Source organism: Rutidosis leptorrhynchoides, chromosome 1 (assembly GCF_046630445.1).
Source record: "Rutidosis leptorrhynchoides isolate AG116_Rl617_1_P2 chromosome 1, CSIRO_AGI_Rlap_v1, whole genome shotgun sequence".
In the NCBI taxonomy this organism is placed as follows: domain Eukaryota; kingdom Viridiplantae; phylum Streptophyta; class Magnoliopsida; order Asterales; family Asteraceae; genus Rutidosis; species Rutidosis leptorrhynchoides.
Window position 1 is genome coordinate 719741786 of NC_092333.1, and position 72089 is coordinate 719813874.

At 33.3% G+C, this 72089-nt stretch overlaps 3 protein-coding genes and 1 pseudogene across 5 annotated transcripts; all 4 read left to right on the forward strand.

Annotated features, from left to right (window-relative positions):
* The first annotated feature begins 22157 nt into the window (after positions 1–22157).
* On the forward strand, positions 22158–22811 carry LOC139854664 (uncharacterized). The gene has a single exon (XM_071843958.1). The coding sequence runs from the start codon at positions 22158–22160 to the stop codon at positions 22809–22811; it is 654 nt and encodes a 217-aa protein (XP_071700059.1).
* A 978-nt stretch (positions 22812–23789) lies between these two features.
* Positions 23790–27380, forward strand: LOC139899045 (pseudouridine kinase-like). 3 transcript variants are annotated; one of them, XM_071881887.1, is made up of 9 exons: positions 23790–24021; positions 24183–24308; positions 24662–24764; positions 24866–24913; positions 25022–25119; positions 25227–25341; positions 25442–25524; positions 25886–26450; positions 26993–27380. In XM_071881887.1, the coding sequence occupies exons 1-9, from the start codon at positions 24001–24003 to the stop codon at positions 27049–27051; spliced, it is 1218 nt and encodes a 405-aa protein (XP_071737988.1). In that variant the 5' UTR covers positions 23790–24000; the 3' UTR covers positions 27052–27380. The 3 variants fall into 3 exon arrangements, with proteins under 3 accessions (XP_071737988.1, XP_071738104.1, XP_071738041.1); XM_071882003.1 differs by lacking the exon at positions 24183–24308 and having other exon boundaries at positions 24675–24764; XM_071881940.1 differs by lacking the exon at positions 23790–24021 and having other exon boundaries at positions 24675–24764.
* A 4303-nt stretch (positions 27381–31683) lies between these two features.
* Positions 31684–36503, forward strand: LOC139854679 (uncharacterized). Its single transcript, XM_071843971.1, has 7 exons — positions 31684–31875; positions 33650–34021; positions 34128–34280; positions 34531–34656; positions 34831–35145; positions 35259–35582; positions 36021–36503. The coding sequence occupies exons 1-7, from the start codon at positions 31684–31686 to the stop codon at positions 36501–36503; spliced, it is 1965 nt and encodes a 654-aa protein (XP_071700072.1).
* A 3731-nt stretch (positions 36504–40234) lies between these two features.
* Positions 40235–44793, forward strand: LOC139854684 (pseudouridine kinase-like; annotated as a pseudogene).
* The last annotated feature ends 27296 nt before the right edge of the window (positions 44794–72089 follow it).

The window sequence follows — 72089 nt, forward strand, 5'->3', positions numbered from 1 at the left end:
TATATTACTTCGTAATATTTACTTATTTATTTTATTTATCTATTAATTTTATTATTAAAAGATTATTATGATATTAATATTAGTAGTATTAAGTGTTATTATTATGTATTATACATAAAATACTACGACGAGGCTCTGGTGCGTGATTTCAAAATGAGTTTTTCGAGTAGGAGAGGGCTAAGGAAAATATGGGTTATAGCTATGGAGGTGATGGGTATGGTTCATGGGTATGCTCGTGAGGTCAATTTAGTGTTTGTCATCTTCGTTGCGTCTACGTACTTTCCTGCAATATTGAATCTCAATATTGATATGTGAGCACTCATAACTTAACTTTTATATATTAATAGTGTATCCCTGACTAGTGCTCGAGTATATAGGATTATGCATGCTTGTATTTTTGATATTGCCATTAGATAGATTATGTGGAATCCTGAATTAGTTACATATGCGGTTAAGATAAGGTATAAGATATGCATGTCGTTGGAAAGCTAGCGAAAAATTAAGAACTTTTCATATAGATATCGAATGGTTTCGATGAACGGATTAGAAGTTATAATCAATTGAATTTTTGTATTATTATTAAAAATGATTATTATTATCGTCGTTACTATCATCGTTATAACTTTTATCTAATTATTATTATTATTATTATTATTATTATTATTATTGTTATTATTATTATTATTATTATTATTATTATTATTATTATTATCTTTATCAATAAAAAGTGTTAACATTTAAAATTGTTATTTTCATTACTATTATTATCGTATTTATCGTTAAAATTATAATTAGTATTGTTATTATTATTATCATTAAAATAGTTATAATTAGTATTATCATTAATATATTCATAATATTTATTATCATTAGTATTATTATGATTAAAACTTATATTAGTAACACTTAATTATTATGATTACTATTATTATCATTAATATGAAAACAATATAAAAGACGATTAAAAGCTATTAAATGAATCAATTAAGAAATAATGAGTATGAGTATCATGATGAAATTTAAATATTGTAAGATAATGATTTAGATAAAATTATCGTTCTTATTATTTTTTTTATCATTACTATTATTATTAACAGTATCGTTATATTAAAACTATCATTTTAACAAAAATTACCATTTTAATAGAAATGTCATTGTTACTATAAAATATCATTATTATTATCATTTTAAATAGAATTATTATTTTAAAAGATAATATTAAAAAGTATCATAAATATTAATGTTATCATAATTAGAATTATTATTTTATTTTAGTAATTATAAATATTGATATTTTAATTAATAGAATAATAATAATTATTATTACAAAATAATGCAACTTTTACTTACTATTATTATAGATATTATTTTATCAAATACATATGAGATACAAACATATTTTTACTACGTATAATAAAATTTCTTTAATAATACCTATCATATTATCTTTATGATATTAAATGAACTTTATAAATTTTATTACTTAAGATATATAAAAGTATATTTTTTATAAAGTTTTATTTATTAATAAATGAATTATATCTTTTAAAAGATATTTAAAAATATAAAACGAGGATATTTAAACTATATATTAATCATGTATAGATTTTGGAAATCATTTTGAGTCAAATTGACTTTTGTCGATTTTTGCATATTAGTCTCGAGCATTAGGAATGTGGTACACTATGAATTGACCTTAATTGTTAGATAAATATTGACCAACATATAAATATATATAATTAATTTAGGTTCGTGAATCCGAGGCCAACCTTGCACTTGTTCAATGATGTTATATGTATTTTTACTACGAAATACAATAGGTGAGTTTCATTTGCTCTCTTTTTAAATGCTTTTGCAATATATATTTTTGGGACTGAGAATACATGCGCTGCTTTTATAAATGTGTTACGAAATAGACACAAGTAATCGAAACTACATTATATGGTTGAATGATCGAAGCCGAATATGCCCCTTTTTGCTTGGTAGCCTAAGAATTAGGGAACATCACTAATTTTGAGAATTAGTGCACTCCAATTGACGCGAATCCTAAAGATAGATCTATTGGGCCTAACGAACCCCATCCAAAGTACCAGATGCTTTAGTACTTCGATGTTGTTTATATCATGTCCGAAGGATTTCCCGGAATGATATGGAATATTCTTATATGCATCTTGTTAATGTCGGTTACCAGGTGTTCAATCCATATGAATGATTTTTGTCTCTATGCATGGGACGTATATTTATGAAAACTGGAAATGAAATTCTTGTGGTCTATTAAATGATGAAAATGAATGATTATGATAAACTAATGAACTCACCAACCTTTTGGTTGACACTTTAAAGCATGTTTATTCTCAGGTGTTAAAGAAATCTTCCGCTATGCATTTGCTCATTTTAAAGATATCACTTGGAGTCATTCATGGCATATTTCAAAAGACGTTGCATTCAAGTCTATGAGTTCAATAGAGATTATTATTAAGTAAATGACAGATTAGGTCATTTATAGTTGGATATTATGAAATGGTATGTATACCTGTCAATTTTCGATGTAAAGAAAGTTTATCTTTTAAAAACGAATGCAATGTCTGAAAAATGTATCATATAGAGGTCAAATACCTCGCGATGTAATCAACTATTGGGAATCGTTTATAATGTATATGAACGGGTCCTTTCAATTCACGCACCCACAACCGAACTCGAGGGACTAGTTTTGCCAATTGAACAAAGATGTGACTAGATGGATGATGTGCGCAGAGGTGTATATGAAATAGTTATATTTTTATTGCAAAATACTATTAAATATGATACAATTTTACACAAGTTATTTATTTATTTATTAAATGGGATATACCTAAACCTTGCTACAACACTTATAGGCAGTGTACCTAATCGTAGAGTAGTGTAGTTTTTAGTAAGTCCGGTTCGTTCCACATGGAGTTAGCTGAGTTTAACACTATATTTTTGACAACTATATTTATATAAAATATATATAATTATATATAGTAATATTATTATAAAAGGGGGTTTTTACCTTTTAATGACCGGTTTGTCAATTTTAAATAAAACGTAAAGATAAATGACGATAATATAAATGACAGAATTTAAATTGCGATAAAGTAAATTGCAGTAATTAAAATGACAGTAAATAAAGGTACGATGAAATATGAAATAAAAGTATTATGCTTATTTAAACTTCCGTAATCATGATGTTTGACGTTTTGATTTTAATTAATTGTTACCCGGGTTAATTATCCTTTGTCCTGGATTATTTGATACCTATTTGGTTTTTGTCCATAATAGTCCATCGGTCATAATTATAAAATGCTCGTCAAATTAACCTTATTCCCGAAGTCAAATATTCCAACTAATTAGGGATTCGAACTGCAACAAGGTTTTAATACTTTGTTTAATGATTACACCAGGTTATCGACTGCGTGTAATCCAAGGTTTTAATATACTTTGTTAACAATTACACCAATTATCTTGTATGTAATCCACCCCTATTTTAATGAGATATGAATATTAATTTACCCACTTGATCAGAATGAATAATCAATTACCCTACCCAAATAATTAATTAAATGATCGTAAAAGATGTCGTATAAACGTCACTAAATAGGACATACATAATCATTTTAATAATTATTAGATTAACTAATTTAAAGATAGGTTCGACAGGTTCCAATGAGTTGTCGCTCAATTAGACAATACCACCTATCTATTAATAGTCATAGTACAATGTCCACAAGTGTCGGTCTTTTGTCCAAACCTTAATTATGGTACAAAATCTAATAACCCCGTCTTAATATTTAGTCTAACATCATGATTACTTTGGCTCAAATAAGCATAATAATAACTTAGTTACGAGACATTAATTTTAAAAAGGAAGAACATAGCTTACAGTGATTATTTATCGCGTAGCGTTACCTGAACAGAGTTTCGACTTACAAACTTACAACATTTGCTACCATAACCTTATTATTATTAATTTAAATTAAAATTATAATTAAAATATAAATTGAGAGATAAGAGAAAGAAAATAGAAAAAGATGTATTAAAACTCGCAGAAAACTGACGAATTTATAGGATGTGGCCTGCTACAGTAACTCATGCGGTCGCATGAGATTTTAGTGCAAATCTCATGCTCTCGCATGGGCTCATGCACTCGCATGAGTTTTATGTCTATTTCCCATGCGATCGCATGGCCGTCAGATCCAGCTCACATATTTTTTGTTTGCTAGTTTGTCGACGTTATTTAATATAATATATAATATATAAATAATTTATATAATTATTTAAATATTATATTATATTCTTTTGCATAGTTGACTTATAATTTTAGCTCCGTTGCGTCGCGCGTTGATAGTTGGCTCAGGTCCCGGTTCCGGTTTTTTGAACGTCCTTTCGTATAATTTAATATCTTGTACTTTGCGTTTTGCGGCTCGTACTCTTGTAATTTTGAGATGTTTCTCATCAATAAATTGAACAACTTGGATTGTACTTTGTACTTTTTAGCTTTTTAATCATTTGCGTCTTCAAATCGTCGTTTTCTTCTTTTGTCTTCGCACTTATTTATTTAAACGAATATTACATAAAAATAGAACAATTACAACTAAAAGCTTTACATATTAGAAGGATATTGTGCCTAAATATATGTTCATTTGGAGCACTATCAAATATCCCCACACTTGAGCGTTGCTTGTCCTCAAGCAATACAGAACTTAAAATATAATCACACTTCACTCGAATCACTTTTTTTTATTCTCACACTTTATACATCAGTGATTTTAATACGGCGGTCTGAACAATGGTAGTAACGATGTGGTTTATAGTCCCACATGACTATAAAAATTTAGATCCTTTAAGGAAATTGGATCTTTATGAAAACATTTGATCTTTTGAAAATTCATTCTAGCTTTTACCCTAGATAAGTTTTCCGGAATAAACCTTCACCGGTGTTTGCAAAATATTTTTGTGGGTTGCGTGGGTTTCATATTTTCAAATTTTAGCTCAAAACTTACGGTTTTGTGTCACCCACTTGCTAACCTTGTATTAGAAAAGCACACGTTCAGTATACTTGCTCCGTATATTACCTTTCGGTAAACTACCGTCCGGTTGTAAAGGAAAGCGTTGAACAAGCAACTGTTAAGGCAATATCTAATGACATGCAGATGTTCATGGTCTAAAACGTGTCGGATGCAATTACTATCCTTTGTAGGAGCAATAGTAAAGATCACCCTATAATTTTTTGGTCTGGCACAAGGTCCTGTCTTCGACCATGCTATGCAACCACCGTTCTTACGGTTGACACCCGATTTGGTTCAGGTGACCTAATGAATTTCAAGTGAATTCCTAGGATTTTACGTTCAATGGTAATGAACGCATTGAAAATAGGTTTTCAGAAAACAAATCGGTTTTATTTTGATCAAAATATTTTCTCGTTCAAGCTCGAGTTTAGATATCATCGAATTCCATGAGTTTGTAATTCTCAATCTTTAAAGTCAAACTCAAGGATTGAGTAATATCAGTCTTAAAAGCCGATTTTTAATCTTTAATTGATTATCCTTTCTGGGGGTCTGATTCATTAGTCTTATCAAACTAATTTTCACGGCGCCCTCCCAATTTTATGAGACAGTTCCTCTCATGGTTAGGATAATTCTGACCACTTGGCGACCCTGTTTGATGCTGAGGTCCATGGATTTCCTGCTGATTTTAGAGATGACTTTTCTAAATTTTTCGTCAACCTACAGCTGGTCTGGACGACAACTTCCTGACCTAAATTAAGAAGTGCGTGTCTTTTTCGGAAGACTTTACTTCCTTTTAATGATGAAATTGATTCATCGTGTAGATCCATCTATTCTTTCAAATATATGTGATGACCCGGAAATTTCTGACCAAATTTAAACTTAATCTTTAACTTTTCCGACACGATAAGCAAAGTCTATGAAGTTGAATCCCAAAATTCTTGAACTATTCAAATACCTTTCGATTGTTCTCAACGATTCGCGAACAAATATATGTAAATAGATACATATATATACTATAACTTGAAAACGTAACAAAGTGTTATGAAAACGATACTGTGCATTAACCTTATTGGTTTGATTATCTGATTGATATATTTAACTACGGAGTTAAAAGATTATGCCAAATGATTGAATTAAAAGATATTTATTGAGTCCCTTAAAGATTATGATATTATTAAGAGTCTTTGTTGTGAGGTCCACGTTGATTTGGGAAATCGTTCATTTTTAACGATATTCGAAATAAATGGTAAAGTGTTAGTTTAAATAACGTAATTTGGACACATACAATAATAAGGAATATTAACTGTTGGAATTAGATATATGAATAACTTGCGACGTATATTTAAAACGTGTTTTTAAATATTAACTTGGTTACAAAACGTTTTGATTTAAAACAATATTATTAAATATACTTTGTTAGATAACGAGCCATTGATTTATAGAAGTAAATGACCAAAACACTCAATTGTATAAGTTATATCTCAAGTGGTATAGTTTTTGAATAATTTAAATCTATATTTTGACAAAGGTACGAGTCACGAAAGATAAAGTGCCAGTTTTCTTAGTGTACGAAAGGACGTTCGAAAAACCGGAACCGGGACATAAGTTGAGTGACAACGTACGACTTATCGGAACAAAAATTACAAGTCAACTATGCACGTGAATTTAATATAATATATAATTAATTATTTAAATTAAATATATTATATATATTATATAAAAATATGTCGACAAGCTAAAAGTTAAACAAATGTGAGCTGGATCAGAGGGCCATGCGATCGCATGGCCTTGATGCCCAAAAACCATGCGATCGCATGGTGAGCTGGGATAAGTCAGGTACTATAAAATGCGAAGCCTGGTGATCGAATTCAATATATATTTCATCAATCTATCTCTTGCTCCGTATTATATTTATATATTATTATTATTATTATTATTATTATTATTAAGATTAATATTATTATTAATCTTATTATTATTATTATTATTATTATTAGTATTATTTTTAGTAATATTATTACATAAAATATTACGAAGAGGTTATGAGCGTGTCACTTTCAAAATGGGTTTTCAAGCGGGATAGAGCTAAGGAAATTATGGGTTATTACTAAGGAGGTTATGGGTATTGTTCGAGGGTTTTGCTCATAAGTCAAACTAGTGTTTATCATCTTCGTTGCGTCTACGTACTTTTCTGCAATATTGAATCACAATATTGATACGTGAGCATTCATATCTTATCTTTTATATATTAATTGTGTATCCATGTCTAGTGCTCGATTATATATATTTATGCATGCTTGTATGCTAAATTTCTTCGCTAAACAGTTTATGATGAATCACGAATTAAATACATATATTACTGATAAAAGGTATATGATATGCATGTTTTTGGAAAGCTGGCCAAAAATCAATAACTTTTCATTTAGATATCGAATAGTTTCGATGAACGGATTAAAAGATATGATCAACTAAATTATGATTGACGTTAATTGAAATTACTTTTGAATCTGCAATTAAGATTTAAACAACTTGTTTACGATATTGATAAAATAGATTTTTAAATAATACCAGCCGAGTAAATGAATTCTTATATAAAGCACGTCTCGTTTTGTTGAACTATTATCAAAATTGACTTTTTGAAATGACTTGGATAACTTTTGTATGTCGATCTCGAGCATTAGGATTGTGATACACTATGACCTGACCTAGCATGATAGACATTTATTGACCAACATATGTTCTCTAGGTTGAGATCTACGGTTATTTGATAATCCGAGTTTCGGTCACATTTTGGTGAACGACTTTATATGCTGCTAAGGTGAGTTTCATTTGCTCCCTTTATAATTGCTTTTGCAATCTATATTTTTGGGCTGAGAATACATGCACTTTATTTTGAACGCAATAGATACAAGTACATACTTAATTCTACACTGAGTTTGAACCGAAAATCCCTTAGCTTTGGTAACTAGTAACTGCCGGTTATAAGAACTGGTGGGCGCGAGTAGTTGTATATGGATCCATAGGGCTTGACATCCACGTCTGTTCCAGGTTTAGAAACCCTAGCCTGAACTATAAAACAGGCGTATACTATTTGAGTTTAGTACACGTTTGATTGCGTGTATTGTACATGTTGGTTGCATGTATGTTAAAACAGGGGTACTTATTATAACGTTAAAGTTTAGTTACCAGGGTGCTCAATTTCGTAGAATATTTTGATAAACGTTTCTGGATGAAACAACTGAAATCTTGTGGTCCACCTTTATATACAGATTATGCGATACATTAAAACTAGGAACTCACCAACCTTTGTGTTGACACTTGTTAGCATATTTATTCTCAGGTTCCCTAGAAGTCTTCCGCTGTTTGCTTATATGTTAGACAAGCTATGTGCATGGAGTCATACATGGCATATTTTTCAAGGAAACGTTGCATTCACCAAATCATCACCATGTATCTTATTTTGACTGCATTGTCAACGGAAGTACTATTGTAAACTATTATATTACAGTGATTGTCTATATGTAGAAATCATCAGATGTCGAAAACCTTTGATTTAAATATTCATTTATGGTGTGCCTTTTCAAAAGAATGCAATGTTTACAAAACGTATCATATAGAGGCCAAATACCTCGCAATGAAATCGATGAATGACGTGTTCGTCCATATGGATTTGGAGCGATCGTCACAGGTGGTATCAGAGCGTTGGTCCTAACGAATCAGGTCTTGCATGAGTGTGTCTAACTGATAGTTGTTAAGATGCATTAGTAAGTCTGGACTTCGACCGTGTCTGCATGTTAAAAGTTTTGCTTATCATTTCTTGTCAGAAATTACATGCTTATCATTCTTAAGTCTAGACACATTTTCCTGCATTTATTGCATAAATAGTGTATAGACAAAAAAATTCATATCTTAGCGTATCTGCTACTGTAAACTTTTCCTGACACCTTCCGAAAATTTCTCCGTGATTTATGGAATTTGGTATTATATATACATATGTAAATTATGTATTGAAGAATACCAAACTAAATTCTATAATCTAATTCATATCAAAAATCATCTCCCTAATTATACAAGATGGATCCCGTATCTAATTCAAATTACTTAAACTCCGACAGCTATTCCGAAATGGATATTCACCTGAATTCCGAAGACAGTGTAACCGGAATGGATCAACCAATCAGCCATCACCTATTTTGGATGAATTGGGGATGGGTTCGTAGCCTGCTTAGTCATTGGATATAAGAAGAAGGTGATCCCTTCCATCCACCACATTGCCCTCTTGGCGAAGAACCTGAAGCACTTACCGGCGAACCTATTCGAGACACCATTTTCTCTCTCATTTCCAGAGTGTCTTGTCACAATTATATATTATCTCAAATTCTAGATCTTATTCGTCCACTCGTCCGAACCGACAATCACCCCGGTGTAATAGAAGAAGTCAACGAGCTTCGCGCTTGGGTAGTGGCTTTGGAGAATGTGGTGCAAAGGTTACAAGCACCAGCAGCAGCACCGGCAGCAACAGTACCACCATCAGCAACACCAACAGTACCATCACCACCACCAACAACAACATCCGCATCCCACACCTCAACATCATAATCTGTACCTCGAACATCAACGTCATACGCACCATAGATACCAATGAATACCAACAACAACAAACGATGAAGTATTGATTCATAACTTCATCGAAGAAATATTTTGCAGAGAATATGTAGTTTCTAAAAGTTTTAGAGATTATATATTCTAGTCCTAGTCAAAAACCAGATGAGATTAATATTATGTTAACTCATTAAATCCATGGTTACATCTAAGGAAAATATATATGTAGGTATATTTTCATAAAGATTGTAATTAAGAAAATTCTTTTGTACAAACTGTTAATGGTGAGAATATTTTAACGGGAAGGTAATACCCAAGAGATATATAAGTTCACAATTAATATGTTACACTGTACATTCTTCAACTTTGATTCAAAAATTATTAACAATCCTCACAACGATACACCATCGTTTTCATACAAATTCAATTACATATTCTGATATTGACGGATCAGAATCCAAGTCATAACTCTGAACCAGTGACATCATTCTTAGATCTCTACATCTTTCAAAGCTATACTTTGACTTCAAAACTGTGCAAGACCCTTTAGCATTGTTTTTATCGAAAATAATCTTGCAATCCCTTTTCAAAGTATCCAGCTTTACCACACTTCCAACCAGTCAACTTCAACTTTTCAGATTAGCCTTATTATACGTTCTTGTTACTGGGGAACCTTTCATGTCCCACCACATTAGCAGTAAATTTACCAACAACTTCATTGATCTTTGACCTTCCGAAAAATCATTATACTCATTGAAACCCTATCATTTACTCATCCACATCTTGTAACAATAATTGCCATACCAACTACCGGGAATTAGCAATCAGTATTTCGAATTTTGCAGCAATTCTACGCCAACAGTTATATATATACATATAATGTCTATCTTCTAGACTTACACACTTCGAATGTGAAGTTTCTGAAAAACACCCCAAACTGCGAAATTAGTTCTCCGAAATCGGAAAAATGCTGATGAAACAGCAAAAACTATAAACGACCTTAACAGTCAAAAGTTTGATGATAAAGAATAGTATGGTGGTAAAGCTGAGAAAAAGAGATGGTTTGAAACTGGAAAACGGATTGAGCAGACCATGAAGGAGGCTGTGGACAAATCACAAAGACTAAACCCGCCTTCAAAGAATACAAATGATTCAGTGTCTGCAGAAATCCTTAGCAAATACCTTGCTCTTTACTCTAAAACCTTTGCGGACAATATTCTTCATCATCATCTTATCTTAAATATTCTAAGATATCATCGTATCTCCCATTATAAATATCCTCCATATTTCTGAAAATATTTTCATAACCATTTTTATCTAAAATCATTACCTCTTCGCGCTATCTGTGTTACATCAGAAAAGAAACTATTTTAGTTTCTAAAATCTGAAAATTTTGAAAAAATTGATGTTTTGAAGTAATATTGGGAATTGAAGCATGAGTTAGTATAATATAATGACACTTGATCAACGTGATTATATTACAGTAAGTCATGCTGAGTTTCTAATGGAACGTGATAAAGGTTCACATATCCCACCCTCATCATGAACCATGTTACATAACTCTTTCATTCCATATAATCTTTAAATATATCAAGAAAATATATTTCTTGATGATTCGGTCTTTTCCGAATATTCTGGTAATTTTCCAAATCAAGATCGTGCAATTACGATTTCTTTCTTAGAACATTAACTATGTTCATCCAAAACTCTATACCTACGAATTCTCGACCATTATTCGCTTGACTTAAAGTCGGGAAGAGAAAACGAAAGCATGAAGCTCCGAAATATAATGGAAAATATAAAGCCCTATAACAACTCCGGAATTACAAACCGTGTATATCAATGCGTATAGCAATATAAAGACACGGGAGAATGAAAAACACTATAACCCCAAGGTAATGATAGAAGAAAATAACTTCCTCTGGTGGTAGATGAAAAAGAAGAATGACAGATATGAAAGTTAGGAGTATATCAAGAATCAGAACTGGATGAAGCATTTCACAATCTTTTGGAAGTATGAAATGAGAAAGAAGATGTAGGAGTGGTGAAAATAATGAAACGGAAGTAGTTAATTTATAGCAAAATATCAGACATAGCAATCGAGGCAGATTACGCATTTAATCAAAGATAATCCTACAAATTCTAAAGAATCAAATCTTATTTAGATTATGAAGATTTTCTATTCCTTAAATTTCGGAAATCAATCGTTACTACGTCAAGAGATAAGACGCATCTCTATTCTCCATTTCAATCTATTACGATAACTTCACTCATACGCTTCGAGTAATTGAATTGTTTTATCCATAGTATTCAACTAAGATAAAAATTCTATTTATCAACTCATATTCGTCATAAAAACATTTTTATTGTTAGCCATGACGACCTCACTCAAATTTCGGGACGAAATTTCTTTAACGGGGAGGTACTGTGATGACCCAGAAATTTCTGACCAAATTTAAACTTAATCTTTAACGTTTTCGACACGATAAGCAAAGTCTATGAAGTTGAATCCTAAAATTCTTGAACTATTCAAATACCCTTCGATTGTTCTCAACGATTCGCGAACAAATATATGTAAATAGATACATATATATACTATAACTTGAAAACATAACAAAGTGTTATGAAAACGATAATGTGCATTAACCTTATTGGTTTGATTATCTGATTGATATATTTAACTACGGAGTTAAAAGATTATGCCAAACGATTGAATTAAAAGATATTTATTGAGTCCCTTAAAGATTATGATATTATTACGAGTCTCTGTTGTGAGGTCCACATTGATTTGGGAAATCATTCATTTTTAACGATATTCGAAATAAATGGTAAAGTGTTAGTTTAAATAACATAATTTGGACACATACAATAATAAGGAATATTAACTGTTGAAATTAGATATATGAATAACTTGCGACGTATATTTAAAATGTGTTTTTAAATATTAACTTGGTTGCAAAACGTTTTGATTTAAAACAATATTATTAAATATACTTTGTTAGATAATGAGCCATTGATTTATAGAAGTAAATGATCAAAACACTCAATTGTATAAGTTATATCTCAAGTGGTATAGTTTTTGAATAATTTAAATCTATATTTTGACAAAGGTACGAGTCACGAAAGGTAAAGTGCCAGTTTTCTTAGTGTACGAAAGGACGTGGGACAAACCAGAACGGGACATAAGTCGAGTGACAACGTACGACTTATCGGAACAAAATTACAAGTCAACTATGCACGTGAATTTAATATAATATATAATTAATTATTTAAATTAAATATATTATATATATTTTATAAAAATATGTCGACAAGCTAAAAGTTAAACAAATGTGAGCTGGATCAGAGGGCCATGCAATCGCATGGCCTTGATGCGCAAAAACCATGCGATCGCATGCTCAAAAACAATTTGGATTGTAAAGAATGTTTTGATTTCGATTAAAGTTTGGCCTTGGCAGTTGATAATTATTTTGATAATTATTTCCCGGCCTTTGGTTCATGTAGGAAACATTCTCTCGTTGTTCCATCGTTTGCTCAATGTGACAATCTTTCATTAAGTGTGGTCCACCGCATTGCTCACAACTGATTCGTATTGCGTGAATATCTTTAGTCGTCTTTTTTATTCGTCTTTCAAAAGCATCTATTTTTGCTGAAATGGAATCAAAGTCATGGCTAGAATCGACTCTAGCCGCTTTAGATGAACGAAAGATATCTTTTTCTTGGTGCCACTCATGTGAGTGGAAGGCTGTGTTATCAATGATTTTGTAAGCTTCAGTTGCGGTTTTCTTCATAATGGAACCACCAGCTGTTATGTCGATGTCTTTTCGTGTAGCAATGTCGCATCCTTGGTAGAATATTTGTACTATTTGATAAGTATCTAAACCGTGTTGAGGACATCCTCTCAACAACTTTCCAAATCTTGTCCACGCCTCATATAGAGTTTCATTTTGCTTCTGCGTAAATGTAACAATTTCTCCTTGAAGTCTCACGGCTTTAGATGCCGGAAAGAATTGTTTAAGAAAATTTTCAACTAAAACATCCCATGTATCAATCGCCCCTTCAGGTAACGATTCTAACCAATCTTTGGCTTCTCCCTTTAAAGCCCAGGGAAACAACATGAGATAGATCTGTTCATCCTCAACTTCTCTGATTTTGAATAGAGTATAGATCCTATTAAAGGTTCGAAGATGTTCGTTTGGATCTTCTTTTGGCGTACCACTATATTGGCATTGATTAGTTACCATGTGTAGGATTTGTCATTTGATTTCATAATCTGGCGCATTAATATATGGCTTAATAATGGCGTGACCTTGGCCAGTGCGTGTGGCTCTCATTCGGTCTTCCATACTTAGAGGTTCCGTTACTTCCATAATTGAATTTTTTGAATACGAATCACTAGAGGATTCTGATTTAATGGTTTGTGGTTCAGGAGGAATAATTAGTGGTTCAGGATCTTGGAATTGTCCTTGAATATCCTCCGGGTTCTCGATAGTGAAATCGGGTTCAAAAAATGGATTATCGAAAATTTTAATTGGAGTACTTGTTTGACTAGATGATAATTCTAAAAAAAAATCAACGACGACAATATTGGCTAGATGTCTTGATCGAGTTACAGGTGGTGAACGTATGAAAGGTGGTGAACGTTTTGCTCGGTGCATTCACAGAATATCCTATTAGTTATAAAAGAAAAAAAATATTATATAAGTTATCAAATTAATAGACTTTTCTGATTTTGCCCACGTTTTGAATAGCCAATAGATGCAGCAGGTAGCCAGGACCCTTTAAATCGGAAGCCCACAACTCGCCACTAACAAATCCAACTATTACTACGAACCAGAAAATTTTGGATGTCTATCAATTTAACCGCTTAAAATAATTTTTCGTTTTGAAATTTTAGAGAAGAAATAGAAAATTCTATGTCCTAAAAACTAGAGCGTCGAGAAATAAGAAAGAAAAAGAGTGCGTCGAAAAATGTCGAAAAATAAAAGGTCGAAAAATTAAGCGTCGAAAAATAATAAAATGTAGCGTCGAAACTTAAAAGTCTAAAAACTAAAATTTAAAACTTACGTCTAAAGGTATTAAAGCTTAAACAGAATTCTATATCCAAAACGGCAATAACTTAAAAAGTACTAAAATTTTAAATAATAAAGCAATAAGCGACGTCGTAAAATTCTAAAGCGCCTAAATCTTAATCTAAAGAAAAAGCACTTAAGGAATTTTACGGCAAAGCCTAAAAATCTAGAAATAAAAATAACTACGGTAAAATACTAAGTTACGAACTAATTATGAACGATAAAAATACAAATTACAAATTAAACGATTAAAAGGATACGAAATATAAAAATAAAACTTAAAGTTATAAAAATACAATTTTTATAAAAAATATTATTTTTATATTATTATTTTATAAAACAAATTTAATTAAAACTTAAAAACTAATAGAATAAACTAATTAAAACTAATAATAATAATAATAATAATTAAATCTAAACCTAATTGATTTAATAATAATTAAATAAATTACCCTAATTTCGTAATTAATGCTAGGGTTTGGCCTCTCAAAGCAGCTCATGTGACCGCATGGGTTTTTGTCTTCTGGGTCATGCGATCGTATAGACCAACAATTCCAGAATTCATTCGGGCTTCGAACAGCTTCGGCCCGTTTAATAATTTTATTAATTATTTTGATTTCAAACTTTTTTTTATAAATGTTACACAATATTTATAAAAATTTAAAATAAACTTATATAAAAACACTTATTAATTTTTTTATTATAAACTAAAAATAGAAAATTAATTTTTTTTTAAAATTATAAAAACTTTTTAATTAACACTTTTATATATATATATAGATATATACATATAGTATTTTTTTTTAATTTTTTTTATGTTTTTATATAAATACAAAATATTTTTACAAAATTAGAGATAAGAATTATAGCGTAAAAATATAGCGTTTCACCGGGTCCCTGGCAGCGGCGCCAAAAACTTGATGTGCGCAGAGGTGTATATGAAATAGTTATATTTTTCATTGCGAAATACTATTAAATATGATTTGATTTTACACAAGTTATTTATTTATTTATTAAATGGGATATACCTAAACTTTGCTACAACACTTATAGGCAGTGTACCTAATCGTAGAGTAGTGTAGTTTTTAGTAAGTCTGGTTCATTCCACAGGGAGCTAGCTGAGTTTAACACTACATTTTTTACAACTATATTTATATAAAATATATATAATTATATATAGTAATATTATTATAAAAGGGGGTTTTTACCGTTTAATGACCGATTTGTCGATTTTAAATAAAACGTAAAGATAAATGACGATAATATAAATGACAGAATTTAAATTGCGATAAAGTAAATTGCAGTAATTAAAATGACAGTAAATAAAGGTACGATGAAATATGAAATAAAAGTATTATGCTTATTTAAACTTCCGTAATCATGATGTTTGACGTTTTGATTTTAATTAATTGTTACCCGGATTAATTGTCCTTTGTCCTGGATTATTTGATACCTATTTGGTTTTTGTCCATAATAGTCCATCGGTCATAATTATAAAATGCTCGTCAAATTAACCTTATTCCCGAAGTCAAATATTCCAACTAATTAGGGATTCGAACTGTAACAAGGTTTTAATACTTTGTTTAATGATTACACCAGGTTATCGACTGCGTGTAATCCAAGGTTTTAATACTTTGTTAACAATTATACCAATTATCCTTATATGTAATCCACCCCTGTTTTAATGAGATATGAATATTAATTTATCCACTTGATCAGAATGAATAATCAATTACCCTACCTAAATAATTAATTAAATGATCGTAAAAGATGTCGTATAAACGTCACTAAATAGGACATACATAATCATTTTAATAATTATTAGATTAACTAATTTGAAGATAGATTCGACAGGTTCCAATGAGTTGTCGCTCAATTAGACAATAACCCCTATCTATTAATAGTCATAGTCCAATGTCCACAAGTGTCGGTCTTTTGTCCAAACCTTAATTATGGTACAAAATCTAATAATCCCGTCTTAATATTTAGTCTAACATCATGATTACTTTGGCTCAAATAAGCATAATAATAACTTAGTTACGAGACATTAATTTTAAAAAGGAAGAACATAGCTTACAGTGATTATTTATCGCGTAGCGTTACCCGGACAGAGTTTCGACTTACAAACTTACAACATTCGCTACCATAACCTTATTATTATTAATTTAAATTAAAATTATAATTAAAATATAAATTAAGAGATAATAGAAAGAAAATAGAAAAAGATGTATTAAAACTCGCAGAAAACTGGCGAATTTATAGGATGTGGCCTGCTACAGTAACTCATGCGGTCGCATGAGATTTTAGTGCAAATCTCATGCACTCGCATGGGCTCATGCACTCGCATGAGTTTTATGCCTATTTCCCATGCGATCGCATGGCCGTCAGATCCAGCTCACATATTTTTTGTTTGCTAGTTTGTCGACGTTATTTAATATAATATATAATATATAAATAATTTATATAATTATTTAAATATTATATTATATTCTTATGCATAGTTGACTTATAATTTTAGCTCCGTTGCGTCGCGCGTTGATAGTTGGCTCAGGTCCCGGTCCCGGTCCCGGTTTTTCGAACGTCCTTTCGTATAATTTAATATCTTGTACTTTGCATTTTGCGGCTCGTACTCTTGTAATTTTGAGACGTTTCTCATCTATAAATTGAACCACTTGGATTGTACTTTGTATTTTTTAGCTTTTTGATCATTTGCGTCTTCAAATCGTCGTTTTCTTCTTTTGTCTTCGCACTTATTTATTTAAACGAATATTACATAAAAATAGAACAATTACAACTAAAAGCTTTACATATTGGAAGGATATTGTGCCTAAATATATGTTCATTTGGAGCACTATCAATGGACTAGTCACACCCACCTCCTTTCTTTATCCTTTTCATTTTCCATTTTCTTTTATACTTTCCCATTTTTCTCTCAAAACCCAAAACAAAGAATCATCATCTATTTCAAATCGTGCAAGCATCAATACAAACAAATTACGTATTCGGAATCCTTGTATCTTCCTCTTCGAATCCATACCAACTTTATCGCATTTGGGTAACTTTCTAAAATCACTAGATTTTGTGTTCTTAATGATTTTTACTTGTAAAAGTGTTAATTAGTGTCTATGGCTCAAGTCTAACATCAATATATGATTTATATGTTCGATCTCGTTATTTTAAGCAACTAGCAAGAACTTGAACTTTGGTGTGTTTGATTTGGTGATTTGGTTGCTTGAATGTTGTTAAATGTTATAAGAGCATGTTTTAATTGTGTTACTAGAATCACTAGCTTCAATTTGATATGTAGGTTGTTTCAGAAAACTTTATAAACTTGATTATTGATTTTGGTGATGTTGGTTAGGGTTTGATAGAACTAAATGTGAACATTTGATGCATTGAATGCCATGAATTGTTGTTGGTAAGTGTTTAGTTGCATTGTATGCGTAATTATCTACGAAACGGCGTATCACATGTGTGCATTTAATTCCCGAATCATAATTGTGCATTTATGAAATTGAAGCATTAATGATGAGCATTAATTGATCATTTAATTTGGAAACTCGATAATTGCAAATGATGTTTTTGATTGACGAAACGTATTTAGTTGTGTTCCTTGTCAAATTACCTTTACAACGATATAAGATACGTGTCGTAAGAGTTTACGGTTTGTGTTTTGTGTTTAAATGAAATTTGGTTTGGGACTTGGAAAATTGAAACAGACCAGACATCAGTTCACGTTGATTGCCGCGGCGCGGCACTCTTTGGTCGTGGCGCGACATTTGCCGTGTTTGGGTTCTGACCAAGACTACACTTTTACGAAAAATGTTTACTATGCTACGCACCTCCGATTCACATGTAACTTATTCTAACATGCTTATATATGAATAAAAACCTCAGAAAAATAGTTCGGGACCCGACCCGAACGTGTTGACTTTTTCGTTGACTTTGACTTGACCAAAGTTGACTTTTGTCCAAACTTAATCAAACACTTATGCAATCATTCTAACATGCTTTTATACTTGTACCTTGCATGAAACATAACAATTTGATTCACATGCTATTATAAACGAGTCGTAACGAGCCATATGACTAATTGCACACTTTGACCAACCGTGTTTACCGATATTGATACAAACCTATTTGTTTAGGTCAAGACTAGCATTCGTTCTTGCACACGTTTACTTGTTGAAGTACTTTTACATACGTGCACTCAAGGTGAGATCATAGTCCCACTTTTACTCTTTTGAACTTACATTTGGGATGAGAAAACATAAACGTTTCTTTTTACTAAGTGAACACAAGTACAGGAAAACAAACATTCTACATACGAGTTTAGAACAAAATCCTCAATTCGATTATCATTAGTTACACTTGCCGGGTGTAAGCGAGAACTTATGTTGTATGGATCCATATGGGTTTGACAAACCCTCATTCAGACGGTTCGCTACTGCCTACGAATGAAATATATTTTCGAGAAACAGTGTATGTTCTAACACTATTGTGATGGGGGTTCTATGGAAGGAATGTTAAGCCTTGATAATTGGGTGCTTGTGATAACAATTTTTGGAATGGATAACTATTATTTCAATGATATAAATCTTGTGGTTCATTTGTACTTACTTACTTAAACCTATGATTTCACCAACGTTTTCGTTGACAGATTTCTATGTTTTTCTCAGGTCTTTGAACGTTTTGTGATACATGCTTCCGCTCATTACTTTTGATACTTGCTTGGATGTCGAATATACATACATACGTGGAGCGTCTTTTGACTTTATCTAAAATTGTGTCGCATAGGTTTCAAGTGTACTTATAACTTAGTATCGTAACTTTTGGTTGAACAATTCTTGTAAACTTTGAAACACTTTTACATTTGAAATTAATGCGACATATCTTTGGTCAAACGTTATTTTAAAGACTTATGACCACGTAACGGGACCTAAGTAGCGGCGCCGTCAATGACGATTTTGTCTGGTCGCTACATCTATGCCTGGAACGGACGGGGATGTCAAGCCCTATGGATCCATATACAACTATTCGCACCCACCAGTTCTTATAACCGGCAGCTACTAGTTACCAAAGCTAAGGGATTTTTGGTTCAAACTCAGTGTAGAATTAAGTATGTAAATACTTGTGTCCATTGCATATAAAATAAAGTGCATGTATTCTCAGCCCAAAAATATTTAAAGCATTTAAAAAGGGAATCTATAAACTCACCTTAGCAGCACATAAATTTATTCACCGAAATGTGACCGAAACTCGGAATGCAAAGTAACCGTAGATCTCAACCTAGAGAATATACGTTGGTCAATAAATGTCTAACAAGCTGGGTCGAGTCATAGTGTATCACAATCCTAATGCTCGAGACCGACATGCAAAAGTTAACAAAAGTCATCTCAAAAAGTCAAGTTTGACAATTGTTTAACAAAACGAGACGTGTCTTATATAAGAATTTATTTACTCGACAAGTAGTATCCAAAAATCCAATTTATTAATATTATAAATAAGTTGTTTAAATATTAATTGTAGATTCAAACACAAATTCAATTAATGTCAAACATAATTCAGTTGACCATATCTTTTAATCCGTTCATCGAAATCACGCGACTTCTAACTGAAAAGTTATTAATTTTTCGATAGCTTTTCAACGACATGCATATCATATACTTTATATCAGTAGCATATGTATCAAATTCGTGATTCATCATAAACTATCTAACGACAAAATTAAAGCATACAAGCATGCATAAACATATATACTCGAGCACTAGACATGGATACACTATTAATATATAAAAGATAAGATATGAATGTTCACCTATCAATATTGTGATTTAATATTGCAGGAAAGTACGTAGACGTAAAGATAGTGGATGACTGTATGGTTGGTCTTGGATTCACGAACAATACTCCGAATAATACCCAATATTTTCTTAGTTTAAAACGGTTTGAAACTGGAATTAAAACACCCTCGTATATACTTTATTATTATTAAACTTAAATTAAAATTAAAATTATAATTATAAATATAAATATATTGAGACAGATTGAGAATGGATTCAGAATAAGATGTGTTGAATTCGGCAGAAGGCTCGTGCCTTTTATAGACATATTCTGATTTTTACAGCTCCGCGATCGAGGAGTTTTTGTGCCTTACAGCTCCGCGATCGCGAAGGTGCGCATTTCCAGCTCACACATTTTTGTTCACTAGCTTGTCGACATAATTAATTAATTATATATAATTTATATATAATTTATATAATTATATATATTATATTATATTCTTGTGCATAGTTGACTTGTAATTTTAGCTCCTTGTCTCGTACATTTAAGCCCAGTTTATGTCTCGGTTCCGATTTCTCGAACGTCTTTCCGTACGCTTTAATATCTTGTATTTTACAGTTCGCGATAAGTACCTTTATCAATAATTAGACTTATTTGCCAATAAATTATCTTATTTGAAATGTAACTTATACATTTTAATATTTTGGTCATTTGCTTCTTTAAATCGTCTTCGTATTATTTACTACAATATAATTAATAATATTTTTACATATAATTGTTCGTGAATCGTCGAGCATAGTCAAAGGGTAATTGATTACATGAATATAGTTCCAAAACTTTTTGAGACTCAACATTACAGACTTTGCTTATCGTATCGAAATCATATAAAGATTAAGTTTAAATTTGGTCGAAATTTCCGGGTCATCACAATTGCTCACTTGTTAAAATAAAAAATTCGATTTTTCCGGTTAGAAAACAAGAAAAATAAGCTAAACGATTTGTAAACAACACTTATTTTGCTGGACAGTGATGGGGAGGGCGATCATCTTGACGGTGAGCAGGGACCATGGGTTAGGGATGGCCTTATGTGCTTAACATTACTTTCGTATTCTCTATTTCACTTAAGACATGTATTACGGAGTACCAAATTTGGTCACTTTACAAATGTATCCCGTAGTACCAAATCACACGCAAATATGCATTTGTAGCTTAAAGATGATATTATTTATTACTATTATAAATTTATTATTTTATTATTTGACTTGATCAAAATCAATTCAAACGTGTGACGAAATTTATGCAATCCTATATAAGCTTTGGACATAATTGGAATTCAAATAGATCACAAATTACTTACATGCATGCATACATGCCCTTAGTTGTTCAACAGGAGTACTTTGTATTTAATAGTTTAATATCTTTCCAACTTCTTATTCTTATGTAATACTCCGTATATACACTATCCAGATCAAATTAGAACCGCCAAAAGTAACTAATTAATTCAAAAGATACGTAGACACATTTTTTTCCGCATTATTTGAAATTTGAAAGATAATGTTATTTAGTTGGTTACATCCTATTTTTTCTCACTCGGCCACTCCCTATATAACCACCCTAATCCTAATCATTATTAATTAAACTATACTAATCAAACAACCTGATCAATACAACGATGGCTACTATCCCGTTGATTCAAGAACAACAACAACCCGAAAATGCCCAAACCGATCTCCATCTCTCCCTTCGACAACCACCGCAAACGACGCAATGCGTGGTGGTCCCCACACCACGTCGCAATCGTCGAAACCCTAGACAAATCTTGCGTCAAGGTAAAGCTCCAACTATCACACCGCCGTTTCGATGGGCTACAGATCATCGTGCCACCGTTTTCAGTGTTAAACACTTAACAGAAGCCGGGATCAACGTCATCTCTGGTGACGTGCAATGCAAGCGTTGTAACCGAAAGTTTCAAATCGAGTACGATTTAAAAGCAAAATTCTTCGAAGTTTCGAATTACGTGAAGGAGAATAAGTATAGTTGGAAAGAACGGGCGCCCGACACCTGGATGAGCCCGGTTTTGCCAAAGTGTCAGTTTTGTGATCAAGAAAATTGTGTGAAACCAGTTATCGCGGATAAGAAACGAGCAATAAATTGGTTGTTTTTGCTACTTGGACAGATGGTTGGGTGTTGTAGTTTGGCACAATTGAAGTATTTTTGTAAGCATACGAGAAATCATCGAACCGGAGCGAAAGATCGGGTTCTTTTCTTGACGTATTTAGGGTTGTGCAAGCAACTTGACCCGAATGGGCCGTATGAGCGTTCTTGATTGATGTGGAACTAGAAATCAGGTTTATGATCGAGTACAATTTGTAAGCATGCAAGAATCATATGATTTTTGGCTGTGCTTTTATATCTTTTTTTTTTTTTTTTTTAATTACTATGATGATTAATGTAAAAAGTTGTTTGATTTCAATTCTATCTGAATCTGAACTTTAAGTTATTTAAATTATATGGATTGTATTAATTGTATTACAGTATTAATTTTATACCGGGCAAAAGAGTTTTGATCACTTAACTTTGATAAAAGTTTTCAACCATAAGAGATGATATAGTGATCGAATATATTTCTTGTTGTTAATCGGTTCAACACCTGCGTTTATATGTTTTGAAATCTTGAAGTTTTAATTAGTTTAAATTCTAAACTTATCAGAGTTTTATTCGCGCCAATTATTATGAATGGGTTGTTGAGTTTAGGCTAGATTTTATCACGTTCTAGCGACATTTCCGTATTTTGAAAAAGTGGATTTAAATTCGCAATTGTAATCGCAAAAATTGTATTATTTTTTCATGTAATTAACTTTAAACTTTATTACATACGTAAAATATCAAACATTAAATTAAATTAAATATTTTTACGATCATTCGGTGATATATTCCATAATATTAGAAACTTTATTTTTTCAAAAAAAATTAGTCTAAATTTTGTCTTAATAAATCAAAGTAATGTGTGATTTATTTAAGTAATAAAATTGTTTGCTGATTTTTTATAAAAAAAATAATATACATTACTTTAAACTATACATAAATAAATACATTACTTTACGGATCAGGATTATCATTTTTATTTTTTTTTGGCAAAAACAAGGAATTAGATTAAAATATAAATTTTTATAAATTTTTCAGGATCAGGATTATCATTGATTATGTGTTTTTTTCTAATTTTTATTAAAGAAGTAAAAATAAAAACTAAAAATAAAAATAAAATAACAATTAAAAATATTAACAATGGCTACACCCACGAAGTACAAAAATATGAAGCTGGGTTATCCATCCAGTACGTCTAAACCCAGATCCTTTCGTTAATTGCACATCATCTATTAAAAAAAAAATAATAATAATACTCCGTAATTAATATTGCATATCATCTTCATCTTTATATTCTTATATATATTTGAATTGAATTTGAATAATCGCTATCGAAATTAACAAGGGAAGTTGTTCGGAGGTCAGGCAGAATGGATCGTCCAAAATCACAAGTACGAGTAATTATTATTATATATATGTATAATAAGAAGTTAACAATTTTATTTAGTTTTCTCTTCATTTGATAATTTATTTATTAAAAAGTTATTTATAATGCCAAATATAGTTATGCTGTTGTAATTAAATTGTGGAATGAATGAATGAATGAATATAGATGGTAGCTAATAAGGGCGAAAAAGAAAAAGAAAGTGAAGGTGTAATAATAATAGGGGGAATGGTGTTAGATATTCAAGCAACTCCTTCTACTTCTCCAAACCCTAGAACTACTGTTCCTGGCAAGGTATACTCACTTAGTTTGTTGTCAATTTTCAAATTGTTGACTTTTTGTTGATACAGTAGTTGTTAATGAAATTGGTGATAATTAATGTGTTAGGAACAAAAATGGTGTACTATTTGGTTTGTTACAAATAGGAAGATTAGGTATTGTATAGGTGTATGTAACATAAAATCATTGAACTTTTAAACGTCGACCCGTTTGAGCTATTTTGTTACCTGATAGATCCATGTTGGGACAAACTATTAGTACATTGATGTTAATGACTATGGCTTGGGTGATTATTAAGTTATTGAGTATTGTATACGTTTAGGTTACTATCTTTGCAGCCTTTTTCATTGACTAGTTCCTCTAATTAGATGCGATATGCAGAAGGAGGTGTAGCTAGGAACATTGCTGAGTGTGTATCAAAGCTTGGAACAAAGCCTTTTATGATAAGTGCACTAGGATTGGATATGTCAGGTGACGAATCTCGATAGTATGCATCGATTGAGGCCAGCATACATGATCTTTCTTTCTTGTTTTAAAATTTACAAACTTTTGACTAATTTGAAATTTTGCAGGTAATTTGCTGTTGGAGTATTGGAAGTCTGCAGGATTATCAATGAAAGGTTGACTTTTGAGTACTAATTATAATTTGTTTTCTGGTACATTTTTGTGATAAAGAAAAGGTTTTGAATTTTGGTATCATTGTGTATGTTCATGTTTATGTATGTAAGGCATCCGAATAGGCCATGAGATAGAGACTCCAGTTGTATGTGATATTTTTGATACGGATGGTGAAATAGCCGCTGCTGTTGCAAGTGTCGAGTCCGTTGTAAGTCGATTATCCGTATTTCAAAGTTTTTTTTTTTTTTTTTTGCGTACCGTTTATTTACAAAGTGATATTCAAAACTTAGATGCTTAATATGTTATATGTTACAGGAAAGGTTTGTTACACCTAAGTGGATTGTACAATTTAAGTCTGATATTGCATCTGCTCCTATGGTGATGGTTGACGCTAACTTAAGTTCAGCGGCTCTCGAAGCTTCTTGTCAACGTATGTTTCTCCGTCACCCGCCACCTGGCATTCCACCCTTCCTCAACTTTTTATTTTTTATATTTTTTATGAGTGTCTGTATCATGTCGTTTACTTGCAGTAGCAGCAGAGGTTGGTACACCAGTGTGGTTCGAGCCCGTTTCTGTAGCAAAGTCAAAAAGAGTCGTTTCAGTTGCCAAGTATGTGAGTCTCCTCTTTTTGAAACTCGTGTTTATAAAATAATTAGCCCGAAAATCATTACAAATGATTAGAGCTGAGCAGTGGCAAAATGAGCGAGTACGCAGGTTGGGTAAAAGTAAAACAGGCCATTTTTACAAGGGTTCGAAAGGAGCTGGTCCGGGTCGGGTCGGGTCGGATCGACGTGTAACTTTTATGTGTGAATTGTAATTACATATAAATCTGAATATGTACTTAGAACAACATACGAGGTTGTATACATTAAAAGTAGACTTTTGGGCCTTCTAAACCCGTTCAACCCAGTTGACCCGTTTCATTTTGGCCAGTTTTGGAGAATGATCCATAATAACACATTGATACTTTACAGATAACGTTTACTTCACCTAATGAAGACGAGCTAATTGCAATGGCCAATGCTCTATCTTTTAAACACGCGTTCACTCCAATTCAAAAGGATAGCAGTACAATAGAGTCTCTATTTCAACAACTAAAACCCGCAATCTGGATTTTGCTTGAAAAAGGCATTAAAGTGGTTGTGGTAACTCTCGGGTCTAAAGGAGTGTTGTTATGTTCTAAAGGTGGTCTCGACTTTCAACATATTGGACCAAACAGAAACAATAAGTCTCACGATATTGGCAAAAAGTTGCACAAAACCATAAGTCAAGTCTGCCCATCTGACCGATTGTTTAGTGCTTTAAGGCTCGAAGAGAGGTCGAGTAATAGCCCTTATGTGGTGAATTTTCCAGCTGTATTATCTAATTCAGTTAAAAGACTTACAGGAGCTGGTGATTGTTTAGTTGGTGGATCGATTGCTTCGATTTGTGCAGGTTTAGATGTAATGCAAAGTATTGCCGTTGGAATTGCAGCTGCTAAAGCTACCGTTGAGGCGGAGACTAATGTACCCGCCAAATTTAGCTTGGAGCAAATTGCAGGTATTTATTTAATGATGTAGTAAAATTTAACTGATTTTTCTTAATGGGTCAATCGATTTTGGTTTGAGTTTATCTCTAACATGTTTGGAGATGGGGAAAATGGGTTTGAGAAGTTGAGAGTCTCCCCAAGTGTGTTATAATGCGTGCAACCTTCTAAATCGTTTTATTAAAATAATGTTTAGGTTTTAGATTAATAATGAAAAAAAATCAAAAATCTTAAATAAGATCGTGCCAGGTCAATTGGTCCAGTTTCCACCTGTATAAAATTCACATAAATAACACATCAAAATTTTTAAAAAAATGGTGCGTGTGCTTGATGGCATTCGTAGCCAGTTTGTGCGATATTTTTTTCTATATACAACATTGTGAAATTTCTAAAAAAAAGTTGGTGCGGAGCCTAGAGGTTAAAAGAGCCGGGTCGCTCAAAAGTGTGTTTGAATGCATAATTACTTGTACATTGTTTTATGTTCAGGAAAACATAGTGTAGTGTAGATGGTACCTAATTAATGAAACAATAATATTTTGTACTTGTTATTCTGCAGCTGATGCAAGATCGGTGTACATGGCTGCTAAGGTTGTCTTTGTTCCATCGATGTTATAATTGATTCCTATGTTCTTTGTGAACTAAGGTTGAATGAATCATGTTTCATTTAAATCTTTGTTTCAAGTTTTACATTCTGCTTAAATGAGCATTACTTAAATTACATTCTGTAGTGTTTATGTGGGAAATGAATTTGAAAAGGAAACCAGGCTCCATTTAAGTTGAGCAACACGTACGGTGCGTGTTGCTTAACGTTAGTGCGTATTTCTGAGCACAATGTAACGATAAAGGAAACAATCTCAGACCACGCACTCGCCACTACGCACTGTGCGTGGTGCATGGTCAAGGCTATTTTTTATTTTTGTAATTTGTCGCATTTTTGCCAATTTCCCATCAATAAAGTGCGTTACGTTGAGCCTCTTTTGGGCTTACCTACAATAAACAATGGACTCTCTTTTAAAGCCCAAATCCCACACGCATTCTTTGTACAAAATCGAAGCTTAAAAAACCCTAAATCCTTTTTATTTTATTTTCTTCTTGAAAGCACAAGCAAGTATATTGAGAGGGAACCACAAATGATTGCACTGATCAGGATGAAACAAAATATAATAGTGATATTGATTAATATATGATAGTGTACCCCACCGAACACAAGTAAAGATATACGAAGAAAGAAACGAAGGGAATATACGAAGCCGATCCACAATGAAGCGGTGACATCGAGTATCACGCAACCTCAAACTAATAAGAGTCAACTACAGTACCCTCATATTAGACCAGCGGGTCAACTTAGCAAAGATAAAAAGAAGACAATGAAACTTTCGCTTTGTAAGGAGCCGAAAAGGGAAATTCAATTAATTCTTCCAAGTTGCATTGGGAACTAGCAACCTCAAAGGAAGAGAAAACTCTCCTACAAATAGAAACACTAAATGAGACATGCATTCATTCAATCCATCAATCGCATGTCATACATCAACAACTTCAACTCTCTTTCGGTGGCGTAAAGCAGTTCACACACTCGCTACCTTCGGGTAATCGCCAACGAAGAGAGACTTATCCTCAATTCACCTATATTTAACAATTTCCGTGATCTGACGTTGGTATACTTATCTATTCGATAAAAGTTCGCCAAGAATTGTACAAACAATATCTTTCAAGATTTTTTTTCTCGAAAAAATTAAATACCCTTATACTTCGTAAAAGACAACGGAACTTCACTTGACGATGAAGACCAAATTTGAACATACGAAAATAATGTAAATAAAATTTGAAATTGAATGTAGTTACTTGTATTGAATTTCTTATACCACACTTCCCAATATCCACCTCAATTCGTTCATCTTCATTCTTTCACTTCATCTAAAATAAAAATACGTAGTAATATATTAACACCCATATTCAATCTTTCATACTTTCTTTCTTGGACTATACACAAAGAATAATTGATAGGAAGTTTTAATATTTATATCTATCTCCACAACACACGAACTTTGTAAAAAGTAATTTTTTTTGCCGATATAATGGTGGTGAGTGAAAAGGTTGAAAGTAAAAACAGAAATTGAAAACACAATTCAATGATCCGAAAAGCAGTGGTAGCTAGGAAAGTAGGAATGGCTTCAGGTCATCGATTCATCCATTTCTGTACCGAAAGAGCGAAGAAAAAAGAGATGTTAAAAAGAATAATCTTGTTGTCTGGTGACATTGCTAGTTGTAACAAATAAGTCTGTCAGAGTGATAAGGTTGGAAGCCGAGAATATCATCATCAGAAGAGGCAAAGATGAGAAAGATAAACAACGATAAGTTAGTTGACACATTGAGAAATTTAGCATCTTTTTCAAGAATAAATTTGGTGCTTGTCAAAGGAGTTGTAAGAGGGGTAGTTTGTTCTAGTGTTATTAAATTGATTTTTTAGTGTTTATATGTTGAATTAGGTGTTGTAGATATTGGTGTTTAGGAATGAGAAAGAGGCGAGTGGTGAATCACTGTAAACAACATGAAGCTATTCTTGACTGCGGTAGCACAAAAGCCCCGGGACCGGATGGGTTCAACATGAGGTTTTTCAAAAAAATTTGGGAGGTTATCAAAGATGACCTAATTAGTGCTATTTCTTGGTTTTGGGAAAAATCAGAGTTCTCAAAAGGTTGTAATGCTTCGTTTGTCACTTTGGTTCCTAAAAAAATTGACCCACTTAACCTTGGTGATTTTCGTCCTATAAGTCCCATCGGTAGTTATTACAAAATAATTGCTAAAATACTTTCGAATCGACTTAGAAGAATATTGCCTTCACTTGTGGGAATGGAACAAAGTGCTTTCTTGAAAGGCCGCTTCATACTTGATGGTGCACTTATTGTAAACGAAAGCATTGACTTCATAAAAAAAAAATCGGCAAAAGGGTTTAGTCTTTAAAGTGGATTTTGAGAAGGCGTTTGATTGCCTCAATTGGGAATTTCTACTGGAAGTAATGAGAAGTATGGGATTCGGTTCAAAATGGCGGAAATGGATATATGCTTGTCTTAGCTCGGCATCACTATCTATTCTTGTTAATGGGTCACCTACAAAGGAGTTCTCGTTGGAAAGAGGTGTTAGACAAGGTGACCCGTTATCACCATTTCTATTCATCCTCGCGGCCGAAGGGTTGAACATTATGGCAAAAGCGGCCTTGGAAAGAGGTCTGTTTAATGGCATCGAAGTCGGTAAGGACAAAGTTCTATTATCTCATTTACAATACGCGGATGACACCATTTTTATTGGTGAATGGAATCGGGAGAACGCACTCAATCTCCAAAACCTACTTAAATGTTTCGAGCTTGCTTCTGGTTTAAGAGTTAACTTTCACAAAAGTTGTTTGTATGGGGTTGGGGTTACTCCTGGTGAGCTAAACGTCGTTGCAAATCATATTGGGTGCCAAGTAGGTCAATTTCCATTCACCTAACTCGGACTACCGATTGGGTCTAATATGAAACGAGAAAAAGATTGAAAAGTGGTCATTGAAAAATTTAAGAGTAGGCTCTCAAGTTGGAAAATGAGAACGATGTCTTTTGGTGGACGATTGGTTCTAATCAAATCGGTGCTCTCTAGTCTCCCATTGTATTACTTCTCTATCTTTCGTGCCCCGGTTCGAGTGATAAATATCCTTGAAAGTGTGAGACGTTCTTTTTTTTTGGGGAGGGTCGGGGTCGGGTTCTAAAATTAACTGGGTTAAATGGGACAATGTAATTGCTTCATATGGGAACGGGGGGTTAAATATTGGTTCTCTGAAATGTAAAAATCTTGCCTTACTTGGGAAGTGGTGGTGGAGGTTCAAAACTGAAACCGACTCACTTTGGGTCAAAATCATTCGTAGCATTTACGGTTCATGTGGTGGCTTGTTGGCGGGGAGTGACTTGTCTCACTCTCCGACTCTTGGCACTTGGTCTAACATTATTTTGGCAGGCAAAGCACTGGATGATTTAAACATTCATTTTAGCAACTCCTTCGTGAAATCAGTGGGTGACGGGCTCTCTACATCATTCTGGAACGAAGTTTGGATTGGAAATTGTAGACTATGTGACAAGTATCCAAGATTGTACAGGCTTGAAAGATCAAAACATGCTACGGTTGGAGATCGATTGCTCGCAGACAGTTCCGGACAGTTGTCGGCTTCCTGGGATTGGATTCGCAGCCCATCTGGTCGAACATAGGGTGAACTATCTTCGCTTGATGCTTTGGTTTCTGGTGCAACTCTAACGTCAACAGGAAAGACTCATGGTTGTGGAATTTGTCGAGTAATAACAAGTTCACGGTCAAGAAACTATCGATACTTGCAGATGAACAATTTCTTAATATTGGTACCAACATTATTGAAACATATCGAAACAATTTGGTCCCAAAAAAACTCGAAATACTCTCTTGGCGGATAATCAAAAAGCGTATCCCCGTTAGAACCGAACTTGACAAAAGAGGTATCGATTTGCATACGGTTAGATGTCCCCTTTGTGATGATGATTTGGAAACAATTGATCATGCTTTAATATTTTGCAAATTCTCAATGGAAGTATGGAACCGGGTATTCGAATGGTGGGGGCTTGGTAACTTCTCGAATCTCAGCTCCAATGAAATTCTTCGAGGGATTGCCTTAACCGATAAGACAAGTCGTGGAAAGTTGGTTTGGCAAGCGGTAGAATGAGTTTGTGCTTACTTCATTTGGAAGAATCGAAATAATATGGTGTTTCGTGGCAAAATGTGGAATGCCCCGAGTGCTCTAATTGAAATTCAATCCAAATCCTTTGAATGGATCTCGCAAAGACTAAAAGGAATAAAATTAGATTGGTTCGTTTGGTTTAATAATCCTAGTATGTACTTTACAATCTAGCTTGATTTCATTGGCGTTGCTTTCTTTGCAACCCTAGATTATCCCATGTAACTCTCGTGTACTTTGGATGGTGATCATCCAATCTTTGTATTTCTTCTTGTTCAATAAAATTTCTTGCCTTTCAAAAAAAAAAAAAAATACGGAATAGTTGGCAAGAAGTGAAGGATAAAATAATATATAATTTATATTTATATTTATATTTGATAATAATTGTGTCATAAGGGTATTTTGGGAACTAGAGGAAAAAGTTAGTGGATTTATAGAAAACACAACTGAAAATATCATTACCCCTGAGGAAATAATAATAAGGTTTAAGGGTATTTGGAAAGTGTGGTATAAAAATGAGTGGATTTATAAAAAGTGGGAGTGGATATATCATCTCCCCTGATGGTTTGACCGTAATATCGATTGTCACGCGTGTGTTCGGGTTCAATTTCTTTCAAGACACAATAGCACGGGTGTTGGTGGCCAAATTGTTAAGCGTGCTTGGTGGTGGCACGGGAAGGAGGAGTGGCGTGTTTGACCCATGTCACGTTTTAGGTGTTTAATTCGATTTTCTAATGTTATTTTAATATACTTTTAACATTTTTTGTTGTCTGTCCACTCAAATTTTAATCATTTTAATGCACTACTACTTACACGCCACCTCACTGCTTTCCATTTTTTCAACACATTCGTCATGCCACCACCAACTGCCCCACTCTACCCATCAACACGCCATAAAACACCTTTACTACTAGAGTTGATCTAACAACCATATCATGGCATGGCAATGGATCGGATATGGATCGGGTGAGGCCGTATCCATATCCATATTCATTTATTTTTAGATCAATATCCATATCCATATTCATTTATAAAAATTTCATCCATCCATATCCATCTCCGTCGGGTGAAGCGGGTTAATGGATAATCATCCATATCCATTTAAATTTATTATATTTTTAACAAATACGATCTACAGTAATATTTCTTAATAGTTTATGCGACCAAAAGCCACATATTTATTAATCTATATAACAAATAGTCAACAAATAGCCTATTAAACGTGTAATACATCGATTACTTGTAAGGTTCTTACTTTGTAGTTACATGAAATCATATTTAAACCATCAAAGTACGATAAATACATTTAATGATTTAAACAAAACAAAATATAAGAAAAAATTTATTTTTTTAGAGAAAATATGAAGAAAGATGAATATAATTAATGAAATGTCACTACATAAATGATATTAATTTGAGTGACAAATTTATATATTTAGCTATTTAGGGTGAAAGCGGGATGAAACTTTTCATCCATATCCATATCTATTTTGATTCATCCATATCCGTATCCATATCCATTTAGATCGTCCATATCCACGAATAATAGGGTGGATGTCCACTGGATCGGGTATCCATTGCCATTCCTATCATCACAAGTAAAGTTATTGTTATAATATATTTTATATATCAAATTATGCCTCATACCCGCGAAATCGCGAGTTATAACCTAGTTAATTAGTTATACATATAAACAACAGTTAAAATTCCATAGAAAAAGAGTCGGCTAACAAGAAGGGTAAGAAAAATCTAACTTACAGCGAGGTCTACGATAGTAATTCCAATCATAAGCATTAGTGTTCATCTATTTAATTTTAATTATCAAATCAAACTAGCTTAAAACCCGCGAATTCGCGGGATTTTTTTAAGGACGAATCAAAAATCAAACTGTCAAAATAATTATATTTTATATAATATTTGTTAATTTGTTAAGAAACTAAAACAGTTTAAGTAGTAATATTGAATTAGTGATGATAAAGTAAGCAAATTATAACCCGAAAAAAAATAATCGAGAAGAAACCGTCAAATTATTTCATGAGGTTTTCTAATTGCAACCATGGAGTCTTATTCATGAGCTTTTTTTAATTGTATCATGTACTATAATAGTGCTATCTTGATTATCATTTATGTTAAAAGCAGCCATCGATTTTAATCCATGTTTCTAATTTCTCATTAGTTTCTAATCTTTCACTATGTTTCTAATTGTAGCTTGTAATATTATAGGTTTTGATTTCAATTCATATGCTTTTTTAGACAAACCTGAAACCAGCATCCATAAATCAAACTCCAATTGCGTCCATGCGTGTGTTTTAAGGTAGACGCAAGGTGGACCTTGCGTCCTTGCGTGTGTTTTTGTTCTTCAACGCAAGAGTTGTTTGCGTCCTTGCGTACACGGACGCAAGCTTTTCTTTGCGTCTTTGATTATTGGTTTCTGCTAATATTCTTATTTGATAATTATTTAATATGAATAATTAATTGTAGGATGAGTGTCCCAAGAAAAAGAGACCTTTTCGTGGTCTGCAGCCAACTGAAACAGAGCAGAGTTGTCAATGGTGGATTCAGAGTGACGTGTACTTTAGAGGAGGAAAGGTACCAGAAGATGAGATCGAGGTTGAGGTCCAGGATGATGAAGTTGATACAGATGATTCAGTTGTTGATGGGTCTGAGCAGACACACCACAAGCATTCAACAGGAGATGTTCATACAGAGGGCCTTCACGATGTACACAATTTACATCGTATGTTAGAGTTGTTGACAAAGCGGGTGGACAAACAAGAGAAAGAGTTAATTGATTGCAAAAAACTTGTTATGCAACACGAAGAACTTTTATCGCAACAACAACAACAATATCAGGTACATTGAATTGAATTGATTTATGTTGATTTATTTATTATTATTTTGGTATTAATTGAATTGATTTATTGATTTATTTATTACTTATGTTATTTATTGTGTTTAGGATGATGATATGTGTTTCAATCGATCTTTGTCTGATAATGAGACTGAAAGGCCGTCTCCAATGCACATTCGACGTGGAATCAGAGAAAGAAAGCCAACTGGTGTATTAAGGTCCCCATTCACAACACCTGGGTACAGAAAACCCATTGAGAAGGTACAGCCCAACAAATTAAAAAAGTTGTATGTTAAATTATTGCAATAAACAATGGCTATTTAAGGTTGTTTTCTGTTACTGTCTCGGACGCAAGACATGCCTTGCGTCCTTGCGTGTCGCAAGAGTGTTCTTGCGTCTTGGCTTCTAGGCATGCAAGGTTGTACTTGCGTCCTTGCGTGGGCTTGTTGCAAGGTTGAGTTTGCGTCCTTGCGTATGTTTGTTTACTTTGTTGTTTATGTATTTTACTCAGTTGTCAAAAGATGTGATTGAGAAAGTGGAAAGCATGAATGCTGTAAAGTTAGGGACTGAAGAAGATCAAGGTCAACAACAAATTAATGAGGATGTGGTACCCATGGACACAGATACAGCAGCAGAGGTGAGTTTGGCTGGCGCAAACCATCATTTGCGTCCTTGCGTCCGTTATCTTTTAGGCGCAAGGTTGTGCTTGCGTCCTTGCGTGTGGTCTATTCCACACACGCAAGATTATGTTTTCGTCCTTGCGTCTGTTTGAATTAATTTATATTAACCTTGTTTCCCATAATTATTGTAGGTTAGTGTTGATAAGCAGCCTGTTAAAGTGAGTAAGAGAAAAAGAAAGGAACAAGACTGGGCTACTGAGGAAGAAATTTGGGGGATGATTGACAGGTTTATAAATGATCAAGGAACTCTCCAACCACCGCCACCTAATGCCTGGAGAGATGGTAGAAAGCATGCAGGTCCAGCAAAAGATCCAAAGACAATGATTGAGAGCAAGCAAGAGACGCGTTGCATGTTCATCTTTCAAAATGAGCAATTCATTTTTATAAATCAAGACTTTTGGCTTCGATTACTGGCATTAGGGCATTCTGGTTATTTGGATAACTTGGTAAGTTTGTAAGTTTGTTATTTTGTTATTCTTTTGTTAATTTTATATAATTTTATACAATTTATAAATTTTACTAAGGTTACACTGTATATGTTAACTTGTTATATTTATAGCACATTGACGGCTGGGCTACATTTCTGTTGAGATATCGTCAGAGATTTCTCCCCCGAGCCAGTCAAGTTTATGCCACTCCTGAGTTTCCAGCTGAGGTGCTTAAGGCTAGTTCTAGATGGACTATTATGCCACTGGGATTCCTGAACATGTTTGAGAGGTTCAAAACTTATTTTGACAATACTCAGAAGGAGGTGGGCACACAGGAGGAATCTACAACAGATGGAGAGGGAATTATTGGCCAAAATCCTCCAGATTACATGTACTTAATTGGACTTGGAGACGGCAGTGTTGACCTATATCCATCTTGGGCTGACTGTGATCAGGTAAACACAAGAATTTTTACAGCAAATTTTTGTTCTGGAGCAGACGCAAGGACATTCTTGCGAGCTTGCGTCTTTGTTACTGGACGCAAGTTCTCCCTTGCGTCCTTGCGTGTCTATGTCGCAAGGTCAACCTTGCGGCTTGCGTGTGTTTTGGAAACGCAAGGTTTATCTTGCGTCCTTGCATCCCGTTGTCGCAAGGTTTACCTTGCGTCCTTGCATAAGTTTTGGGTTTTCGCAAGGTTTATCTTGCGTCCTTGCGTCCTTGTTCAACCTTGCGGCTTGCGTGTGTTTTGGAAACGCAAGGTTTATCTTGCGTCCTTGCGTCCCGTTGTCGCAAGGTTAACCTTGCGTCCTTGCGTAAGTTTTGGGTTTTCGCAAGGTTTATCTTGCGTCCTTGCGTCCTTGTTTTGTTTTAACCTTTCTGCCCGTCTGTTACAGGTCTTGATCCCATTACATTTTTGGAAAGAAGAACATTTCCTGCTGCTTCAGTTGAAGTTAGAAGAAATGAAGGTTTTTGTGTACGACAGTTTACCCGGACATGTCAGTGAAAAAAAACTTGACGAAGTTTTCAAGATTTTGGGTGACAACTTGCCAGTGTACTTGAAGGCGATTGACTATTTTAACAAGACGCAAGACTCCCAAATTGTCGGATACTATGAAAATAAAGAGAGTGTGGAGTTGATGATTGAACCTGGTCCCGTTGTGCCAATGCAGACTGGTGGTCATGGTGATTGTGGGGTTTGGGTGTGCATACATATGGAGAGGATTATTTATGGAAGGGAGGAGGTTGACAACATTGGAGATGCTAAAAAGGCTGCAGAGCAGTATAGAAACAGAATGGCAAGAACCTTTTTTCGTGCACGTTTTGATACACAAGAACCGCCGCCACCAACTCCACCAGTAGAGATTCAGGTTGATTGATACATTGTAGCTAATAGGTAGCAGGTCTTGTATGCAAATTTGGTGTAAATAGGTTGCTGGTAAATTCACTTTTGCAACAGTTGTATTTGACACCACACGCAAGGACGCAAGCTTATGCTTGCGTACGCAAGCTTAGATTTGCGTCCTTGCGTGTATATATTTTTGGTACGCAAGGAATGTTTTGCGTCCTTGCGTGTGTATACTTTCGTCATCATGCGTACGCAAGCGAAGCCTTGCGTACGCAAGCGAAGCCTTGCGTACGCAAGCAAAGCCTTGCGTACGCAAGCAAAAGCCTTGCGTAGGAAAGCAAAGCCTTGCGTGTTTTGTAAAACAAATTACATTTATTACATAAAATAACACAGTAGGTACCTAGAATACAAGGGAAATACAACAATACATTACAACAAACGAAATCCAACAATAAGTTAAAAATAAAATTGACATTCCAAATGCGATAGTGTTACTAATTATCGCTCCCTAAATTGCACGTTGCATAAAACTGAGACTGATATGCCTTAAAAGCTTCAGCATCTGTGGCCTTCTCCTTACCCTTCTTCGATTTTGGGGCTGATGTTTTTACTACTCTTTTAGAAGTTGATTCACCTGTTCGGTCATAAGAAGCTGTGCACGTATCCCTACCATGACCTGGTTCTTTGCAACGAGTGCAAGTTCTTACGATTTTTTCAGTATCTTCACCCTTCGACGGAATACGTTTTGTACTTTTAGGGCGTCCAGGGGCTCTTTTCTCCTTAATGGGAGGGTTTACAATTTGTAAAACGCCGGGCGACGGATACGACCATTCTGACCTATGGGGCAAAGGAAGGATGTGTTCAAAATACGTATTTATATAAGTTTGAGTTGTGAACCAGTGTGATACAAATTGAGTAACATCCTCCACGCCGAAAAGTCGTGCTGCTGCAATAACATGACCGCAAGGTATCCCCGATAACTGCCACTGCCCACATGAACATACTTTATCGCCGAGATTAACCATTCCATTTTTTCTGCCATCTCGCACTTCTATTAGATTGTTTGTCGATGGAATTGCTTGCCATCTTCTAGATTTTCTCGTCCTCTTGCCTAGTTTACGTTCAGCATATGGGGTAACCGTTGAAGTAAGACTAACCGACTGGTTGCGATGTTTGAAATACCAATCTTGTACTGAAGCGCGAAAAAACTCAAACAACATGCAAACAGGTAGTTTTCGAGCATGTTTGGATAGTGCGTTAACAGACTCTACACTGTTGCTAGTAAGGTATGAATACCTAACATGTTCAGCTCTACTTCTGGACCATTTGTGGAAACCAACTTGTTCTAAATAATTGTAAGACACTCTCAATCTTCTTCGAAATACACTAAGATGATCCTCAAAATCCGACCCACGGTAAGCTTTCACCATTTTCCAATAATGCCATTCAAAGTATTTGAATTTGTTAGATTTAGTCTTGATGCTTCCAAACAAATGACGTGCGCAAAAACAGTGAAAGGCTTCGGGAAACACAGTTGAAACACCATGTGCTATTGAAGCAGCACGATCAGAAATAAAAGTAAGCTCTGAAATACGATCACTCATACCACAACTCATTAAATGATCTCTTAGGTTGCCTAAGAACCATGACCAAACCTCGTTTGTCTCGCCGCCACCAATTCCGTAGGCCAATGGCAGAATTCCATTATTGCCATCCATCGCAACGGCAACTAAATTTGTCCCCGAGTACCCTGCCTTCAAATGCGCACCATCGATGATGATTACCGGGCGACAATGTTGAACAAATGATCGAACCTACATAGATTTTAGCAGGTCAAAAGTGTTCAATTATAATAAGGTCAATTATAAGTTAAAAATGAGAGAGATTATCGATACTTACAACTACGCCAAGGGAATAGTAACACATCAAAAATCTATCTTCTTTGTCGGTGACCAATTTACTTACGCTTCCCGGGTTGTGGATCCTAATGTTATATAGGTAAAGGGGAAGCATTCGGAACGAGTCCTCAGCACTGCCACGAAGCATCTGTAATGTATGACATTTGGCCCTCCATGCTTGGTTGTAAGATATGCTGACACCGAACCGTTGTCCTATATCCGCACGTATATCATTTGCTTTGTATTCCCGGTTTGCAGACTTGAAAGAATCCACAAGCATACTACCCAACACCTTTTTGGTAGCATGTTTATTGTTTCCCATAATTAGTGTGCGTGAGCATGTGTGTACGTCATGCAATTTCTTTACCATAAAGTTTTCAGTGTTCCGTATTTTGTAAGCACTAATTTTCCATTCACAATTTGGCAACACACAATTAGCGGTGTATCGAGATTTGTCCGTCTTTACAGGCTTAATTTGGAAGTTTTCTTCAAGACATTTTGTAAATAGAGTGTTTATGAACTCGGCCTTGTTCAAAAAAGTTTGACGAACTTTAATTAAATCTGATACCCTATACATGGTTGGTGTTTGTGTCGTAAATTCAGGCTCTTGCTCTTGCTGACTCAATAGAGGTGGCATATTCCAGAATAAATCTTGCTTTTCTTCTTCATATTGATCTTCTTCGTCTTCGTCTTCGTCTCCGTCTTTTTCTCCATCTGAATCACTAGATGCGACAACAGATATCTCAAACGGGTGGTCTCCTTCTTTAATTTTACATACGTTTTCAACACCATAGTTAAACATATCAAACTCTTCAGTGTTTGGAGGTGGCATTTCAGGCTCTCCCGCTTCTAAATTATGAAGGTTTGGTTCAGTGACTTGTGTTGAGTGTGTTTCTGGGTTTGGTTGTGGTTGGAGTGTTTCTGGGTTTCGTTGTGGTTGGTGTTTTTCGTAGTTTCGTTGTGGTACGTGTGTTTCTGGGTTTCGTTGTGGTAGATTCATTCGTACTTTCTCAACAATATAAATATCAATCGGAGCATTTACAATTGCATATTGTAAGAACTCTTGAAAGTCTTCATAATCATCCGTAATATCAAAAACATGGTTATTATAAATGTATCTCATTGAAACAGGTGAATTGGGTGGCATTTGTATTTTTTTAAGAACATTTTTTAATAATATTCTCTGATTCATTAGTTTTACAGGTGCAACAGGTAGTTTTAGCCGAATTCTAAAACAATCTTGGGGTAAATACTTGGGAATGTTGTTAATATACTCAAAAGAACCCCCACAACATATATGAACAACAAATTTATCTTCATTAACACAATTCATAAATATTTAGGTAGTGAAAAAAATGCTTGAAAATGTACCTTGTGTAGCCAATAATCACTGAAATTCTTTTGGAATGAGTTGTTAGAAAATGATAAATTACAAGTTCCCGGGACATTCTTTATATATGATCGAAATTCTATCCATGAAAATCTAGAAAATCTAATGAAATCTTATCCTGAAAATCCTTTCCTGATAAGATAAAGGCGCAAGGACGCAAGGAGGATTGCGTACTTGCGCCAGTGTGTACGCATGGTACCTTGCGCGGGCGTTTAAACATGTCATTTAACCGTGATGGAAATTAAAAGAATACGCAAGGACGCAAGAACGCAAGGTCGCAAGATACCTTGCGCCTTGCGAGGACATTTTGTCAATTTTTTTTTTTTTGGGCTCTGGTGCAAGGGGTAAAAAATATTTGGTCATTTTGGTGATAACCCAATTATTTATTGTTAATGGGCTAAATTTCTATCCAGGGGACCTGGGATGTACAAAACCGAATCGTAAACCCTAAATCCCTTTTTTAGTTTATACTGTATGTATTCTTCTAGAAAGCAAAAGCAAGAGTGTAGTCCTAAATCCAAAATCGTTTTCACCGATCGCAGATATACAGAGTGGTATGTATGTATTTACTATCTTCATTTTTAATTTTACATTGTACATAGACACCGTGGTTCTTCATCTAATTTGTTTAATGTACATCTCCATTTTTAATTTTACATTAGTAACAATTTGAGTTTATATATGTTTAGTTTCGTATGATTCTATATATCGGTTTGCTAAATGTTTTTGCATTTCATATATGTTTTATAAATAAGGTGATAAGTAATTTATCAAATGAAGTGCTGTGTATGTTTATATAATAAGTGGTATTAGTAAAATTAGAGTCTCTTCAGTTTAGATATAAAAGGTGTCAAGTAGCTTAAAAACCTTTGATTTATGAATGATCTGTTATTGCATATGTTTTATGATATGCTGATACTTAGTTAGACAATTTTTAGGCATACGATAAATGGCTGCTACATGACTTTTTCAACCTTAAAGTGATCTTTGTTTTTATTTTTTTCAGGCATAGAATTGGACTGTTCATCGATCCAACTTATGAACGGGATGGTATTTTTAACCTCAATGTATTTAATAATTTTATCAAACAAATGAATTTGCAGAGCACGGTGTGTGTCTTATGTTGTTGTTTTGATAATCGGTCCCTAAAGTGGATGTACGTTAATTAAATATATTTGTGTTATAATAGTTGATGTTTTGAAATTTTTTTTATACTTTATTATACATTTAGGAAAGTACACTTCAGAACCACCTTTTTGGTATCGATTTCAAGGAGATGATGTTGACCTGGGAAGGCATGTTTGTGATTTTTTTATATTTTGTGATGTTTTTTTCTTTTTAAACATTTACTTATCGTTTCTCCATATTCAGCTTTCGAACCAACAATGGTATTTAGATAAGATGTGTGAATATTGAACTGTGCACAATTGTCGTTAATTGGGAGGGTGCGGATAAACGTGAGCGAGTAGAGATAATTTGGTTTAACTTTTTTTTTTTTTTTAAATTATTGCTCTGTTATTTTAAATTATTGAATGATTATTTTATTTTAATTTTGGGCCAACGAGTTAAACCATTGGTATAAAATAACCATTGGTATAAAATATAAAAAGTTTACCCAAAAAGTAAAATAAATAACAAACCAATAATTAAAATAACAATAACAGCAATCATAATTAAAAAGAAAAAAAATTGTCTAATCGAATTACCTCTCCTCGCTCACGTTCATCTGTAATCTCTGAATCAAGCACAATTGTGTACGGTACAATATTCACACATCTTGTTATTTAAATAACATTGGTGGCACGAAACCTTGATAAGGATAAATGAGCAGTGAGGTAAATAATCATTGAGAAGAAAAATAAATGTTACAGAATAAACAAAAGTTCACAATCATGCCTTCCCGGGTAAGCATCCATCTCCTTAAAATCGATTTCAAAGAGGTTGTTCAAAAGTGCACTTTTGTCTAAATGTATAACATAGTATGAAAATTTGAAGTCAAAAACTATTTCAATGCAAGAATATTTAATTAACGCACCTCCACTTTGAGGACTCATTATCGAAACCACTACATAAGACACACCGTGCTCTGCAAGTTTCATTTGTTTTTCTGAAGGGATGTTATGAAGGGAATGTTTGTAAGTTCGAAAATAATCAAATTCGGGTGATTGGAGTGGAGATCCATGTATGCCTAAAAAACATCCGTGGTCATGAATATGCTGTTTTGAAGGGAATCAAATTCGAGTTATAAGTTTGTAAGTCCGAAAATAATCTTTAAGTTGTTTAAGTTTGTTTTATGAGTTCTTATGACATAGATTATCGCCAGGAAACACTTATATGCATATTGGATGTATATTTTTCACTCCATTTCAAACGGTATTGTTTTATTGATATAAAATTATAGGGTCACTGCATAAAAGGAACAATAAAAAGCTCGGGTGTATTGAATTTTAGATTGTTAACAGTTCTGTATAGAAGTTATACAAGCAACCAAAATGTACATGGCGATCCGTGGCCTAATCCTATTATGTGTAAATTTACTTAATGTCAATGAGTTATTTGTGATAATATATGGTCTATCTTTGCAGACTTTTCATTGACTAGTTCCTCTAATTAGGTGCGATATGCAGCAGGAGGTGTAGCTAGGAACATTGCTGAGTGTGTATCAAAGCTTGGAACAAAGCCTTTTATGATAAGTGCTTTAGGATTGGATATGTCAGGTGACGAATCTCGATACTATGCATCGATTGAGGCCGGCATACATGATCTTTTTTTATTGTTTTAAAATTTACAGACTTTTGACTAATTTGAAATTCTACAGGTAATTTGCTGTTGGAGTACTGGAAGTCAGCAGGTTTATCAATGAAAGGTACACTTTTGAGTACTAATTCTGATTTTTATAAGTTACATTTTTGTAATAAAGAAAAAGGTTTTGAATTTTGGCATCATTGTGTATGTTTATGTATGTAAGGCATCCGAATGGGGCATGAGATAGAGACTCCAGTTGTATGTGATATTTTTGACACGGACGGTGAATTAGCTGCTGCTGTTGCAAGTGTTGAGTCTGTTGTAAGTTACTTTTTCGTATGTCCAAGTTTTTGTATAGGTTAGTGTTTGTTTTACAAATGATATTCACAAATTACATGCTTAATCTGTTGTCTGTTCTAGGAAAGGTATTACACCCAAGTGGATTGTGCAACTTAAGTCTGATATTGCATCTGCTCCTATGGTTATGGTTGACGCTAACTTAAGTTCAGCGGCTCTTGAAGCTTCTTGTCAATGTATGTTCCTCCATCATCCGCCACCTGGCATTCTACCCTTTATTTTCCTCAACTTTTTTCTTTATTTTTTTATTTATTTTATGAGTGTCTGTATGATGTCGTTTACTTGCAGTAGCAGCAGAGGTTGGTATGCCAGTGTGGTTCGAGCCCGTTTCTGTAGCAAAGTCAAAAAGAGTCGTTTCAGTTTATGTGAATCTCCTCTTTTTGAAACTCATGTTCTTAAACTAATTAGTTCGAAAAATTATTAAAGTAATTAGAGCTTAGACGTGTCAAGATGGGCGACTACGCAGGTTGAGTAAAACAGGCCATTATTAAAAGGGCTCGAAAGGAGCTGCTCCTGGTGGTCGGGTCGGGTCAAGGTGCAACTTTTATGTGTTAATTTTAATTATATATCAAATATCAAAATCTGAATATGTACGTAGAACAACATACGAGGTTTTGTACATTAAAAGTAGACTTTTGGGGGCCTTCTAAACCCATTCAACCCAGTTGACCCGTTCCATTTCGGCTAGCTTTGGAGAATGATCTATAATAACACAAAGATACTTTACAGATAACCTTTACATCACTAAATGAAGACGAGCTAATTGCAATGGCCAATGCTCTATCTTTCAAACACACGTTCGCTCCAATTCAAAAGGATAGCAGTACAATAGCATCCCTATTTCAACAACTAAAACCCGCAATCTGGATTTTGCTTGAAAAAGGCATTAAAGTGGTTGTGCTAACTCTCGGGTCGAAAGGAGTGTTGTAATGTTCTAAAGGACGTCTCAACTTTCAACAGATTGGACCAAACAGAAACAATAAGTCTCACGAATCACGATATTGGCAAAAGGTTGCACGAAACCGTAAGTCAACTGTGCCCATCTGACCGATTCTTTAGTGCTTTAAGGCTCGAAGAGAGGTCGAGTAATAGCCCATATGTGGTGCATTTTCCAGCTGTATTATCTAATTCAATTAAAAGACTTACGGGTGCTGGTGATTGTTTAGTTGGTGGATCGATTGCTTCAATTTGTGCAGGTTTAGATGTAATGCAAAGTATTGCTGTTGGAATTGCAACTGCTAAAGCTACAATTGAGAAGAAGACAAATGTACCGACTGAATTTAGTTTGGAGCAAATTGCAGGTAGGTTTTAATGATGTAGTAAAATTTAACTGTTTTTTTTTTTGTGAGTCGATCGATTGATTTTCGTTTGAGTTATATCTAACATGTTTGGAGATGGGAAAAATGGGTTTGAAAAGTTGAGTGTCTACCCAAGTGTGTTATTATGCGTACAACCTTCTAAATCGTTTTATTAATATAATATTTAGATTTTAGATTAATAATGGAAAAAATCAAAAACTTAAACGAGATTGTGCCAGGTCAACTGGTCCAGTTTCCACCTGTAAAAAATTCACATAAATAACACATCAATATTTTGAACAAAATGGTGGTCGCAGGCTGCCACATTGGTGTGTGATGCATAATGCCTTGTAAATCGTTTTATGCTTAGAAAAACATAGTGTAGTGTAGACGGTACCTAGTTAATGAAACACTAAAATTTTGTATTTTTGTTATTATTCTACAGCCGATGCAAGATCGGTATACATGGCTGCTAAGGTTGTCTTTGTTCCATCGATGTTATAAATTGATTATTGTGTCCTTTGTGAACTAAGGTTGAATGAATGAATCATCTTTCATTTAAATCTTTGTTTCACGTTTTACATTCTGCATAAATGAACATATTACTTCGTTACATTCTGTAGTCTTTATGTTGCAAATGAATTTGAAAATGAAACCAGGCTCCATTTAAGTTGAGAAACATGTACAGTGCGGGTTGCTTAACGTTATTGCTGAGTACAGTGTAACGATAACAGAAACAATCTCGGGCCACACACTCACAACTACGGACGGTGTGTAGTCAGAGTATTTGTGCAATTTGTCGCATTTAAAAGGCGTGATGCTAAAACGTTTTCAAATGGGACATTTTTGCAAATTTCCCATAAATAACTCTGGTACGCTGAGCCTCTTTTGGGTTTAGCTACAATAAACAATGGACTATTTTTCAAAGCCCAAACACCACACGCATTCTTTTGTACAAAATCAATCTTAAACCCTAAATCGTTTTTTATTTTATTTTCTTCTGAAAAGCACAAGCAAGTATATCAAGAGGAAACCACAAAATATCTTATTGATGTAAATGTAAATATAAGTATTTAAGAACCCTACCTTAGTGGTCCAGTGGTTCACCTTTTTATACTTGTGCATTGGGATGTGGTAGGGAGTGATATTGCTTGTTTTAAACATGTTTTACCTCGCAATATCTTCCCTGCTTTACTCGTTGAAAGTGCAAGGCAAAATGACAGGTGCAATTTTAGATTGAGAAATTGGGAATTCTGAAAGTGCAGTGTAAAGGTGTAACGACCCTACTTTTTCCGTTATCTTTTACCGTTAATTATTTAACGACCGTTAATTGTTATTTGTGCCGCGTCATTTCCATGACCTATATTATTATTTTAGTAATAATATATTAATTATTATGTGTTAAATGAATATTTGTATTCATATTTTAAATCGTACGTTTCTACGTGTCGCGGATTTCTATCCGGCAAATCTTTTCGGTTTTCAAACCAGCGGTCGAGCTTTTGAGATTTTTAAGTTCAAATTATTTTAAATATGATATTTTAATGTCATATATTTATATATAGTGTTTATATATATTTTTCGTCGCGTATTTGTTATCTCTCCGAGTTTTCAATCGCGTAGTCGTGTTTTCGCGTTTCGGGTTTCGATCGAGCGTTCGGGCCACAAGTTATTTAACATTTAACAAGTTGGGCTAGTGGGTCCCACCCCCATGCGATGGATTCGGCCGAACCAAAAGGGGAGGGGGAAACCCCTTTCGTTTTCCATTTTTGCATTTCAATTTTCATTTCATCATTTACACTACAAACCTATTTTCCTCTCTAGCATTTTCCCTCTTCCTTTTTCTCTTTGTGGCCGCCGAATACCACCATCAACATCATCAACACCATCAATCAAAATAAAGCTTGGATCCTCTAATCGTTTACACAACCGCGTTCATCTCTTCGATCTCTACACGCTCATATCTTTCTTTTCTCGATTAGGGTATAAATCCTAACCCTAGATTTTTAATTTTTCATTTATTTTTCTGTTTATATGTGATATTATGATAGTATGATGCTTATATGTTATTGTATTGTTGATTGTATGCGTAGAAATGCTCGATTATATATGTTTTCGGTTTGATTGTTTTGGGACAGCGGTTTGTTTGTTATTTTCTGAGAACATAACTGATATAAAAGTGAAATTAAAGTGTTTAGATGAGTTCCTCTCATCAAGACATTAATTTTAGACTCCGGATTCATGTTATTTCGATTCCCGGAGCTCTAGATATGATTAAAATGGTGTTTAATTGAAATTAAAATGTAAGAACGAATTGGTACATGTATGGTCCCACTTTGTGACCACTTTTGGAGTCTTTAGGGTGTACTAGTGTGTTAGGATTGATGATTGGATGAACTTTCATGTTCGGGTCATCGAAATCCGAGCCACGGATCACCCGTTATGACTAAAACATGTTTTTGAACGGATTAAAGCTCCAAGTTGAATAATGGCTGTAGGTCACGACTTGGTGGCTGTTCTTGGGGTGTTCTTGAGCACACTAATGTGTCGGGTGGGTTGGTTAGGCGAAGATATATATAAGACTCACCGAAAACTGATTCCCGGGGCTCAAGTTATGACCCGATGAACTTTTAATTAAAACTTATGGTTATTAATTAAGACTTATGATATAAATAATGAATTTCATTATTAATAAATTACTTATGATATAAAAAGTAATTATTTAATTTAATACTTATGGTATATATATTTATTATATCATTTATTAATTAATTATGATTTAATTAAACATTTAATTAAACTTATGATTAATAATACTTTTATTATTAATGAAAAATACTTATGGTAAGTATTAAACTTATATTATGAGATTTTTATAATAAGACTTATAATAAGGATTAATTAATTATTTAATTATTATAAGGCTTAGTTATTATTTAATTATATTTTAATTATTAAATACTTATGATTTAATAATTTTAATTAGAAACTTATGATATGATTAATAATTCATTATTAATTAATAATACTTATGATATGATTAAAATTTATTATTAATTAATAATACTTATATTATGATTAATATTTAATTAATTAATTAAATACTTATGTTATTATAATTATAACATTTAAACTTATGTTAACTTTAATAATTCATTTTAATTTAATTACACTTATGTTATGACATAATTATACATATATGACGTAAAATAACATTATAACTTATATTATTAATATAACTTATACTTTAAAAATTTATGTTGACTATGTTTGACCAAGGTTGACTTTTGAGTTGACTTTCAGTTGACTTTGACTTTCAGTTGACTTTTGTTGACTTTCTAATTAAGGAAACTTTCCTAACTTATAAACTTTCCTAATATAGCAACTTTCTAAATATGGAAACTTTCTAAATTTGGAAACTTTCCAAAAATAGAAACTTTCCAAAAATAGAAACTTTCCTAAAATAGAAACTTTCCATAAAACAGAAACCTGCTAAAAATAGAAACTTTCTAAAAATAGAAAGTGTGTGTTCGTACGTTGTTCCTATCAAACCGATGCATGTTGAGTGTTGTTCTATGTCTACTTGCAACATGTACAATAGCTATCATACCAAGACTTGACCTAAGTTAGTTATTTATATCGACCTGCTTTATTTATAGGTCGGCGTTGTGATCATCCCTGATCACTTTACTTCGTTTGCTGTTCGCATTTTTGTGTGGTTACTTCTTTTGCTTTAAGGTGAGTTATAGTCCCGTTTTTACATACTTTTCAAAGTATATTTTTGGGATGTGATTACATGCATTTTAAGTTACGTTTAGACACAAGTGGCAATTAAATTAAATTATTCATTATGAGTTGAACAAAAATATTTCCTAGTCTGGTAACTATAATCACTGGTTTCTACTGGTGAACGTGAATCCTACGGATAGATCTATCGGGTTTGACAACCCCATTTCGAGCTAGTCGCGCTAGCAATTTATAATCGGAATGTTTAGTACTTCGTATTTAGTTGAAGATACACTTGTTCAGTGTATATTATTTATTGTGTTTGGCAAGGGTAAATAAAGGGTTAAGTGGTTACCATGTGGCTCATTGATAATGGAATAATGTTTTATGTTTTCTAACATTTTAAATCTTGTGGTCTAAAGCTTATACGTTTATTTAAACCTATAATTCACTCAACATTTTTGTTGACAGTTTACTCGCATGTTTTCACAGGTACTTGAGTTTGTTTGGTGCTTCCACTGTGTTAGAAGTGTCTGCATGCATTTGAGCAGATTTTGTTAAACATTTATGAAACATTAAACTTGCATTCTCTTTTTGAATATTTAAACTTGTGGGTTTTGTTGACAATGTTTTAATGTCAATTTTGGTTATTAATATGTTGGGTTGTTTAAACTACATATTTTGGTATGTTTCCTTTTGGAAAACTTTTGAAATAAAAGAATGCAACGTTGTTTATTAAATCCATTTAAGTCCGATCAAGCTGTGGGACCAAGTGACGGAGTCGTTAAGTGTTTTGATGGGGCCATCACAGTTGGTATCAGAGCTCTGGTTGTAGGGAACTAGGCGGTCATAATGTGGTCAACCCGTGGCCTTTAGGGTGCATTAGAGTCTAGTCTACAGCCCGACCCTTCTTGATATAGCATTATTATGCATTTCATTCGTATGAGGAATAATTATAAGTTATTACTTATGATATTTCTATGTTGTATGTTGTATGTGGTTTTACTGTTTACAGATGTCGGCTTCAAGCAACACTTCCGTTCCTGCTCCCGTTTCACCGTCCACTGCCGCTCATCGTGCACGACAGCCTCGCCTAAGAGATCCTGTTAACTACTACATGGCTACCATCACTCACATGACCAGGGCTTATACGAATGAGACTCGCATTGATGCTCTTAGCAACTGTATGCGCGTTTTGCCGCATAATGAGTTGATGGATGAGATTAGAGCTGATATGGATACGTTCGTTAGCTTCAAGAATGGGATTGAGTTTGAGACCCGGAAGTGTAACTGTGAGGTGGACGCTAAGTTCGAGGCTCTTGAGAGCGTGGTTCGTGGTTTGAAGACGGAGTTGGAGGAGGTGAAAGCAAAGTTGAGGAAGTATGAGACTCCTGACGAGCCTCATACCGGCCCAGCTTATCACACCCGCTCCAAGCAGATGTGATGTGATGATATCATGATTGATTATTTATTTCATAAGACTTAATGTCCTTTTATACATTCATTTTGGGGTGATGTACGGCGTTTTGCCGAGGATTTTATTAAGGATTTTGTTATGGGATATTTTTCATTTATGTATGGATGGTTATTTCTTTATGACATCAGTTATCATTATCATATTTTATTTCTGATGTTGTGACTCTTGGCATGTTATATTATGCGTAATATAGTTCATGTATGTTAGGTGCTATGTATGTTGCATGATTTCTATCATAAAGTATGTATGCATGTGGTGGCTATTTCTATAATTATCATAACTGTCATGTTATTACTCATAGTGTTTATTGACTATTATTTTAATGGTTAATCTTTTCGTGTTCGATCTATCCCTTTATAACACTGGTATTATTCTTAGTACTAACGGTTGTGTTATTCTGTTTTGAAGATCATGCCTCCCCGTGAGTCCAACGAAGCTCGCATGCAACGTCTTATTTCTGAAGGGATAGCAGCTGCTATGGCAGCTAATGCTAATGCTAATGTGAATAACAACAATCAGGTGGGATGCTCCCACAAGACTTTTATGGCAAGTCTTTCGCAAGAATTCAGTGGCACCGAAGGACCCATTGAACTTACTCGTTGGTTTGAGAAGATTGAGTATGTTTTTCGGGTTAGTAGAGTCCGGCATGAGGACAAGGTTAGTTTCGCCAGCTGCACTCTTAAAGACAGTGCTTTAACTTGGTGGAATAATTTGGTTAGTAGTTTGGGGAATGATGTTGCGTATGGTTTGACTTGGAATAATTTTAAAGAGAGAATGATTGCCCGTTATCGTCCTCGGGGTGAACTTAAGAAGTTAGAGGCAGAGCTTAAGAACTTGAAAATGAAGGGCACCGAATTAGATGCCTATGAGCAAAGGTTCTTTGAGTTGACATTGTTGTGTCCCAATACTTATGCTGATGAGAATCTTAAGATTGAAGCTTATATTGATGGGTTATCTGAGAAAATTGAGCATGGGGTTGAGTCTAGTGAGCCCCAGACTATTGAAGCTGCTATGTCTATGGCGCATAAGCTTAATGATAAGATTTTGAGGAGAAGTAAGGCAGCTGTGACTGATGCCAGTGAGGAAGTTGTTAAGAAAGCTGATAATGGGAAAAAGGAAGTGGGATAACAACCGCAACCAGAACCAAAATCAGCAGAAGAAACAGGATACCTCTAGTTCTAATAACGGGAATCAGCGTGTTTGTCCTCGATGTTATAAGGCTCATGATGGTTATTGCACGGTTACTTGTAAGAGGTGTTCCAATGTGACGATCGCTCCAAATCCATATGGACGAACACGTCATTCATCGATTTCATTGCTAGGTATTTGACCTCTATATGATACGTTTTGTAAACATTGCATTCTTTTGAAAAGGCACACCATAAATGAATATTTAAATCAAAGGTTTTCGACATCTGATGATTTCTACATATAGACAATCACCATAAATAATAGTTTACAATAGTACTTCCGTTGACAATGCAGTCAAAATAAGATACATGGTGATGATTTGGTGAATGCAACGTTTCCTTGAAAAATATGCCATGTAAGACTCCATGCACATAGCTTGTCTAACATATAAGCAAACAGTGGAAGACTTCTAGGGAACCTGAGAATAAACATGCTAACAAGTGTCAACACAAAGGTTGGTGAGTTCATAGTTTTAATGTTTTGCATAATCTGTACATAAAGGTGGATCACAAGATTTCAGTTGTTTCATCCAGAAACGTTTATCAAAATATTCTACAAGATTGGGCACCCTGGTAACTAAATTTAACGTATATATAATTTATACCCTTTGTATAATCATCTTAATAATACACACAAACCAACGTGTACGCTTCTCAAATAGCATACGTTAGTTAAAAGGCTAGTGCTCTAGCTCGGACGGGGATATCAAGCCCTATGGATCCATATACTACTACTCGCGCCCACCAGTTCTTATAACCGGCAGTTACTAGTTACCAAAGCTAAGGGATTTTCGGTTCAAACTCAGTATAGAATTTAGTATGTACTTGTGTCCATTATTTAAAATAAAGTGCATGTATTCTCAGCCCAAAAATATATATTGCAAAAGCATTTAAAAAGGGAGCAAATGAAACTCATCTTAGCAGCATATAAAGTCGTTCACCAAAATGTGATCGAAACTCGGATTACCAAATAATCGTAGATCTCAACCTAGAGAACATATGTTGGTCAATAAATGTCTATCAAGCTAGGTCAGGTCATAGTGTATCACAATCCTAATGCTCGAGATCGACATACAAAAGTTATCCAAAGTCGTTTCAAAAAGTCAATTTTGACAACAGTTCAACAAAACGAGATGTGCCTTATATAAGGATTCATTTACTCGGCTGGTAATATTCAAAAATCCAATTTATCAATCTTACAAACAAGTTGTTTAAATATTAATTGCAGATTCAAAAGCAATTCCAATTAACGTCAATCATAATTCAATTGACCATATCTTTTAATTCGTTCATCGAAATTACGCGATTTCTAAATGAAAAGTTATTGATTTTTCGCCAGCTTTTCAAAAACATGCATATCATATACCTTTTATCAGTAATATATGTATTTAATTCGTGATTTATCATAAACTGTTTAACGAAGAAATTTGGCATACAAGCATGCATAAATATATATACTCGAGCACTAGACATGGATACACAATTAATATATAAAAGATAAGATATGAATGCTCACGTATCAATATTGTGATTCAATATTGTAGGAAAGTACGTAAACGCAACAGAGATGATAAACACTAGGTTTGACCTGCGAATATTACCCATAACCTCCATAGTTATAACCCATAATTTCCTTAGCTCTATCCCGCTCGAAACCCATTTTGAAAGTGACACGCTCATGACCTCGTCATAGTATTTTATGTATTAATACTACTAATAATAATAGGATTAATAATAATATTAATCTTAATAATAATAATAATAATAATAATAATAATAATAATAATAATAATAATAATAATAATAATAATAATAATAATAATAATAACAATAACAATAACAATAACAATAACAATAACAATAACAATAACAATAACAATAACAATAACAATAACAATAACAATAATAATAATAATAATAATAATAATAATAATAATAATAATAATAATAATAATAATAATATAAATAACATAAATGATACGGAGTAAAAATGAGTGAGGAAAAGAAACTGAACCAAATCGAGTTTTTATAGTATGTGGCCTGCTACAGTACCCCATGCGATCGCATGAGTTTTCAGTGTTTTTGTCATGCGATCGCATGGCCGCCTTTTCCGTTTTTGTTTGCTAGTTCGTCGACATCAAATAGTGTACTGTAGCAAATAGTGTTTACTGTAGCAAATAGTGTTTACTGTAGCAAATCACTGTAGCAAAGTCGTTTTCACTGTAGCACTGTAGTAAAGTACGGTTTCACTGTAGCAAATAGTGTTTTACTGTAGCAAAGTCATTTTTACTGTAGCAAATAATATTTTACTGTAGGAAAGTCGTTTTTACTTGTACATATATATATATATATATATATATATATATATATATATATATATATATATATATATACATACATATAATTGTTCATGAATCGTCGAGAGTAGTCAAAGGTAATTGTATATATGAAACAGTTCTAAAATTTTGAGACTCAATCTAACAGACTTTGCTTATCGTGTCGAAAACATTGAATCATTTAAAGATAAAGTTTAAATTTGGTCAGAAATTTTCGGGTCATCACATCCAAGCAGGGACACATTGCTAAAGATTGTACGGTGCTTATGTCAGGTTCTGCTACTCCTGCTGCAAGTGGTGGTAATAATACTAGTAATAATGGTGGTAATGGTAATGGGAAGCCGAGAAATGGTGGTAATCAGAGAGTTTGTTATGAATATGGTAAGCCGAGGCATTTTCGTGATGCCTGCCTTAACAAGAAGACTACTGAGAATGCACGTGGAAGGGCATTCAACATTAATACCAGGGATGCGGAGGAAGATCCAAAACTTGTCACGGGTACGTTCTCGGTCAACGATTTATCAGTTTATGTACTATTTGATTCAGGGGCTGATTTGAGTTTTGTGTCGAGTAAATTTAGTCCAAAAATCAAAACACCGTTAACTCCTCTAGACAGTGCTTATGTTGTAGAGTTAGCTAATGGTAAATGATAGTGCTCCAAATGAACATATATTTAGTCGCAATATCCTTCTAATATGTAAAGCTTTTAGTTACTATTGTTCTATTTTTATGTAATATTCGTTTAAATAAATAAGTGCGAAGACAAAAGAAGAAAATGACGATTTGAAGACGCAAATGACCAAAAAGCTCAAATGTACAAGATACAATCTAAGTGGTTCAATTTATTGATAAGAAACGTCTAAAAATGACAAGTGTACAAGTCACGAAACGCAAAGTACAAGATATCTACGCGTACGAAAAGACGTTCGAGAAACGGGAACCGAGACATAAACCGAGTATCAAGTCAACGGACCTAAAATTACAAGTCAACTATGCACAAGAATATAATATAATATATATATAATATATATATATATATATATATATATATATATATATATATATATATATATATATATATATATATTATATATATTATGTCGACAAGAATTATAATAATAATATAATAATAATAATTTTATAATAATAATAATATAATAAAATCATATGGTCATGATCTGCAAATGGTGATTCGAATTATGATAATATAATAATAAATAATATAATAATTAAATAATATAGTAATAATAATAATAATATAAACAATAATCGTATATCTCAATCATGTATAGTCACGAGTGAAGATTAAAACAAGTTGATTGAATATTGATGCCAGCTAATATTCCAAGTGCTACAGTGCACTTCCAATTTGCTATAAATAAGGAACACGGACAGAGCAAACGGGACACACTTCACACTTATTTTCTTTCTTCCCTCTGTAATATTTATAATTATAATTAAGTTTAAGTAAGATTAATAATAAATTATGGTTTAGTTGGGTTATTGTAAGAAATGTTTTACGGGTTTTAAAGTCGGAGTTCTGTTCGTGTAACGCCACGCGATTAATAACCACTGTAAGCTATGTTCTTCCTTTTTAAATTAATGTATCATAACTAAGTTATTATTATGCTTATTTAAGCCGAAGTAATCGTGAATTTAGACTAAATATTAAAGACGGGGTTATTGAATTTTGTACCATAATTAGGGTTCGGACAAAAGATCGACACTTGTGAACATTGGACAATTGACTATTAATAGGTAGGGGGTATTGTCTAATTGAATGACAACTCATTGGAACCTGTCGAACCTATCTTCAAATTAGTTAATCTAATAATTATTAAATTGATTACGAATGTCCTATTTAGTGACGTTTATACGACATCGTTTACAATTATTTAATTAATCAATTGGATTGGGTAATTGATTATTCATTATGGCCAAGTGAATAAATTAATGTATCATGGACTAATTAAAACATGGGTGGATTACATACAAGGATAATTGGTGTAATTGTTAACAAAGTATTAAAACCTTGAATTACACGCAGTCGATAACCTGGTGTAATTATTAACAAAGTATTAAAACCTTGTTACAGTCTGAATTCCTAATTAGTTGAAATATTTGACTTCGGGAATAAGGTTAATTTTACGAACATATTATAATTATGACCGATGGACTATTGTGGGCAAAACCTAGATAGGTATCAAATAAGCCAGGACAAAGGACAATTAACCCGAGTAACAATTAATTAAAATCAAAACGTCAAACATCATGATTACGAAAGTTTAAATAAGCATAATTCTTTTATTGTATTTCTCATCGTACTTTTAATTTTCGTCATTTTATTATTCGCAATTTTTTTCTATCGTCATTTAAATATTGTTATTTATTTTATGCACTTTAATTATCGTCATTTATCTTTACGCTTTATTTAAAATCGACAAACCGGACATTAAACGGTAAAACCCCCCTTTTATAATATTACTACTTATATATAATTATATATATTATATAAATATAGTTGTTAAAAATATAGTACATAATCACTAGCTCCCTGTGGAACGAACCGGACTTACTAAAAACTACACTACTATACGATTAGGTACACTGCCTATAAGTATTGTAGCAAGGTTTAGGTATATCCATCCGTAAATTAATAAAACTTGTGTAAATTGTACCGTATTTCGTATTAAAAATAATAGTATTTCGTACACCTCCGCTGCACACATCAAGTTTTTGGCGCCGCTGCCGGGGAGCTTTGATTTAGAATTTCATTGTTAAATATTTTGAATATTTTTTTTTAGTTTTTTTAATTAATTACGTTTATATATATATATATATATATATATATATATATATATATATATTTGAATTTCGTTTTTATTTTATTTTTATTAAAAATTAAATCACCTAATTTGAGCCTGCTCCACTGTTCGAGCTGCACATCCTCGATAAAACAAGATTTCTAAAAGCATATATATTGATGTGACAGAATTGGAATCTTGGACTCATTTACGTTTTTAATTTTTTATTATTATTTATTTATTTTATTTAAAATTTAGGTTAATTAATTAATTAGTTTAATTATGTTAGGTTAAGTATTACGGTGTATTATTTTTATTATTATAAGTAGTATTAATTTAAGTTTTTGACTAATTACTCTATATACTAATTCGCGTAAATGGAAGACCACACTTTTTCACTGTTCAACTGTAGCTACAGTATTTTTTTTTCTGTAGCTGATCTTTTTTTTTAATCGCCGCCATCTCCCACAGATATTTATCACCTTACCATCAATGCCTCTGGATGGTTCTTCCACCTTCACCATCCTTTTACCCTATCAATAGAGACTTCATAGCATATACTGTAGTTTTTTTTTCCCTCACTACCTTACGACCCATCGCCTACAAACCCTAAACCTCAAATAATTATATCCGCTTCTTCAATTGTTATCTTAATCGACTTCTTAAATCGATTTAGGAATCGAGTTACTTGATCGATTACTTAATCTATTTATTCAATCGAATTGCCATTCAATTGTTTAAAACGATTTCGCATTCGATTGAATAAAGATGACTGGCTATGCGAATTAAACTGATTATAAATTTTCAATCAACTAACCTTTTTAAATCTTTCGTATTGTTATTCTGTACTTTGAGGAAGTCGACTTCATTCTTGGGGGATCTGATAACGATGTCCAGAAGAAGAATCGAAACTATCTGTTGTGACCACCATGTAAGGTATGTTCATCGAAACATAATTTTTTTTTTGTTATCAGATAGATGTACAGATAAGAGACATATTTATAAAATATGATCGTGGATTATTATGTTTTACATGGATTAAAAAACGTTTTCAAGCACAATTATCAAATATGTGTATCTGCTTCAGTTCAATGTAATTTTTTTTTGTCAATTATACCTTTTTCAAGTTTTTGAATGCATAATTTCTCAGGATGTGGCATATAATGAAAACATAATTAAAACATCTATGTATATTTTATTTTTCCGATTAACGGTGTAAGTTCCTATTGTACGATTAACGGTTGCTGCAAATAACATTATTGTCAGATCATGTGTCAAAGGAAATAGTAATATAAATGACTTAAAATTGTTGTTTTAAAGTCGGTTATACGAGATGTTAATCTTAAATTTGGTCTTTCATATTCATGTTATTGGAAATATATTTATATATATATTAGTATTAGTATTAATATTAATGATATCAGCAAAGTCATAGCTATGAAATAACTAGAGGTTCAGAAATTGAGAATTATTGTTCGAAGGGACTATCTTTATTATGTGAAAAAAGTACCGAAGGCAAGGCCGTTGGCAGTCAAACATTCCTGCTCACATCCAATGGGCAATAAAGGTATGCTCATCTTGAATAATTTTTCAGTTCACACAGTGATTTTTTGTGTGTCCTGCAAATCAATGTAATTGTTTATAGTGCACATAATAGAGACTATAATTTTTTTCATCTCATATTTGACTTTTTACAAATACCGTAAACTATTGGTTTAGTAGACCATTGTCGAAGACAGTAAGGTTTGTAGTGACCCGAACTTTTCCATTTTATATATATTAAATGAATTTGATATTTACATGATTAAATGTTTCCAACATGTTAAACAATCAAACTTGTTAAGACTTGATTAATTGAAATGAGTTTATGTAGTCAATTGATCACCCAAGTTGACCGGTATTCACGAACGTTTAAACTTGTAACAACTACATGATGATATATATGGATATATATATATATATATATATATATATATATATATATATATATATATATATATAATAATATATATATATATATATAACATGAGAAATCATAAGTATGTATCACACTAAGTACATTAACAATGAGTTATATACATAAAAATGAGACTATTGAATTAAGAAACTCGAAACGATATATATATATATATATATATATATATATATATATATATATATATATATATATATATATATATATATATATATATATATATATATATATATATATATATATATATATATATATATATATATAACGATTATCGTTATAACAACGTCTTACTAAATACATACGAATCATATTAAGATATTGATACACTATGTTTAACATGATAAAATGATAATTAAATATAACATTAAGTGTGTTAACATTGAACTTCATATGTAAAACAAGTCTACTAACTTAAGAGTTTCGAAACGAGTTATATATGTAACGATTATCGTTGTAACGACGTTTTAATGTAGTTAACCCATTGTTAACTGATGAAGTGCGAGGTGTATATAAAATAGTTATTATTTTACTAGAAAATACTATTAAATACGATACAATTTTACACAAGATATTTATTTATTTATAGAATGGATATACTTAAACCTTGCTACAACACTTATAGGCAGTGTACCTAATCGTACAGTAGTGTAGTTTTTAGTAAGTCCGGTTCGTTCCACAGGGAAATCTTTAAACAAAGCTCAACGCTATATTAGTTTACTTTTATAAAAATACAAATATATATATAGGTAATATTATTATTATAGGGGGGTTTTTACCGTTTAATGACCGGTTTGTCGATTTTAAAACTTTAGTCGCAGTTAAAACCTAATGTAAAATATAAAATAAATACAAGACTTTAAATTAAAGCGTAAAGTAAATAACGATAATGAAATTGCGAATAATAAAAATGCGATAAAATTAAATTGCGATAATTAAAAGTACGATAATTAAAAGTGCGATTAAATAAAATAACAATAAATAAAAATGCGATAATTAGAAGTGCAATTAAATATAAAATAAAGGAAATTAAATATGAAATAAAAGAATTATGCTTATTTAAACTTCTGTAATCATGATGTTTGACGTGTTGATTTTAGTTTTATGCCCATGGGTTAATTGTCCTTTGTCCTGGATTATTCAATATGTCCGTCTGGTTTTTGTCCATAACAGTCCATCAGTCATAAATATAAATTGCAAGTGTCCTTGTCAAATTATTATTATACCCGAAGATAAATATTCCAACTAATTGGGGATTCGAATTGTAACAAGGTTTTAATACTTTGTTTAATGAATACACCAGGTTATCAACTGCGTGTAAACCAAGGTTTTACTACTTTGTTAACAATTACACCAATTACCCTTGAATGTAATTTCACCCCTGTTTTGATTATTCTAGTGGCTATTAATCCATTCCCGTGTCCGGTTAAATGAACGATTATTCGTACAAATAAATACCCCGCCCATCGTGTCCGATCGAGTGTATATGGTAATTTATAGGGACGCCCAATTGTAAATCTTTATATTAACATTAACAAACTTTCATTTAGTTAAACAAATATAAAGCCCATTAATAGCCCATAGTCTAGTTTCCACAAGTGTCGTTCTTTTATCCAAACCCCAATTATGGTACAAAGCCCAATTACCCAATTTTAGTAATTAGCCCAACATCATGATTACTTCGTTTTAAATAAGCATAATAATAACTTAGCTACGAGACATTAATATAAAAAGGTTGAACATAACTTACAATGATTAAAAATAGCGTAGCTTTACACGGACAGAATTTCGACTTACACCCTTACAACATTCGCTAACATACCCTTATTATTAGAATTATAATTAAAATTAAAATATAAATTATAAATATAAATATATATTACTTCGTATGAATGAGAAGAAAAAATGATGTGTAAATTCGATCAGAATTCGGTTGGCTTTATAGCCAGAAGTGAAATTTGGGGCTCCGCGACTCGCGGCAAAATGGCCTTACAACTCCGCGAGTCGCGGAGAGGTATTTACAGTTCACACCCTTGGAGTTTCTGGCTGCCGACGGTTTTTAATATATATATATAATATATATATAATTAATATAATTAATTATATATTATATTATATTTATATACATAGTTAACTTGTAATTTTTAGTCCGTTGCGTCGAGCGTTAAGAGTTGACTCTGGTCCCGGTTCCGGATTTTCGAACGTCCTTGCGTACAATTTAATATCTTGTACTTTGCGTTTTGAATCTTGTACTCTTGTGATTTCGAGACGTTTCTTATCAATAATTGGAACCTTTTTGATTGTCTTTTGTTCTTTTGAGCTTTTTGGTCGTTTGCGTCTTCAATTCGTCGAATCTGTCTTTTGTCTTCACCTTTTATTATTTAAACGAATATCACTTGTAAATAGAACAATTGCAACTAAAAGCTTGTCTTTCTTGAGGAATAATGCTATGAAATATATGTTCGTTTTTAGCATTATCAAATATTCCCACACTTGAGCGTTGCTTGTCCTCAAGCAATATTGTCTTGAAATACTAGAATCACTTCTTTATTCTTCACACTTTGTACATCAGTGATTTCTATATGGCGGTATAAACAATGGTAGTAACGATATGGTTTACAGTCCCACATGACTATAAAAATTTAGATCCATTAAGGAAATTGGATCTTTATGAAAACATTTGATCTTTTGAAATCTAGTTTTTACCCTAGATAAGTTTTCCGGAATAACCCTTTACCGGTGTTTGCAAAATATTTTTGTGGGTTTGGTGGGTTTCAGATTTGAAAATTTTAGCTCAAAACTTGCAGTTTTGTGTCACCCACTTGCTAACCTTGTATTTGGAAAGCAACACGTCCAGTTTACTTGTTCCGTATATTACCTTTCGGCAAACTACCGTCCGGTTGTAAAGGAAAGCGTTGAACAAGCAACTGTTAAGGCAATGTCCCGTGACATGCTTTTGATTATGGTCTATAACGTGTCGGACGCAATTACTATCCTTGGTAGGAGCAATAGTAAAGCTCACCCTTATAATTTTTTCGGTCTGGCACAAGGTCATGTCTTTGACCACTATGCAACCACCGTTCTTACGGTTGACACCCGATTTAGTTCAGGTGACCTAATGAATTCCAGGTGAATTCCTAGGATTCTACGTTCAATGGTAATGAACGCATTGAAAATAGGGTTTTCAGAAAACAAATTGGTTTGTAATTTTGATCAAAATATTTTCTCGTTTAAGCTCGAGTTTAGATATCATTGAATTCCATGAGTTTGTAATTCTCAATCTTTAAGGTCAATCTCAAGGATTGAGTAATATCAGGCTTAAAAGCTGATTTTTGATCTTTAAGGAGATTATCCTTTCTGGGGATCTGATTCATTAGTCTTATCCAGCTAATTTGCATGGTGCCCCCCCATTGTACGAGATAAATCCTTCTCATGGTTAGGATAAATCTGACCACTTGGCGACCCTGTTTAATGCTGAGGTCCGTGGATTTCCTGCTGATTTTAGTGATGACTTTTCTAGATTTTTCGTCAACCTACAGCTGGTCTGGACGACAACTTCATGACCTAAATCAAGAAGCGCGTTTTTTTTTCGGAAGACTTTACTTCCTTTTAATGATGGAATTGATTCATCGTGTAGATCCATCTCTTCTTTTCTTTCATTGGGTAAAACAGTTTAGTTTAGTCCAAAGCAAAAGTATTTTCAGTTATTTGTTACAAATATATGTGACATATGTTTAAAATAACTTGGTAAATTTTCCCACACTTGGCTTTTTATTTTCTTTTTATCGTCCTCTATTCCATTTTAAATGAATTTTAACATTTTAGTTTGTTTCTCAATTTATGTCCTTTCCGAGGTAACAATAATTTCGGTGTTAAAACCTAGTTTTATCGTTCATAAATATGTATAAACATGATTTGAATTCATTTAATTGAAAAATTTTACTAGAATTGGGTAGTCAGTATATAAGACTAGTGCTGTTCTTTTTTATCAGAGAGCACTAGATTCTAATACAACTACTGCTTTACTAGTATTTTAATGGTAACCAAGTGTTTAATATAAAAATTTTAAAATCCGAAAGAATTTAATCCCTTCCCACACTTAAGATCTTGCAATGCCCTCAATTGCAAGAAATCAGTAACAATTTAAATTATTGAGGGTGATTTGTGTGAAAATGATTAAATTTTTACCAAAGTTTCCAAATATATTGGCGTTTGTTTGCTGAATGATAAATGGTGCACGTCATTTGTTCATTCCGTCTTGTTGTTATTTCACATGTATTTTGCATCTTGTCGTCAAAATTAGTTGCTTTTGCTGAACTTAATGCCAGTCTTTGAAAATGCGTTGTTTTACCCTGTTTTGTACATAAGATAAACTGCAAACATATATACATATTTTTGAAGTTTGGTTTATTACCCCACATTCAAAAATTATTAAAATCTAAGAATAAAAGTTAGATAATTATAAAAATGATTACAATATTAACAAAAATATTAAATGTATCAATAATTACAAATTACAAAATAATAAAAAATAATAAATAAACTAAGGATGATATTGGTACCAATAGGGGTTCCACGCATAACCATAAGTGCTATAGAATGCTTCGGCAGGGTCATACGTAGGATATGGTGGCTACATCTCTATCGACCAAGGAGGGAAGACGGGTTTCGGTGTAGGAATATAGTTTCTACCTATATGTTGGCAATGCGCTATGATCTGGTTCTGATGAACTTGCCAATCTTCAAATGCTCTCTGTCTAGCATTTTCGTATTCCTGAGAAGTTATAAACCTATGCATTTCTTGCATCTCATTCCCCCCTCCTACATTACCTTGTTCCTGGTTTCTCTCTACCTGTGGATGTCTACCATTGTATCGTACTGCGGCGTTATTTCGCCGCTTCAACACTTTCGCACCATGGTATACATTTAAACCTATAGTGTCGCGGGGTTCCGGCTCTTCTACTAATAATCCCCCCCGACTTATATCCACACCGAGATATTCACCAATCAAAGTAATAAAAATACCACCTCCTATTATGCTATGTGGACGCATCCCTCGAACCATAGCTGATAAATAATAACCCACACAATATGGTATACTTACAGCGCTGTGTGGGTCTCGAATACACATATGGTAAAACAAATCTTGTTCATTTACCTTTTCTTTGTTTTTACCCCTTTGTGTAATCGAATTAGCTAAAAACCTATGTATTACTCTTAATTCGGCTCTATCTATATCCAAATAAGAGTAGTTTCCCCCTTTGAAACGGTGGTGGCTTGTCATTTGACTCCACACACCGTGTGTATCAAAATTCTCATCTATTTTCCTACCGTTTAGTATCAATCCTCTACAATCGGCAGACGCTAATTCCTCAGGCGTATATATACGTAAAGCCTGAGCCATGTCCAGTAAAGACATGTGGCGCATCGAACCGCCTAACAAAAATCTAATAAAAGAACGATCGGTTAAACTAGCTACCCGATCATTCAACTCTATACTACATAACAACTCTTCACACCATACTTTATATACAGGTCTGCGTATGGTGAATAAACATATCCAGTCATTAAAATAAGAATTACCATACCTCTGTACCAGTAATTCCCTAATTGGCCCGGCCAATTCTACAGCTTCCAAGGGTCCCCATTCTATGACCCTCGGTACCTCAACAACCTTGGAATGAAGAGTATGCAAACCCCGTTGATATTTTGGATAATCTATATAAAGTCTGTCAAATCGCAGGTTCGGGTGCAACTGTTCCAAGTGCATATCTGAAAAGGTCATGACTGGATGAGGTACATCCTGCTTGTAGTAGTTATCTACCTCCTGTTGTTCCAAGTTCTCAGCAGGAGCATGACGGGCTTGGGATGAAGATTCACCCCTTTCATTCTGCAAAACACATCAAACACAAATTTTGTGCATCCAAATATGCATTAGTGTCAGCAAAATCATCAATCAAAATAATTACAATGACATTATCAATTTATATCAAACTTAAGCTCATTTTCACATTTTTATCAAATCTACACTTTTTCAAATAAGCATATACGAAAATTTTCGCCAAGTTCATAAGCATTCAACTCAAATAACATGTCAAAATAATCATTACTAGCAAATAAACAAGTCTCAAATGGCATTATCTTTCAAAAATCAAGTTCATGAATTTTGGACTTGAAAAAGTCCACTTTAATTCTCAAAATCATGTTTAGGCTCAAAGTTTGGATCTTTTAACTACCTAGACATGTTACACTACTCAATTTAGCAATAATTCATGACAAAAATCGGCCATAACCTGTTTATATCAAAAAGCCCCAAATTGCTCAAGAACACAAACCCTAGATTATTCAAAATTTGAAGTTTAAGGCTTCTAATCATGTTAAACAGCATCAATCTAGGTTATACAAGCATAATACATAAACAATTTAAGTCTAATTACACTAAAAAGCATCAAAATCAAATTGGGGAAAAATAGCTCAAGAACACTAAAATTCGAATTAAATGGTGTTTAGGTGTAGAAATTTACCGTTTTTCTTGAGTAGTTCTTAGATATCATCCTTCTCAACATGATTTTAGCAAAAAATTTGGTGATTAACGGTTAAAAATTGAGATTTTTGGGGGTGATTTTCGGGTTTTTTCGAGGTGTTTTCGCAGTATTTTTGCTGTGTTTTTGTTTGTGGGAGTGAACCGATCGTGCAGCTAGTTTTATTTTTTTTTCTGTAATTTTGTCCCTCCGCGAGTTGCGGAGGTTTTTCACTGCAAACTCCGCGAGTCGCGGAGTTTACCCTTTTTTTTTTTTTTTTTTTTTTTTTTTTTTTTATAATCTTTAACTTATAAAACAATTAAGAAATTAATTTTAAAATTTTGTTTCCCTTGTTATTTAGGACGAGGTCGTTTCGGATCGATGTCCTAGTCCGTCCCTCGACAAAATTTTAAAATTTGTCTTTTTGTAGCGATTGTTTTAAAAGCTAAGATTTTTGGGTTTTTTAATGTTTTTGGCATACTTTAAATCAATAAGATTAAAAATAATGATAATAAAAGTTCTCGTCCCTCCCTCGGGTAAAGCAATTTCGGTTCAAAGACCTAGTCTTCAACTTACGACGAATTTTAAAAATCATATTCTTAACTTAATGAGATAAAGTAAATTTTTGTTTTTAAATTCACACAACATAAATATAAAATTCAAAATTAAAATTAAAAATTCACACCAAACTCAAAATTTAAAATGCATAAAATTAAAAATTCATATTTTAAAAATTCACACCAGACTTAATTTATAAATTCATATTATAAATTCACACCAAACTTATTTTAAAAATTCAAATATTTACAATTTTAAAAATATTGTTTTTATAAAGTTTACAGTATTAACTTAAGATTTAAATATTAAGATTAAAAACATAATAAAATTAAAAATCTTTTTGTCTTTTTATCCCACTTTAATCAATCAAATATTATCAAAAATATGCGCCCCTCTTTTCGGTAAAGTAATTTCGGTTCCAAGACCTAATTTAACTCATGACGAATTTTTGAAATATTTTGGTTTGATTGTTTAAAGATATTTATACCTTAAGAATAAACGTTAAATTTCGCAGTGATGTAATAAATTTTTGAACGATATCAATAATTTCGGTCGCCAAACCTAATTTTATTTAATACCAATTTAATACTTTTTAGCGAACAAATTAGCGTTTATTATCAAAAGGTTAAAAGTAAAAATAAAAATAAAAACTGTACAGACATACCTGTGAAATAGATTTCTTAGTTATATGATCTATTATATTCATAAGATAGTCGGTTTAATTGGTTTTCCATGGCTGCATAGGCGTAACCTCGAGCATTCATTGTCTTTTCTTCTAAACATATGAACGGTCCGTCTCTGCATAAAGTAACAAATTCGGTATTTGAATAGGTTTGATTATTTGAACATTTACCTCCATGTGACCATTTTCCGCATTTGTGACATTTTTCTAGGTGTCGTGCTCTTCTTTTCGCTGCGGATTTTGATTTTCCTTTACCAAATTGTAACTTATTATCTTCGCATCTGGATCCTTTTCTAACTCCGTCCATTCTTTCTCTGATTACTGATACTATTTCACTCGGTAGTATGTCATTATTTCTTTTAGTGATCAAAGCGTGTAGCATTAGACCATGGTTTAGTTCACAGGCAGTCTTCATTTTGTAAAAACCTAAAAAAAATAAAAATTCAGAATGGGGGGAGAAGACTAGTTCTTTAGGGTCTGCTAGGGAAAGACCATACGTGTTCCATTTTCGAGAACTATACGAAAACAGACAATCTAACTCTAACAGAAATATATATTATCCTTTAAAGACTTGATTCTCCCCACACTTAGTTAGCTGTGGTGTCGAAATTGTGATTAACTTCGTTGTCGACTTCCATCGGACCATGTATGTAATGTTTAACTCTGTGACCATTAACTTTAAATTCAATCCCATTTGAATTTATTAATTCTATCGTTCCGTATGGGAAAACTCTTTTGACTATGAATGGTCCAGACCATCTTGATTTCAATTTTCCAGGAAATAGCTTGAATCGTGAATTGAAAAGAAGAACTCTATCTCCTTCTTTAAATTCTTTTGAACTTCTGATTCTTTTATCATGCCATTTCTTCGATCTTTCTTTATAGATTAACGAATTTTCGTATGCTTCATGTCTTAATTCTTCTAATTCGTTTAGTTGACTTAATCGTAGACGTCCGACTTCATGTAAATCAAGATTACATGTCTTCAAAGCCCAAAATGCTTTGTGTTCAATTTCTACTGGAAGATGACATGCTTTTCCATAAACAAGTCTAAAAGGTGTGGTTCCAATTGGAGTTTTGTAGGCTGTTCTAAAAGCCCAGAGTGCATCCTCCAATTTAATGGACCATTCCTTCGGATTTGATCCTACGGTTTTCTCTAGAATACGTTTTAAAGCTCGGTTGGTATTTTCAACTTGTCCACTTGTTTGTGGATGATATGCGGTGGAGATTTTATGAGTTACTCCATATCTTTTAAGAACTTTCTCAAGTTGATTATTACAGAAATGAGTACCCCGATCACTTATTAAAGCTTTCGGTGTTCCAAACCTTGCAAAAAGACGTTTTAAAAAGTTGACTACAACTCGTGCATCGTTAGTTGGTAGAGCTTGTGCTTCCGCCCATTTAGATACATAATCAATGGCTACGAGTATATATAGATTATTATGAGATTTTGGAAATGGACCCATAAAGTCAATACCCCAAATGTCAAATACTTCACATACTTGGATGACATTTTGTGGCATTTCATCACGTTGACTTATTTTTCCGGCCCTTTGACATGCATCACAGGATTTGCAAAGAAGGTGTGCGTCTTTGTAAATTGTAGGCCAATAGAATCCAGCTTCATAAACTTTTCTTGCTGTTAGTTGAGGCCCATAATGCCCTCCTGTTGGTCCTGTGTGACAATGGTTTAAAATTTTACTAGCTTCATCTCCAAATACACATCGGCGTATTATTCCATCGGGACAACTTTTAAACAGATGTGGATCTTCCCAGAAATAGTGTTTTATATCACTGAAGAATTTCTTTCGTCTTTGGTACGATAATCCTTTTTCAAGGAATCCACAAACTAAGTAGTTTGCATAGTCTGCAAACCATGGGATTTCTTTATAATCTATCTTCAATAGATATTCATCAGGAAAGTTGTCTTGTATGGCCGATTCATTCAGAACTTCTAATTCGGGATTTTCAAGACGAGAAAGATGATCAGCGGCGAGATTTTCTGCTCCTTTTTTATCTCGGATTTCAATATCAAACTCTTGTAAGAGTAAGATCCAACGGATTAATCTTGGTTTAGCATCTTGTTTTGAAAATAGGTATCTAAGAGCAGAATGGTCGGTATAGACCACCGTTTTTGCTAGAACGAGATATGATCGAAATTTGTCAAAAGCAAAGACAATAGCAAGGAGTTCTTTTTCAGTAGTTGTATAGTTCGTTTGTGCTCCTTGTAATGTCTTACTAGCATAATATATAGGTTGAAATCGTTTTTCAATCCTTTGTCCTAAAACGGCTCCCATTGCAAAATCACTTGCATCGCACATTAGTTCAAATGGTAGATTCCAATTTGGTGTTATCATGATCGGTGCATTAGTGAGTTTCTCTTTAAGAATATTAAAAGATTTGATACATTCATCTGAAAAGATGAATGGCGCATCCTTTTCTAGGAGTTTATTCATAGGAGTGGCAATTTTAGAAAAATCTTTTATGAAACGTCGGTAAAAACCGGCATGCCCTAGAAAACTCCTAACTCCTCTAACATTTGTGGGATGTGGAAGTTTAGCAATTACATCTACTTTAGCTCTATCCACTTCAATTCCTTCTTTTGAAATTTTATGTCCAAGAACGATGCCTTCTTTAACCATGAAATGGCATTTCTCCCAATTAAGTACTAGATTTGATTTTTCGCATCTAATTAGCATTCGTTCCAGATTAACTAGACATGATTTAAATGTATCCCCGAAGACTGAAAAGTCATCCATGAATACTTCCATGCATTCTTCTATCATGTCGTGAAAAATCGCCATCATACACCTTTGAAAGGTTGCAGGGGCGTTGCAAAGTCCAAATGGCATGCGTTTGTAAGCAAAAGTACCATAAGGGCACGTGAATGTGGTTTTCTCTTGATCTTCGGGTGCTATTGGAATTTGAAAATATCCGGAAAATCCATCTAAAAAACAATAGTAACTATTTCCGGCTAATCTTTCCAACATTTGATCTATAAAAGGTAAGGGAAAATGATCTTTTCTGGTGGCGTCATTTAATTTTCTATAATCAATACATACACGCCATCCTGTTACAGTCCTAGTAGGAATAAGCTCATTTTTCTCATTTGTGATGACAGTCATGCCACCCTTCTTAGGTACGCATTGAACTGGGCTTACCCATGGACTATCAGAGATTGGATATATCAAACCTGCATCTAGCAGTTTAATAATCTCTTTCTTAACTACATCTTGCATATTAGGATTTAGTCTTCGTTGGCGTTGCACATACGTTTTATGACCTTCTTCCATAAGGATTTTATGTGTGCAATACGAAGGACTTATTCCTTTAATATCATGAATCTTCCATGCAATGGCTGGTTTATGAGCTTTCAACACAGAAATGAGCTGTGATTTCTCATTTTCAGTAAGAGAAGACGATATTATTACAGGTAATTCAGATTCACCATGTAAATAAGCGTATTCCAAATGGTTTGGAAGTGGCTTTAACTCTAATTTCGGAGGTTCTTCTATCGATGATTTATATCGATATCTGTCTTCTTCTTTTAGCATTTGAATTTCTTCTGTTGTTGGTTCATATCCATTAGCTATAAGTGTAGCTAACATTTCAGCTTCATCAATTGGTTCATTTCCTTCTCCTAAAGAACATTCTCCTGTTCCTTGTAATTCTGGAAATTCTTCTAATAATTCTGCATGTGCATCTATAGTTTGAATATAATAACATGTATCATCTGCAGATTGTGGTTGTTGCATTGCTCTATCAACTGAAAAGGTAACACTCTCATCCTCTATACTTAGGGTCAGTTTCTTACCGAACACGTCTATCATTGCTTTAGCCGTGTTTAAGAATGGTCTTCCTAATATGAGAGGAACTTGAGAATCTTCTTCCATGTCTAAAACAACAAAATCTACTGGAAATACTAAAGTACCAACTTTAACTAGCATGTTCTCCATTATCCCTCTAGGATATTTTATTGATCTATCGGCTAGTTGTATGCTTATTCTGGTTGGTTTCAATTCTCCAAGGTCTAGTTTAGCGTATAGTGAATACGGCATTAGATTTATACTAGCACCTAAGTCTGCTAATGCTTCTATTGAACTAAGACTACCCAGAAAACATGGAATTGTGAAACTTCCTGGATCAGATAGTTTTTCTGGTATCTTATTCAACAGCACTGCTGAACAATTAGCATTCATAGTAACAGCCGAGAGTTCTTCCATTTTCTTTCTATTCGTGATTAGATCTTTCAAGAATTTAGCATACCTTGGCATTCCTGAAATCACATCAATGAAAGGAAGATTTACATTTATCTGTTTAAACATATCCAAGAATTTGGATTGCTCGGCTTCAAGTTTCTCTTTCTTCATTTTACTCGGATAAGGAAGTGGTGGTTGGTATGGTTTAACATAAGGTTTAGCCTTAACTGTGTTATCTTCATTAACCTTTTCAACTACCGGTTCTTTTTCCTTTTCTTTATCAGGTTGTGGTTCTTGTGGAGTAGGAATAGTTTCATCAGAAGTTACAGGTATTTCAGGTGGTTTAAGTGTTGTACCACTTCTTGTGGTAATAGCTTTAGCTGTTTCATTCCGGGGGTTAGCATTTGTATCACTAGGTAAACTTCCCGGTTTTCTTTCACCTATTAACCTTGCTAGGTTACTTACTTCTTGTTCCAGATTTTGAATAGAAGCTTGTTGATTTCTAAATGCTTGAGCATTTTGTTCATTGGTTTGTTTTTGAGATGTGAAAAACTGCGTTTGAGTTTCAACTAGCTTCGTCATCATATCTTCTAAATTCGGCTTTTTATCATCGGTTTGTTGTGGTGGTTTGTTTTGAAAATTCGGTCTTTGCTGATTGTAAGTATTATTGGATACTTGTTGATTGCTAGGACCTTGTTGGTTGTTGTATGGAATATTTCGGTTATAATTCTGGTTTTGATTGTAAATCGGTCTTGGCGGTTGATAATTATTCTGATAATTATTTCCAGGCCTTTGGTTTATGTATGAAATATTCTCTCTTTGTTCCATTGTTAATTCAATACTGAGACAATCTTTTGTCAAATGTGGTCCTCCACACTGCTCACAACTAATTCGTATAGAGTGAATATCCTTAGTCATCTTTTCCATTCGTCTTTCGAAAGCATCTATCTTTGCCGAAATGGAATCTAAGTCATGGCTAGAATCGGCTCTAGCTGCTTTAGATGATCTAATGATATCTTTTTCTTGGTGCCACTCATGTGAGTGGGAAGCAGTATTATCAATAATTTTGTAAGCATCAGTTTCGGTTTTCTTCATAATCGAACCACCAGCTGCTATATCTATGTCTTTTCTTGTAGTGATGTCGCATCCTTGGTAGAATATTTGTACTATTTGACAGGTGTCTAAACCATGTTGCGGACATCCTCTTAACAACTTTCCATATCTTGTCCACGCCTCATATAGAGTTTCATTTGGTTTCTGTGTGAACGTAACAATTTCTGCTTGAAGTCTTACGGCTTTAGATGCAGGAAAGAATTGTTTAAGAAATTTGTCAATTAAAACATCCCATGTATCGATCGCCCCTTCAGGTAACGATTCCAACCAATCTTTGGCTTCTCCCTTTAAAGTCCAGGGAAATAACATGAGATATATCTGTTCATCCTCCACTTCTCGGATTTTAAATAGTGTGCAGATCCTATTAAAGGTACGTAGATGTTCATTTGGATCTTCCTTCGGCGCACCACTAAATTGGCATTGATTAGTTACCATGTGTAGAATTTGTCCTTTGATTTCATAATCTGGCGCATTAATGTCTGGATGAGTAATTGCGTGACCTTGGCCAGTGCGTTTAGCTCTCATTCGGTCTTCCATACTTAAAGGTTCCAGATTCTCCATAATTGAATTTGTTGAATCGGTATCACTAGATGATTCTGATTTAATAGTTCGTTCCTCAACAATCTCTGTTTGAATGATTGGTGGTTCCGGAGGAAAGTTTAATGGTTCAGGATCTATGAACCGTTCCTGAATATTTTCTGGATTCTCAATTGTGAGGTTAGGTTCAAAAAATGGATTATCGGAAATTTGAGTTGAAGTACTTGGTCGACTGGATGACGATTCTAAAGAAAAATCAACGGCGGTTATATTTGTTAAACGATGTCTTGATCGAGTTACAGGTGGTGAACGTACAAAAGGTGATGAACGTCTTGCTCGGTGCATTCACAGAATATCCTATTAGTTTTAAAAAGGAAAGAAAAATTATAATAAGTTATCCAATTAATAGACTTTTCTGATTTTGCCCACGTTTCGAATAGCCAAAAGATGCAGCAGAGGGGCAGGATTCGTTTGGTCTCAATATAATTGAGGACTGTTTGGCTCCAATAACCCGGTCCACGTACAAATCCAACTATTACTACGAACCAGAAAATTTTGATGTCTATCAATTTAACCACTCAAAATAAGTTTTCGTAATTTTAAGAAATTTAGATAAGAAGTAGAAAAAATTCTAAGTCCTAAAACTAGAATAGCGAGAAATAAGAAAGACAAAGAGTTCGTCGCAAAAGGTCGAAAAAGAAAAATGGTTGAAAAATAAAAGGTGACGGAAAAATAAAAGAAACTTATAAAAACTTAAAAATACTTAATTAATTTAACCTTATTACTACAACTAACTTAAAATTATAATCGCAAA

Bases quoted from the DNA above. Each gene is read 5' to 3' on its own strand.
- LOC139854664 (XM_071843958.1), top strand. From the start codon at position 22,158: ATGGCTACTATCCCGTTGATTCAAGAACAACAACAACCCGAAAATGCC.
- LOC139899045 (XM_071881887.1), top strand. From the start codon at position 24,001: ATGGATCGTCCAAAATCACAA. The intron at 24,914-25,021 runs GTTGACTTTTGA...TATGTATGTAAG, and splicing joins TGCAGGATTATCAATGAAAG to GCATCCGAATAGGCCATGAG. The intron at 25,342-25,441 runs GTATGTTTCTCC...GTTTACTTGCAG, and splicing joins TCTCGAAGCTTCTTGTCAAC to TAGCAGCAGAGGTTGGTACA.
- LOC139854679 (XM_071843971.1), top strand. From the start codon at position 31,684: ATGAGTGGATTTATAAAAAGTGGGAGTGGATATATCATCTCCCCTGAT. The intron at 31,876-33,649 runs GTTTTAGGTGTT...AATTAATTGTAG, and splicing joins GCGTGTTTGACCCATGTCAC to GATGAGTGTCCCAAGAAAAA. The intron at 35,583-36,020 runs GTAAACACAAGA...CGTCTGTTACAG, and splicing joins CTTGGGCTGACTGTGATCAG to GTCTTGATCCCATTACATTT.